At 35.8% G+C, this 72089-nt stretch overlaps 1 protein-coding gene and 3 pseudogenes across 1 annotated transcript; 2 read left to right on the top strand and 2 right to left on the bottom strand.

Moving 5' to 3' along the window:
* Positions 1 to 33725: 33725 nt before the first annotated feature.
* LOC120188231 lies at positions 33726 to 36058 on the top strand (annotated as a pseudogene).
* Positions 36059 to 36353: 295 nt separating this feature from the next.
* On the top strand, positions 36354 to 39372 carry LOC120188259 (annotated as a pseudogene).
* A 1724-nt stretch (positions 39373 to 41096) lies between these two features.
* LOC120188230 lies at positions 41097 to 47743 on the bottom strand (annotated as a pseudogene).
* Positions 47744 to 49672: 1929 nt separating this feature from the next.
* On the bottom strand, positions 49673 to 51743 carry LOC120188156 (L-type lectin-domain containing receptor kinase IV.1-like). The gene has a single exon (XM_039191669.1). The coding sequence runs from the start codon at positions 51689 to 51691 to the stop codon at positions 49673 to 49675; it is 2019 nt and encodes a 672-aa protein (XP_039047600.1). The 5' UTR covers positions 51692 to 51743.
* Positions 51744 to 72089: the final 20346 nt, after the last annotated feature.

The raw sequence follows: 72089 nt of genomic DNA, 5'->3' as shown, positions 1-72089 counted from the left end.
GATGAGCAGCTCCACTTCGGGAGCCATCACCTCGCCCAGAGCTATCACCTCACCCCAGAGCCATCATCTGATCGACCCGACTATACACCTCCACAACGACAGCCATCTCCTATTCTGTCACATCATCGAGCCTCTTCTCCACCATCACCGCAAGATAGGCGACCGGCAAAGATGCCACACTGATTGGTGGCAAGCTAGTAAGCATTTTTTTGATGGAACGGTGATGAGCAGCTCCACTTCGGGAGCATCACCTCGCCCAGAGCTATCACCTCACCCAGAGCCATCATCTGATCGACCCGACTATACACCTCCACAACGACAGCCTCTCCTATTCTGTCACATCATCGAGCCTCTTCTCCACCATCACCGCAAGATAGGCGACGGCAAAGATGCCACGATGTTTATCTCCCTGTTCTCCACCTCCACCTCAACGGGATGAGTTAGGGGAGTTACGTGATGAGGTCAATGCCTTGCGTGAGGAGGTCGGTACTTTACGCAAAGACGATGGTGCATGGCGTGTTGAGGTGTATACATTACGCGGTGAGGTAGCCGCTCTACGTGAGATGATAGCACGTTGTAGAATGAGGTTCATACTTACGCAACGAGGTAAGTTTAAGATTTTCATACTCGTAATTCATTCGGTTGCTGCCAATACTGCTAAACTGTTTTGTTAGTATTTGTTTTTGGTTTGTTTTTGTCTTTGGTTGAAGTAATGCAATCCATTCAGTTTCAATTTGCAGAAGAAGAATAGTTACTTTCACAACATGAAAATGACTATCGCAACACGGAAATGGCTATCGCAATGCGAAATGAAAATCGCAACGACAAAATCGCAATGCGAAATGAAAATCGCAACGACAAATCGCAATGCGAAATGAAAGTCGCAATGCGATTTGGTGTTTCGCGTTGCGATTTTGTCGTTGCGATTTTCATTTCGCATTGCGATTTTGTCATTGCGATTTGCATTTCACATTGCGATAGCCATTTCCGCATTGCGATTGTCATTTTCGCGTTGCGATTTTAAGTTTCGTGTTGCGAAAGCAAACTATTCTTCTTCTGGAATGTTTATATATGTTGTCCTTTTAAATGTTTATATAAGTGCTTACTTCTGGAATATTATCTGAGCATTTTGTGAACTATGATAGAATAATGACTTGGGTGAATACAATGCTAGTTTGAAACATATTTGTCTTTATTTAATATCATGTCTGTTTATTTATGATTATGTATTAATTTTTTTTAGGGCCCGATAGGTGGATGTTTTACGTCGGTTTCCTTGCACGACAGAGTTCACGCATCAGACGGCGTGGACGCTACTACGTTCACCCCAATGGTGCGAAGACTCCGCAAGAAGAAGCCTGACTCCTCCTGTCATCCCTCAAGAGTCCCTCCAATCGTTCAAGAGGCCCTATCCTCCCTCAAGAGTCCCCCCCACCGTTCAAGAGGCCACTGTCATCGTTGAAGAGGTCCCTCCCACCATTCCAGAGCCCGATTTACATGGGGTAATATATCGAAGTATTGAGAAACCCCCACCGGTTCCGGACATGATGGATGAGAGTTGGCTCTCGTATGAGTTTACGGCTAGTACCCTTCCGGTATCTGAAGTGGAGAGGAGACAACTACGGAAACAATTGTGGATAATACCCTTTGGGCTAAGACCGCAGTTGATTTTATCTACATGAGCGGAGCCAATGGTGTTATACTGACATAAGCAACTCAACGATGAAATGTTTTTGTTGCTTGATCGGTCTTGGTGGGTGTGCTATTAGGGTTGAAGACAGTGGCTATTTCGATGGGGAGGTAAGTCTTATATTTGACTTATATATGATTTTGATTAATTTTTTAAAAATTAATGTAATTCACTATATATGTCTTTTTTGTAAAACAGCATATCGATGCGTGGGTGTCACGTCTTCTAATAATAAGGAAGCTTAGGAAAAATAAAAAAAAATTCGCGATATACAATAATGCCGGCGGCTTTTTCACGCAGTTCACTTGAAGATCAACGAGATGAATCATTTTCGTTGGGCAACGGACAAGCTAAACTTTATCCTGCATGGTGGGAGGTGATAAGGTTAATTATTTTTTAAATTTTTTAAAGGTGTTCATAAATAAGTGCGTAAATAATGAATTATACTTATGATTACAGGGTTTATCCCTGTTTTGGAACGTCGTCATTGGCTTCTCCAATTTCAGCTCCCATCCCTGAAGATAATAGTATATGACAGCATGATAAATTACATATCACTGTTGATTTGAGAGATATATCAAGGGATGGAGCTCTCATTTGGCTAAATTCTTGGATGGATTAATTATTGGACTCATTCTGGACACAAGAATCCAAAGAAGTTCAATGTCACAGTTGTCAGAGACGAGACCGTGCCACAATAATCGCCGGGAGGCAGAGGGGATTGTGGTCCTCTCGTATGCATGTGCTTGGCGCGTTTGACGAATGGGAAGCACAGAGTTTCTACTCCCACCGATAGAGATAGAGCTGCAGTAGGCTTGTGGTTTCGGCATTATATGGCTAGAGCGATATATTCAAGACGCTGCCTACCTGCATCCGCGTTATGAAAGTATCCATTGTTAATTGGTAAGTCAAATGCAAGTTTTGTTAACATATATACTCCTTTTGGTTTGAAAAGTTTGGTAAGTACCTATAATTCAATAATTGTGTTTAGGTTTTTAGATGTGTAGGAAGTCTTGTTTGAGCAATGTTTGGTTTTTGCAGGTTATCCTTAAGGAGCTGCGTGAAATGGATGTACGGGTGCAAAAGTTAATTCATTGATTCAATAATTGATGAGGAAATAAGAATTATTATTATTTTTGATTGTTTAATGATTTGTAAAAAATGATTTGTAAATGTTGATTGTTTAATTGGTGTGTACATAATCTATTTGTGCTTGTTTAATTGATTGAATATAATAGTTGATTTGTTGTTTTCAATCTGCATTATGTTGAAGGCAAAACAGACTATCGCAACACGAAACTGACTATCGCAACGAGAAAATCGCAATGCGAAATGAAAATCGCAATGCGAAATGAAAATCGCAACGAGAAATGAAAATCGCAACGAGAAAATCGCAATGCGATTTTCATTTCGCATTGCGATTTTCTAGTTGCGATAGCCATTTTCGCGTTGCGATTTTTCATTTCGAATTGCGATAGCCATTTTCGTTTTGTGATTTCCCCGTTGCGATAGTCAAATGAATGTCTAATAAGTGATAACAAATGAACAGATCATAGCAATGTTCAAACTCAAGTTACTAATACATGCCTAACTGAAATGTTAAAGTGCACACGTAAATCACATAATACAACGTTTGCATTTAAAAATCACCTAAGTTAACAGTCCCAAAGGTGAAGCCGGTTGTGATTGGATTTTGAAGATGATTGCGATTTTCAGAATCTCGTTGCGAAGTCAGAATCTCGTTGCGATTTTGTTATCTCGTTGCGATAGTCAGTATCGCATTGTGATTTTCCAAATTCGCATTGCGATTTACTTATTCGCATTGCGAATTAGGAAAATCGCAACGCGAAACTTACTTTCGCAATGAGATAATACAGAATCGCAATGCGATTTTCAAAGTTCGCAATAGGTTTTAGTTTCGCAACACAAATTTTTTTGTGTATATATCTACGCAGAAGCAATAACTCATACCTAAATCCCTAAATCGCAACTCATTCCATCTCCATCTATCACTCTCCGGCGACATCCGTTCCTATATCCATCCTTCCTCATCCGGTAACAGTCTAGTTTCGCAGCTCGTTTGTTTAGTAAATTAATTTACAACCATGAATCATCTAATGTTGATCATGTTTGGATAGATTTGTGTTTTGGAGGGTCATGGGAGAAGTTCATGGTGTTTTACATATATGCCTTTACCCATGAATCTTCAACTAAAACTGTCATTAAAAAGTTAACTTATGAAACTCTAATGTTACGTGTTCAAAGAAATTGAATTTAGAGCCCCTAAGTGGATTTAGGCTATCTTATCAGAGGAATGGTAAAGTTTATTTGTTAACCGACAATGAAGATATTGAACGATTCATTGCTTACATTAGTGTTTCAAGTGATGATGTTACATTGTATGTTGTTGAACCTAGAAGTAGTATTGTTGGGTCAGTAGCGGGTAGTAATCAACTAAGTTTTCTCAAAACCCACAACCTTTCTCTAATCCAAATCCCAATCAACTTTCAGCACCAAATTTCGGTTTTCGTATTGACCAATTAGACGATGATGAGCCAACAGAAAAAATTGTGAGTACTAGTCAGTATTCGAAATTGATCTTGGTCAATACCTGGACTTTGATATTGGTCAATACTCGGATTTTGATGATGTTTCAGAAGAAGAACAAACCCTGCGTATATTTTGATTGGTCAATACCTGAATTTTGATGAAAAAACCGTTGCCGAGGAAGATGTTGTTGATGATAATGAGGAGGAAGTGGAGGCTGTGAATGAACTGTTGAACATCCATTCTGTAATTCATATAATCCTGAAGAAGAAAAGAAGAAGAAAAAGTCCCCGAAGAAAAGAAAATGCCACGGGAGTAATGGAATATGCCAGAATTACTTCAGATACCGGAAGAAGAGTTGGTAAAGAAAGTAGTTGATTGTTACACAAAAGTTATTCGTATCAAGAAAGATGATTGTTTTGATACAAGGAAGACTGAAGATAGCTTGTATACGAAATGTGTGGAAGATGGCTATCAACTAAAAGTTAACAAATCAAGCAAGATCGTTTCGAAACAAGGTGTATGATTGACAAAAACTGTACGTGGCGTATGATTACAAAGAGGATAAAAGATTGCGAAATGTTTCAAGTTAGGACTTTTATTGATAAACATACATGTTCAAGAACCCAAGTTTTTCCTCACCATAGACAGGCAAACAAAAGGTGTTGGGTGGTTTTCTGGCTGAGTTAAGTTTTTGAATGGCAGGTATATCGGGGACATGAAATTAAACTGACATGAATGCTCGGTTCAAGATTAGTATATCATATTCTCAAGCTTGGAGAGCCAAATGTTATGCCTTGGAATTGTTGAGGGGGTCGCCAGAAGCATCGTTTGCCCAACTGCCGGCTTATTGTCACAATTTAAAGCTGAAAAATCCTGGGTCGGTAACTCATATCAAAACAGATAGAGATGGACGCTTTGAGTTGCTTTTTATCGCCATTGGTGCTGCGGTTAGTAAATCAATATAATTCTATTGACTCATTTATGTTAGTTACATGCATTTCACATTTAAATGATTATATTTCTTGTGTATATTATTTTGTAGATTCGTTCGTTTATTACTTGCATGCACCCAATTATTATAGTTGACGGAGCACATTTGAAAAATCGATACCTTGGAGTAACTTATTAGCAGTAGCCATGGATGCTAACAATGGATATGCCAATAGCTTACGGGGTTGGCAAATCTGAAACCTCTGATTCATGGATATGGTTTATGGGGTATCTTAGGGATTGCATAGGTCCTATTAGCAATCTGACAATCATATCCGATAGGGCAAACTCAATTGACAACGCTGTTAGAAGGTGTTTTCCAGATGCTTTTCATGGACTTTGTGGTGTTCATTTGTATAGAAATCTAAAATCAAGGTCTGCTGGTATAAAAAAGCACAAATGGACATACTGGAAGGCTGTAAAAGCTTATCGGGAAGTGGATTTCAATAAGCATATAAACTGTTTAAGACGTGTTTTGCCTCAGTGTGCTCAAACATTAGAAGACAAGAGTACATCAACTTGGAGCAAGATATGGTTTCATGACGTCTAATAGTGTAGAATCAATCAACGCTCTAAGTCGTCATTCCCGAAAATTACCCATTACTATGTTAATGGAGTTTTTTCGAGCCTCTATTCAACAGTGGTACTACAAGAAAGAAACCATGCAGGTATATTTCTTGAATTTGTAACTTATCATATATTTACTAATTATTATTTATTTAAATTTACAAGAACATTGGAACATCGTGTTACACCATGGACTGAAAAAAAGATAACGAAACGTGTTGTGAAGTCAACGTCATGGAGAGTTGAACCATGTTCAAACACTTTGTTTGAAGTACTAGATAATAACTTAAATGGGCTTGTCGATCTAAATGCAAGGACGTGTAGTTGTATGAAATGGCAAACATCTGGCTATCCGTGTGGCCATGTTATAAAAGTTTGCTCTTCATCTAAAACCAAGATGATTCAAGCACATACGCTATGGATTGCTACATACAGAAGTATATCGACAGACTTATGCTGAGATTGTCTACCCTATTCCACATCCTTCTAAGTGGGACATACCATGACTTACAAACAGTTTTGACACCAGCCATGGACAGAAGGCTACATGGCGACCAAAAAGTCACGATCGTATCCGTCTAAGGGTGAAGAGAAGAAGAGATCGACATGTAGTCGGTGCAAGGAAAGTGGTCATACAAGGTTGACATATGGATCCAGTGCCATCACAATCATCTTTTCCTCTACCAAATATGGATCATCATCAAAATCCAAAGCTCATATGGTGTCAAGAAAAGGCAATCAAATCGCAATCATCTTTAAAATCCCAATCACAACTGGCTTCACCTTTGAGACTGTTAACTTAGGTGATTTTTAAATGCAAACGTTGTATTATGTAGATTTTATGTGTGAACTTTTAACATTTTCAGTTAGGCATGTATTAGTAACTTGAGTTGAAAATGCTATGATATGTTCAGTTGTTATCACTTAATAGGCAATCATCTTAATGTCTATCGCAATGCGAAATTACTATCGCATGCGAATGAAATCGCAACGAGAGAATCGCAATGCAAAATGAAATCGCAACGAGGGAATCGCAATGCGAAATGAAAATCGCAACGCGAATTTAATTTCTCGTTGCGATTTTCATTTCGCGTTGCGATTCTCTCATTGCGATTTTCATTTCGCATTGCGATAGTACAGTTTGCCTTCACATAATGCAGATTGAAATCAACAAAATCAACCATTACATTTCAATCAATTAAACAAGCACAAATAAGAATTATGTTAACATCAATTAAACAAATCAACTTTTACAATCACCTTTTACAAATCAATTAAACAATCAAAAAATTAGCAATAATTCTTAGAGAAATAACACTTCTACTATTGAATCAACTTTTGCAGCTATACATCATTTCACGCAGCTCACTTCTGAGATTAACCTGCATAAACCAAACATTTGCTCAAACAACACTTTCTACACATCTAAAACCTACAATAGCAAATTATTGAATTCTAGGAACTTAACCAAACATTTCAAACCACAAGCCTAAAACATACCAATTGTTTATGGACATTTTAATAACGCGGATGCAGGTAGCAGCGTCTCGTATATATCGATCTAGCCATATAATGTCGAAACCACAAGCTACTGCAGCTCTATCTATATCGGTGGGAGGTAGATACTTTATACTTTCTGTGATCAAACGGTCCAACGCCAAGCATACGAGAGGACCACAATCCCCTCTGGTCCTTTCGTTTGTTGTGGTGCGGTCGTCTCTGCTAACTGTAATATTGAGCTTCTTTGGCTTCTTGTTTCCAGAACGAGTCCAATAATTTATCGCATCCAAGAATTTAGCCAAATAAGAGCTCCATCCCTTAATAATATCTCTTAAATCAGCCAATGATATGTAATTTATCATGCGTCATATACTATTGCCTTAAGGATGAGATCTGAAGCTCGACAAGAAGCCAATGGTTACGTTCCAAAATAGGGATAAACACCTGCAATCATAAGTAATAATTCATCATTTGCGCATTTATGAATACCTTTAAACTCAATCTAAAATAAACACTAACCTTATCGACCTCCACCATGCAGGATAAAGTTTAGCTTGTCATTGCCAACGCAAATGATCATCTCGTTGATTCTTCAACGTGAACGGCGTTAAAAGACGTCGGCATAATTGTATCGTATATTTCTTTTATTTTCCTTAAGTTTCCTAATTATTAAGACGTGACCCACGCATCAATATGCTGTTTTACAAAAAAAGACATATATTAGTAACTTACATAATTTAAAAAAAATAATCAAATTAAAATATAAGAAAAATATAAGACTTACCCTCCATAGAAATAGCCATTGTCTTCGACCCTAATAATACGCGCCCACCAAGACCGATCAAGCAACAATAGATATCATCGTTGAGCTTGCATATGTCAGTGAAACACCCCTGGCTTCGCTCATGTGGATAAAAATCAACTGCGGTCTTAGCCCAAAGGGTGTTATCCAGAATTATGTCCGGTAGTTGTTTCCTCTCCACTTCAGATACCAGTATGGTACTGGCCGGTAACTCATACGAGAGCCAACTTGAATCCATCATGTCCGGCACGTCAGAGGGTTTCTCAAGAATCCTACATATGATGCCATGTGAATCGGGCTCTTGAATGGTGGAAGGGACCTCTTCAACGATGACAGTGGCCTCTTGAACGGTGGGAGGGGACTCTCGAGGAATGATAGGGGCCTCTTCAACGATAGGAGTGGACTCTTGAGGGATGACAGGCGAGTCGGGCTTCTTCTTTCAGTGTCTTTGCACTATTGGGGTATACGGAGACTTAATAGCACGTACACGCCGTCTGATGCGTGAACTCTGTCGTGCAAGAAAAACCCGACGTAAAGCATCCACCTTATCGGTCCGCTAAATAATTAAATACAAATATTAGTAAATAAACAGACATAACATTTAAACAGTGAAAACAAAGACAAATATATTTCAAACTTTCAACCAAAAGACAAAACAAAGACAAATACTAACTTCACAGTGTTAAAGAATACACAGTTTAGCAGAATTGGCAGTAACCGAATAAATTTACTTCAACCAAAAGACAAAACAAAAAGACAAATACTAACTTCACAGTGTTAATAAACAGTTTAGCAGTATTGGCAGCAACCGAATAAATTTACTAAGCAATCTAAGTGAAATGGTTAATTTAAGTGAAATTACGAGTAAATTTATCATCAAGTTAAATATGGAAAATCTTAAACTTACCTCGTTGTGTAGAGTATGAACCTCATTCTGTAACGATACTACCATCTCACGTAGAGTGGTAACCTCACCACGTAAAGTAGACACCTCCACACGCCATGCACCATCGTTATCGCGTAGAGTACCGATCTCCTCACGCAAGGCATTGACCTCATCACATAACTCCCTTGACTCATCCCGTGGAGGTGGAGAACAGGGAGATAGAGTCGTGGCATCTTTGTCGGTCGCCTATCATGAGGTGATGGTGGAGAAGAGGCTCGATGATGTGACGGATAGGTGATGGATCTCGTTGTAGAGGTGTATAGTCGGGTCGATCAGGTGATGGCTTTGGGTGAGGTGATGGCTCTCGAAGTGGAGGCTGCTCATCATTCGTGCCATCAAGAAAACGCTGACTAGCTTGCCACCAATTAGTGGCAAGCTCAGCCTTCGTGGGTGTCAGTCTCATTAATGGAATGTTGGCCTCCTAAAAATATAAAAACTCAAACAAAGTTAAACGTCTACTATTAATAACTTGTTTATATATGATAGTATTTGTGTTAACTTACATTATTTATTGTCACATATGGTATTAAGTCTTCCCAATCCAACAGACGTTTCCTCTTCCAGGAAATAGCCCTGGGAATATCATTTGAAGTTTTTATTGCATATGTCTTCATGGCGGGAAAGGCCTCGAATATCCAAATCTACAAACAATATAATAACAAACATTAGTAATTTTTAAATAATTAATTATAATTTTGAAAACATTATATAGAAATTCTTACCTTAAAGGCCCAAACAAAGCCTGACAAAGTGTATTTCGACCCATCGCCCCGCAAACTTTTGCGGTCATCAAAGGCAGACGACAACTTAGTCCGGTAGCTTTCCATATATACGAACCCCACGAAAATAGATTCCATGCATTTAGGTCCTCTACCAATAATATTAGCTCCTGAGGAATAGGTTGTCTGCCTCTCTGCCTAAAAAGCCGGCATACAAAAGTAGTAGAAGGCATACTCGGACAACATCGACGTCATTCATCCGAGTAAAATCATCTTTCTTATTAAACAATTTCTTCATATCGTCGACGTGTAAGTTCGGCTTCTCTATTGACTCATCAGGAAAAACCCTGGATAACCATGATGGGTGGGTGATATGACGAGTGTACCGGCCTACATCATCGTGTCCGAACGTAGACCAGTGATTAAGCAGAACTCCTTCCGCCAAAACATATACGCCGGTGGAAAATGAAACCATCTCTTCCTCACCACGTTGTATACTGTCGGGTAGATCGCTAGTCATGGTCTGAAGCCACAAATGGGTCAAATTAGCATCTCCACCAGATGTTGTACTCTCAGCCATGGCCCGAAGCAGGTTTCCTCAACAATTTTCTTTGTGCAGGTGAAAGCTTCGAAGCAATTGTAGTGGCTAGGCTAACTTTATTCCTTAATGTCAATGAAGCCGAAAAAAATTTCTACAAAATAATAAACATACCAAGTTAGATATACCAAAAACTACACTGTCAAGATATACCAAAAACAAAAACATAAATAGTAGTTTATTCTTGAAACTAAAATTTGCAATATTGTTTTGTCTTTTGGTTGAAATGAAAATTGCAACGAGATAATGAGAATCGCAACGCGGAAATGACTATCGCAACGAGAGAATCGCAACGCGAAATGACTATCGCAACGAGAGAATCGCAACGCGAAATGAAAATCGCAATGCGATTTTGGTTTCGCGTTGCGATTTTATTTCGCGTTGCGATTCTCTCGTTGCGATAGTTATTTCCGCGTTGCGATTTTCATTCTCGAAACTATTCTTCTTCTACATTACTTCAACCAAAAGATAAAACAAAGACAAATACTAACTTCACAGGCTAAACAGTTTAGCAGTATTGGCAGCAATCGAATGAATTAATAAGAAATCTAAGTGAAATGGTTAATCTATTATTGAAATTACCAGTAAACTTATCATCAATCTCAATATGAAAAACCTAAAATAATGCAAAATTTTCAAAATAAAAATAAAACAAAACTAACCCTCGGAGGTTGATTTTCCCATTTCTGAATGATTGTGAGGGATTTTTGACTGGAATGGGTTGTGAGGGATTTCGCCGCGATGGGGACGGAAATCTTCAGAGATGGGGACGGATTTCGCCGTAGAGAGTGAGAGATGGAGATGGGACTGAGTGTTGTGATTTTAGGTTTGAGGTTATGAGTTACGATTACTGTGGACGGTTCAGTTTCCGATTTATTAAGAAAAAATTCGTGTTTGGAATTTGGAAAAAAAATACGCGTTAATACGAATGGCGCTATGTAAATCGCATTGCGATAGTAAGATTCGCATTGCGATTTATTGCGAATTAGGAAAATCGCAATGCGAATTAGGAAAATTGCATTGCGATAGTCAGTATCGCATTGCGATTTTCCAAATTCGCATTGCGATTTTCCAAATTCGCATTGCGATTTACTTATTCGCATTGCGAATTGGGAAAATCGTAACGCGAAATTGGAAAATCGCATTGCGATAGTCATAATTGCGTTGCGAATCTGGAAACTAATTTGCGATAATGGAGATCGCGTTGCGAATTAGCGATCGCATTGCGATTTTGTTGGTCATTTTGGCAAATCCGGAAAAAGTTAGTTAAAATCGTATATTATATGGGATTTTTGGTCACTGAGGTTATTTTCTCTTATAAATATATACATATTTTCTAAATATTATATTAAACATAGAACATGATATTTATTCTAATAATATAAAATATAAATAAAATGTTTCTATCATGCTATAATATATATACAAAGTAATATAATAATAATACAAAAAAATACATATATAAAACATAAAACATACTTTAATGGTAAAAATAAATAATATACACTTCGATTCATTCACTATATGGTGACAAAAATAAATATAAAGTAACTTTGATATCCTAAACATTAATAAAGTAAATATTCTAGCATTAAACAAGAGAATAACAAATAGAAGCACTAGAATCATGATAAAACCATAAACATAGGACTAAAATAGAAAAACATCAACATCAGTGGCCAATCTCGAGCAAAAAATAATAATACAGCAGAGGCCTAAATTAAAATAATACAAAACCAAACATCTAATTCGTAAATCTTAGAAAATAAAAGGAAATGGTGACTAAATTGCAAAAAATGCTAAAACTAGGAGGACCTGAGACACGATTAACCCTAAAACTAATAACTAAACATGAAACACACTAAAAAGGGGGACTTAAAGCTTGATTTACCCAAAAACCTTAAGATATCAACTCCTTCCCCCTCTCCAGAATCATTTTTTCACGCAGTTTCTAATCCCAACTCTTTCTCCCTTTTCTTCCTCCCTCAACTCATGTCAGCGTTCACCAAGGAAACCAAAAAGAGCCACCACACACGGTGGCGCTACTACCCAAACTACACTAACCCGGCTCTAATCGCTTCCCCTACGACTCTATTCGACAAGGAACACAAAAAATCCAGGTAAACTTACTCTTTAACTTATTTTCTTTCCCTAAAAAATTTATCTAAACTTTGTTTTAGTTTTTATTATCCTTTTTAAAACCAAATAACAATGAAAAGGAGAAGAAAAATACCTTAAAAAGGCTTCTTGTATTTCTGTTGAGAAAGAACGAGAGGAAGAGATCCTCTCTCGGTTACATGGTTTTGGTTCTTATAACCAATTTTACATAGGTTTAAAAAAAATAAAAATAATCCTAGCTCCACTGTGGTGTTACTGTTGTTGATGATGGTGTGTTTTTAATGCTCCGGATATTCCGGGGTTTTGTTGAGCGAGCTTAGACCGGCGGTGACGGCTTAATCATGATATCTCTATGGTTAGGATTAGGGTTAAGGTTCTGTCAGGTTTGAATTTTTGAGGTTTGGGGTTATAAGGGTTATGAAAAATGGTGGCTACAGCTGCCCCTCTTTGCTCATTGTTGTGAAACGGGGATGAAGTAAAGATATGAAAGTACCATTTTTCATATTGGTCTCATCTTGTCACATTGCAACCTCTTCACTGCCAATGTTAATTCTTCTCTTCCCACGATAGTTGCACCAATAGTGATGTCGATCCAACTCCTTATGCGATGGATTTAGATGGTAATGTTTGATCCACCTCATTCTGTAATGAACGAAATATTGGTGCTGTTCCAACTCCATATGCGATGAAAACAAGTTAAGGTTAAACAAGTTCTTCTCCTTATGAACTTCTTCTCACTTATCGCATGAGTTCTTCTTACAAACTCTCCATTGAAAATGTTAATCCCTCAAGCGAGGTATTGCTGATTCGAAGTGTTGTGAATCGAGCAATAGGTCGAACAAGCTCCTCTCATTATAAACTTCTTCGCTGGGGATGTCAATCCACTTCCTTATATGATGAAATCACCAAGGTTTAACAAGTTCTTCTCATTATGAACTTCTTCTCCCTCATCAGATGAGTTCTTCTCATTATGAACTCTCCACTGGCAATGTTGATCCCTCGAGTGAGGTGTTTCTGATTCAACTCCATATGCGATGAATTGAGCTAAGGTTGAACAAGTTCTTCTCATTATGAACTTCTTCTTCTTTTGTCGGATGAGTTCTTCTCATTATGAACTCTTCTGGAAATGTCGATTCACCTCCTTCTGGGGTGAATTTGAAAGGAACATGCTCTTCTCATTACGAAACTTCTCCTTTAAGACGAGTTCTTCTCATTATGAACTCTTCTGGAAATGTTGGTTCACCTCGTTCTGCGGTGGATTTGAAAGGAACATACTCTTCTCATTACGAACCTTCTCCTTTAAGACGAGTTCTTCTCATTATGAACTCTTCTGGAAATATTGGTTCACCTCCTTCTGCGGTGGATTTGAAAGGAACAGGCTCTTCTCATTACGAACCTTCTCCTTTAAGACGAGTTCTTCTCATTATGAACTCTTCTGGAAATGTTGGTTTACCTCATTCTGCGGTGGATTTGAAAGGAACAGGCTCTTCTCATTACGAACCTTCTCCTTTAGGACGAGTTCTTCTCATTATGAACTCTTCTGGAAATGTTGGGTCACCTCCTTCTGTGGTGGATTTGAAAGGAACAAGTTCTTCTCATTATGAACCTTCTCCTTTAGGACGAGTTCTTCTCATTATGAACTCTTCTGGAAATGTTGGGTCACCTCCTTCTGTGGTGGATTTGAAAGGAACAGGCTCTTCTCATTACAAACCTTCACCTTTAGGACGAGTTCTTCTCATTATGAACTGTTCTGGAAATATTGGGTCACCTCCTTCTGTGGTGGATTTGATTGTTGTTGAATATCCCTGCATTTCTGTCAAAGCATTTCAATGAACATGAATGGGTGAGTATGCTCCTATTTATAGATGCCTACTGATGTATGCATGATGTCGTTTTAATATGGTGAGCTCTGTTGTCATGCAAATCTTCAATTCAAATGCATCATTTGATTTTCATTTTTATTTCACTTGGGCTACTTTATATAAGTTCTCATTTCTCTCGTTCCCATATAAATCCTTTTCTGCTTCCATTTGAACTGCTCATCTCTGTCAGGTAGATAATTTCTTGACAAAATCCAGTCGTAGCACATACCAAAATATCATTGTTTTCAATGTACTCTTCGAGATTTCAATTCACATGCATTTCTTTGGCCATGTTTTACCCTACACTCTCCGACTATATACACGAGTATTAGGGTCCTGACTTACTTTAGACTCTCTGTACTGGAAATATTAGTTCAAAGTAATACCAAGAAATCTTTTATTTTCTTTTTAATGTTATGTCAATCTACTTACAAGATGTTTATGTGTATGTACAGAATGAATAGAATTGGGCTTGAAATAACAAACTTCGAATTTACTGACAAGAAATTGATTTTACAAAGTGATGGCAATCATATAAATAGTGGAAATTTAGAACTACAAGTCAGATGTCCCTATAAGTCACTAGCACGAGTATTCTTGAACCAATCCACTTGATATAACTCAGAGCATTGAATTGAGCTTCTGTCTGGAGGACTTCAAGGGTTGCCAGAATGTCTGTAGACGTGAAGCTTCTCTCAAAATATCATACTGTCGAGAGGGTTTATCTGCCTGATGCCTAATCTCAAAATGCCTTTGAGCCGCCTTTTTCAGGTTTTCAACTCAAAGCCTTCCTTTAGTTTCAAGATGTCCTTTGTGGATTTTCATCTCGAACCCTCCTTTTTCTTTTTTCTTTTCATTTTTTCATTTTTTCATTTTTTTTATTTTTTTTATTTTTTTCTTTTTCTTTTTTCATTTTTTTTATTTTTTCTTTTTCACTTTTTCATTTTTTCATTCATTCTTTTTTTTCAAGCATAGTACTTCTTGACAGAATCTGAGTTTACCGGATTTCTCAGTTTTTCTCCATCAATCTCTGCCAAAATCAACGCTCCCTCAGAAAAGGCCTTATTGACAACATATGGACCTTCCCAATTAGGTATCCATTTCCCTCGGAAATCTTTATGAATTGGCATGATCTTTTTTAGCACCAGATCACCCTCTCGAAATTCTCTTGGATGAATCTTCTTATCATGAGCTCTCATCATCCGTTTCTGATACATATGACCGTGGCAAATAGCTTTTAATCTCTTTTCTTCAATGAGATTCAACTGGTCAAACCGAGCCTGAACTCATTCAGCTTCATCCAACTTCACCTCTTTCAAAATTCGAAGTGATGGGATTTCCACTTCCACTGGCAAGACTGCCTCCATCCCATAGACTAAAGAGAAAGGTGTTGTCCCTATCGAAGTTCGCACTGTAGTTCGATATGCATACAAAGCAAAGGGTAATTTGTCATGCCAATCTCTATAAGTATCAGTGGTCTTTGTAATGATCCTCTTAATATTTTTATTTGCTGCTTCCAATGCTCCATTCACCTTTGGACGGTAAGTCACTGAATTAGAATGTTTTATCTTGAACTGAGCACAAAGTTCTACCATCATTGTGTTATTCAGATTGGTGGCGTTATCTGTGATGATTCTTTCTGGCAGCCCATACCGACAAATTATCTCTTTCTTTATGAATTTGCAAACTGTAGATCTCGTGATATTGGCATATGAGGCGGCCTCAACCCACTTAGTGAAGTAATCAATTGCCACAAGTATGAAGCGATGTCCATTCGAAGCCTTTGGTGTAATTGCCCCAATGACATCCATACCCCCACATAGAAAACGGCCATGGTGCAGTCATCACGTGAAAAGGTGACGGAGGTGTATGGATCTTATCTCCATAGATTTGACATTTGTGACATCTTCTTGCGTAATCAACACAGTCTGAATGCATAGTGGCCCAATAGTATCCGTATCTCATGATCTTCTTGGTCATAGAAAGCCCATTTGCATGTGTTTCACATATCCCTTCATGCACCTCTTCAAGTATACTTCTTGCTTCTCGGGCATCCACTCATCTCATCAAAACTTGATCACTACTCTTTCTGTACAAAACTTACCCATCCAAGATATATCCAGTAGCCATTCTCCTTATTGTCTTTTTATCAATGTCAGACGCCTGTTGTGGGTAAGTTTGATGCTTGATGTATTGCAAGATGTCATAATACCATGGACGACTATCTACCTCTTCTTCTAGGCTATAACAGTGTGCCGGGGTTTTATATATTTGCATTTTAATTGGTGTCATGGCAACTTTTCTATTTGCTTGAAACATTGCAGCCAGTGTGGCCAAAGCATCTGCCATTTGATTATCTTCTCTAGGGAGATAATTGAAAGTGACATCTTCAAATTCTTTTACCAATTCAAGGATCAATCTTTTGTATTCCACTAACTTCGGATCTCTTGTCTCCCATTCTCCACGCAATTGGTACACCACCAGTGAGGAATCTCCATATACTTTGAGCTCTTTAATTTTTCTTTCCATGGCCGCTCTTAACCCCATGGCACAAGCCTCATATTCCGACATATTATTGGTGCAAAAGAACTCCAATCTGCTTGTAAAAGGATAGTATACATCTTCCGGGGAAATTAGTACAGCTCCAATTCCTCGTCCTAAAGCATTGGATGCCCCATCAAAATATAACCTCCAAGACTTATCATTTGAAACTGTTTCATCCTCGGTTGTGACGCACATCAGATCTTCGTCAGGAAAATTAAAGTTTAAGGACTCATAATCATCTGAGGCACGACTTGCAAGAAAATCTGCTATGACACTCCCTTTGACCACTTTTTTATTTACATACACAATGTCAAATTCTGATAACAACATCTGCCACCTAGCCAATCTACCAGTTAGAGCCGGTGATTCCATCAAATATTTCAATGGGTCAAGTTTGGATATCAACCAGGTAGTATGGTACAACATGTATTGCCTAAGCCTTCTGGTAGCCCATACCAAAGCACAACATAACTTTTGAATTGGCGGATATCGGATCTCACAATCTGTGAACTTTTTGCTTAAATAATAGATGGCTCTCTCTTTCCTTCCAGATTCATCGTGCTGCCCTAACACACACCCCATCGAATTCTCAAAGACCGTTAGGTAAAGGATTAATGGTTTACCAGGGACTGGTGATACCAGAATTGGAGCATTGGACAAATATTTCTTGATTATCTCTAAAGTATTTTGGCACTCGTCATTCCAAACTTTGGGGTTGTTCTTTCGAAGCAACTTGAAAACTGGGTCGCATTTCTCAGTTAATTGCGAAATGAATCGAGATATATAATTTAACCTTCCCAGAAAACCTCGAACTTCTTTTTGTGTACGAGGTGGCGGAAGATCTTGAATGGCCTTTACTTTGTCATGATCGATCTCAATTCCTCTTTGACTAACCACGAAGCCTAAGAGTTTCCCTGACATTACCCCGAAGGTACATTTAGTTGGATTGAGTTTCAATTGATATTTTCTCAATCTTTGGAAAAGTTTCTTCAAGTTTTGAATGTGTTCTTCTTCAGTCTTGGATTTTGCAATCATGTCATCTACGTACACTTCAATCTCTTTGTACATCATATCGTGGAAAAGAGTCACCATAACTCTTTGGTAAGTTGCCCCAGTATTTTTCAAACCAAATGGCATTACTTTATAGCAAAATGTGCCCCACATAGTCACAAATGTGGTTTTTTCCATGTCTTCAGTGTTCATTTTGATTTGGTTATAGCCAGAGAAGCCATCTATAGAAGAAAACCACGAATGCCCAGCAGTGTTATCCACTAGAGTATCTATATGAGGCAACGGAAAATTATCTTTTGGGCTTGCTCTGTTGAGATCTCTATAATCCACACACATACGAACTTTTCCATTTTTCTTTGGCACGAGGACTATGTTAGCGACCCATTCCGGATATTTTGCTTCCTGAAGAAACCCTGTATCAATCTGTTTCATCACTTCCTCTTTAATTTTTAACAGTATTTCTGGCCTCATTCTTCTTTAGCTTTTGCTGAACTGGCTTACACTCAGGCTTTATTGGAAGCTTGTGCACCACTATGTTTGTACTCAACCCTAGCATATCTTGGTAAGACCACGCAAAGATGTCTTTGAATTCTCGGAGCATATCTATTAGGTCTCGTCTTATTTCAACTGAAAGTGCACTACCGATTTTTACTTCTCTCTTTTCATCATCAGTTCCCAAGTTTATAATCTCAGTCTCCTCCTGGTGAGGTAAGATCTGTTTGTCCTCATTTTCCACCAGTCTTACTAGTTCGTTAGGAACATCACATTCTACCTCATCCTGACACTCATTGATTTCTTCCAGACATATGGGTCGCTCAAAGTTTATCTCAGGATTAAATTTAAAAACATTCATGCTATTGATATTGTGACACCTGCAAAGGAAAAAAATTGAATCGAATATATATTTGGGAGGAGAGACAAAATTTATGAAATGAATGTAAAGAATGAAGAACAAAGAATGAAGAATGAAAATGTAAATAATGATGGCCATTTGAGAAACAAAAATATGTCTTTCATTGAAAGCAAGTAGAGTTAACATAGCTGCCCTTACAAAAAGATTCCTTAATACTCGCGGGCACAAGTATAAGGATTAGTTCTGGGTATTACTCTGAATTAATCTTAACAACTACAGGGAGATCCTCTGCAGTCCAATTTTTCAGCATTTCTCCTGGGAAGCAAGGACGAATTCTAGCCAAATATTTTCTCGCTTTATCGTCCCCAGTTATCATGTTGATGACCAAACCCTCCATGGCTTCGTCAAACAAGTCTTTGTCTTTCATCTACTTTCCTTCATCAGTTGCTCTGGCTAACTGTTGCTCCATATCGTTCACCCCTCCAAACTTGAATGAGCTCTTTAAGGGAGGGAAAAACATACGATCCCACGGAATGTCCTCTCTTTTCAGTCTAGCTCTTCTTACTTCACATCTCATCTTTAATTCTTTCTTTCTTTGCTGAGAATCAGGCTCAAACCCAAGCCCAAAGCAGTCGCTCTTCATCATAACAAATTTGGGATGTAAAGTCCTCTGCAAGCATCTACCGAGACCCTTTCCAATTTTAGCTCCTTTTCCTAGAGTCTCTCGCACAGTCATCTTAGTGCACTCAAATAAATGCGGGTGAGGAATCTTGTTTCCTTCAGCAATGAAAGTAGCGTTGACAAATTATAAGGCTCTGAAGGAACACTCTAGGGCATTCTCATTGGTCTCAATGTAAGGGGTGTCAGCCGTCACGGAAGCAATGATCTCTTCCTCTGCCCCAATACTGATTAACTGGCCATCTGTCAAAAATTTCAATTTCTGATGCAATGACGAAGGGACTGCCCCTGCAGAATGAATCCATGGTCTCCCAAGCAAGCAGTTATATGATGGGTTGATATCCATTACCACAAAATCAATATTGTAAACAGTTGGTCCAATCAATAATGGTACCTCCATCTTTCCAAGGACATCTCGCTGGGTTCCATCAAAGGCTCTAACAACATTTTGGTAGGCCCTCATATGTGAGTTATCCACTGGTAATCTTCGTAATGTGGCCATAGGCATAACATTGAGTGCTGACCCATTGTCAATCAAAACACCTGGTAAGACATAACCATGGCAGTGAGTTGTGATATTGAGGGCTTTTACCGATCCCATTCCACCATCAGGAATTTCATCATCAGTGAATGTTATGTAATTGTCTGCAGCTATATGCCCCACAATTCGATCCAACTTGTTCACTGTTATATCCTCAGGCACAAATGTTTGATTGAGCACTCTAAGTAGAGCATTCCGATGTATTTCTGAATTCATTAACAGATCCAGAATTAAAATTCGTGCTTGTTGCTTATGTAGCTGCTCTACTACACTATACTCACTATATTTTAAGAATTTCAAGAATTTTTGTGCTTGTGCTTCAGTTACCGACTCATTGATTAGTGGTAGGGGCTCATTATTAAATATCCTTTGCAGTACCACTGCAGCTTTTCCTTTCAATTTCCCCTTGTCTGCTTCTTTTGATGTTTCAGGAGAGTAACACCTTCCACTTTTTGTAAAGTGCCCTACTTCACTCACTATTTCATTCTTCAAGCTGCTTCCTGGTGTTTTATCATTTTCTTCAGCTACTTTTGTTTCCTCTAGCGAACCAGATCCCCTTATCATTGAAACATTGGCAGTGTAGTTCCAAGGTACCTTGTGGGTATCTTTAAACAGAAATGGTGAAGGGGCAGTGATAACAACTTTTGGCTTCACTGACGTGGAATTCATCGCAGATGGTCTCACAGTGATGACCACATGCTTATTTGTTTTATGCATTGGCTTGGAATTTTCAGTTGTGCAGACATCTTCTCCTCTTTTTTCCTCATCTTTCTCAAAGAATTCTATTTCCTTGTTGTCCATCAACTTTTGTAGTAACCCCCTAAATTCAGGGAAAAGTTGAATTTTGTGTCCTTCTTCTTGGTGATATTCACAATAATTTTCACATTCATTGGGCTTTGGTTTAGGATCTTGTTGAACCATGTCGACATGATAAAGTTGTTGGAACACCCAAATGAAGGGAGATTTGATTTCATCAACATCTGTCTTAATTTTTTTCTTATTCTCCTCATGGACTGCGTTCACACCTTTACCTCCATGATTCGGTAGTGGGTGTGTCTATACATCAGGTGAATCAAATTGCAATCCCCCAGTATTAATCAGATTTTGCACAACTTTTTTGAAGGCCAAACAGTTCTCAATAGAGTGACCAGTAATTCCATCGTGGTAATCACAATGTGCATTTACGTCATACCAATGAGGGTACGGTGGTTGCAGAGGAGTCAAACGATAAGGGTGCACCACATCCGCCTTTAATAACGAGGCGTATATCTCAGAGTAGGGTACTGGTAGTGGTGTGAAGGACATTCTCTCATTCTCCTTGCGAGGTCCCTTGGAATCATTTCTGGCGGTGCTCGTGTCATTCCTTTCATCTCTTGGTTGGGTTATTGTGACACTTTTTGAAGTATTCTTGTTGTATACATTTGCATTATTAACTTCGTTTTCTTTTTTCCAGTATACTGGTTTTTTTGAACTGGACCCATCAACTGCCTCGATCTTGCCACTCTTTATAGCGTTCTCGATGAGCTCCCCTGAGATAACTAGATCAGCAAAGTTTTTGGTGGCATTTCCAAGTAAATGCCCTAAGTACGGAGCCTTCAAGGTGTTGACAAAAATTATAGTAGCTTCTTTTTCAAGTAAAGGGGGTTGGACCTGTGCGGCTACGTCACGCCCACCTCTGGGCATATTGTCGGAAAGTCTCATTATTTCTCTTTTCCATATTCTAAAGAGTCCACCGATCAGGAACCATATCTGTGACATGGCGATACTGTTCTAGGAATGCCTTTGCCAAGTCTCTCCATGATTTAATGTGAGCCCTAGTTAATTGGTTGTACCATTTGGCGGCAGATCCTTTCAGACTGTATTGAAAACAGTGAATCAATAGCTTTTCGTCTTACACATGGCCGGCCATCCTTCGGCAAAACACGGTGATATGAGATGAAGGGCATGTGGTACCATCATATTTTTCAAATTCGGGAACCTTAAACTTTATAGGGATGATCAAGCCTGGGACCAAACTCAGCTCTCTAGCGTCAAACCCATAGAATGATTCAACCACTTCTACCGATTTTACCATTTCTTCCAAATTCTTCAACTGTTGAGTTATTTCTTCATTGGCTTTCTCCTTTTCGGCTAACTCATTTAGATCTGGGATTAGGTGCTCAGTACTAAATTCTCCTAGCCTTAATCCTAGAACAGACTGATAGCTATTTGGGAATGTGGATCCCATTTGTTGTTGTTGATTCTCATTACTGACATATGCATAAGATCGAGCTTCTTGAGGTATCGAAGAACGAGCAGAGATGTGTATAGGTGTGAAACCAAGAGGAGGACCAGATTCTGTTGTGATCCCTGGAGGGGGTATGGAATCTTGGTTAGAGGAGGCGGGATTTCCAGCATGACTCTTTTCAGCATGTTTCTTGAATAGGTCCTCTAATTTCTGCAGCATATTCAGTTGTGAACTGGAAATATTGGCCTCAATCTTTTCAAATTTACTTCTCATTTCTGCCTGCATATCTTTCTGCTCTTTCTCAATATGTTCCAATTTGTCGTCCATCTTCTTACTCACGTTCCTGGTATAGTAAGGATGTTGCGTTTCTTTGTTGCTAATAGGGGCCAGGGTAACTGCGATTGGAAACCTTATCGTATTATTTTGGTGCTTTTAATTAATGAATGCATGTCTTAATGCGAAATATTTAAAATTCATACATAAATAAATACAAATGAAGAATGAATGTATGCAAGATGTATTGATCCAAAAAAGTTAATTGTCATAGAACAACTTCCATTATAACAAAAAGTTTTCATTACATAATAGTTCACTTCTACAGATACGGCTTAGTTCAACATCCATTGCAACAAAAAGTTTCATTACATAATAGTTCACAGATACGGCCTAGCTCTTCTATTAAGCTCAGCAATTTCACTAATCATCCACAACATCTTCTTCCCACACTTAGAAACCGGATTGATGTGGTGCTCGATGACCTTTGCTTCGACAGCTAGTTCTCCAATGTATCTGGCAACTTCACTCATTTGTATTATGGCCTCGGCTACCATGTTGCTTCTGGCTGCATTTTGTTCTTCATAGAAATCATTTGATTTTTGCCACTGTTCAGTAGTTCCTTGAAGATTTCGCTCTAGCTCATTAATTCGTACATGACAACTCAGCAGTGCACTTTCCAGATGTTGAATTCGCTTTCGCAGCAAGGCATTCTCTTCAAGACTTTCCTGAAGATCACTCGATCCCCGGAGAACATTTTCTTGGAACAAGGATTCTTCGAGTTGTAGGATGTAATCACTGAATTCTGTGTTTTTAGCCCGACACTGAGCCAGATCCTCTTCAAGCCTTGTATGTCTTTTCTGCATCCTTCGATTGAGACTTCGTACTTTTGTATTTTTATCTCCACATCTTTTTATCCAGCTGTTGGTTGTCTCTTGCCTTGCTTCAAGCGTAGTATTGAAGTGTTGCTTTTCCAATTCCCATCTCTTCCTTTCAGTATCAAATTCTTCGATTCTTTGTCCTCTATCATCAAGTTCGACAAGCATGTTATTCATTTCGGCTTCAAATCCTCTGAACATGATGGTCTTCTCAGCCTCGAACCCCTCAAGAATGCTATTCTTTTCGTCTTCCAGTTCTTTGACACGATCTTTCTCCCTTTTTAATTCTTTCATAGCTTCGCGATTCTTAGCTTTATATTTTATGATCCGCTCCCTCTTATCAAGCTCAAGCTCTTCTACTTTTTGCTTCCCTTTCTCTAAGCTCTTGAGTAGACGATCGATTCTTGCCTTCATATTTTTGACTCGATGTTTCTCTTCGTTTAACTCTTTGGTTAATTGTGCTGACGTTCTGCTTGACCCAACTGTGGAACTAGATTTTTACAGCTTGTAGTAATCCTTCTTCAGATCTTTTAAATCCGATTCTATTTTTTTTCTTTTCTCACTTTTAGCATTGCAAATTGTGAAGCATGAAAGTCAGCATCGATACTCAACATGTATTTGTCTTGTCGCATCTGTTCCAGTTCTTTTGACCAACCTTCTTTCTCGGCCTCGAACTCCGTTCTCAAGATCTCTACCTTTGATGGGACTATCTGAATTCTTTCTTCCATAGAGATATCCTCATTTTGGTCAGGTAGAGGAATATTTTCATTCTTTCTAGCATACCTCCACTCCTCATAATCTGGCGTCAACATCACTTTGGCTGCCTCAACTCTAGTACGGAAAGTCTTTTTCCATGCTCTAACTACCTCAAGGATGTTTTTCTTATAATTGTTTCCGTGAAACACGAATTCAGATGAGTGCAATCCAGCAGTGACTGGGACAAATTGACGGCCATCATATTGCCTCAAAACCAAAAGGGGTGCGTACCCAATTCCTCCCCACAAACCAAGCAGTATCACCCAATTGTAGTCACCACATTTATAGAGGAGCTCACTTTGTATTTGCCAAGGGGCGCGCCAAACAATGTCCTTGTCTCGCATATTTCTAAAGGCATCTATCCACATGTCTTTAGTGACTCCTTTTGGCCAATCTTGCTCGAGGAATTCTCTCAAAGGCGAGTAGCTGGTACTAAAACGATGATATGAAATCTTTTCAATTTTCCAAAATTGACTACGTATCCAAACATATAGTAGTTGTGCGCACCCTGAAAATCGACCACCTCCAAGCCTTCGACAAGCATTTAAGGATCGGAAGGTCTCTGCTAAAATCACAGGAGCAAAGGTTGATCTTTTTTGGTAATTGTTCAAATAAATCCATAACTGCAGCCTCAATATATCCCAAGGCCATCGGGAAGATGACTAAGCCATAAATACCCAGTGCAAAAAGATCAAATCGAATTTTCTCATCAGGATGACTTTGAATAATTTCTTTAATAGCAGTACAAGAAATACCTTCGCTTTTGCCTTTTTGTTTGGTACGAGCAACTACCCATTTCTCACGCACTCCCGTAATTTTTGCTAATTTGATTCTGAAGGGTTGAGTTTTGATAGACTTGTAATAAATCCGATTCTCTTGAGCCTCTTCTATGTGCAACAAAGCAATATATTCTTCGATGGTAGGAACCATATCTTCTTGATTGAAAGTGAAGCAGTTGTAACCTGGATTCCAAAATTGAATCAAGGCTCAGAGCAGCTCATCCTCTATGTCAACATACAACAGATAGGAAATGTCCCCATAACACTGGTAAAACTACAGTTTCTTACTTGATTCCCATTTTTCCCAAATGTCTCGTAAGTCTTGGACGTCATTTCTTTTAAGAGAAATAGGAGCATAACCCAATAATTCTGACACATGATTGGCTTGCAAACTGTCCCTTCTTGTCTTTGTAGTGCTTCAGACCATTGTCGTACCTCGGAGTTTTGAACAATTTGACTCGAATACTTTTCGTCCATTACTGAAAGCTTTCCAATTTGATGATTAAATAAAGATCAACACCCTCAATCTTGAATGATGCAATGCAAATATAAAAAATGAAAGGAAACAAGAAAATGAAACAAGTTAGTACATGTAATGAGTTAATAAAATTTTGGAAAAAAAACCTACCCATCATGATAGCTACCCAAACATACTTTTTAATAAATAACAATCCTACCCAATCATGCTTTCTAACCCATATACTTAAAATAATAAGATAAACCTTAAACCGCATAATTTTCTAATTCACATGCATTTATAAAAATAAATTTAAAAAAGGTTAGAGTTCATTTCTCCTTTGTGTACACTTATTTGGGTACCTATGGACAAAGTTTCGGCTTGGTCTTAAATCGGGTGGGTTTCTATGGTTTATTATATGCATAGTTTCGGTTCTAAGAGTAAAGGTACTTGAATTGTCCTTATTGGTGCCCCCTTGGGCGAGCCAGACCCTCAATCTTAACCCATTATAGGCTTAAGCGGATCGAGTTCAATTCAAGGGGGCACATTTCCCTATGCCTGACACGGAGAATAAATTCTCACGAAGACATAGGATATATGTACCCCGGAAGCTAATTGCTAGGTCTGACACGGAGAATAAATTCTCACGAAGACGTCGCTTTCACTCCCACTTAAAAGGAAGAGCTCGTGTATATAGCTTATGTTATGCAATGCAAGTGTTGTGTGTGAGGAGAAATTATCAAACCTTTGACAAACAACGACACAAAAATGAACAAAAGCGAATATGAGACTTTAACATCTGAAAATTAATCAAATACACTCATTAGTATACAAAGATATTAAATAACAATTGAAAAGAATCAAAGGAATCGTAAATTAAATATAACCGAATTATCAATTTCTAACTATAGACACCATATATAATTGATTTAAGGCTTGAGCCTCTAATGTCCCCAGCGGAGTCGCCAAGCTGTCGTAACCGATTTCCGGCGATACGACGAGTCTCGACTCATTACGTGAAAACCCGATTTTGTAAAAGAAATGTTTCGGAGTCACCATCGACCTTTTGGGTTAGGTAGGCCGAATACCCAAAAATCTTCTTTTAAAAGAGTTTTTTAAGAAAAACATCATTTTAAAAGATGTATCGATCCATGTATAAACAGAAATTCATTTTTAGTAATAAAAAAGAGTTCGGGGGTCGATTACGTGTGGAGAAGGATTAGCACCCCCACAACGCCCAAAATTGGTACCCATCGATTATATATTGTCTCTAAATAGTAGAAATCTAAGAATTCGATATATATTTAGATCACGATTCCATTATTCCTAATTCAACCATACAAATATTATAGAACAAAAATTCTAAGGAAAAATATAAAATATTCTCTTATTTCCAATTGAAGAGAAAATACACCCTAAAATACTTTAGGACGAATATTTCTCTTCCCAACTGAAATAAAAAGAATAATAATTTTTCCTAAGGATTCCATATAAAAAAATTATTCTACCAAAGAAAGAAATTAAATTTATTAATCCGAATATTATTAGAAAAGATAAGGGATATTCAATAATTTAAAAAAACACCGAGACTTAATCTCTAATAAAATTAGCAAATTGTCTCGATAAGTTTAAAATAATGAATATTTCCTTTTCCCTTCAAAATTAATTAATTTTAAATGCAATCAATTTTTTAGGTTTTTCTAGTGGGATATTATTTATTTTAAAATATCGAAAAGACATCTAGTTGTTTTAAGACTGTCCCTTCTTAATATTTTAAAATACATAAATACTACCCTTAATCCAATTATATAATCGGTTAAGTTATGCTAATGAGGCTTTTAAACAAAATAAAATATGATACATTGAAGCACTTAGAGAAAAAATATAAACACATGGATTAAAAGAATCATTTTAAATTTATTTTTAACTTATATTGCTTTATAAATATATACATATTTTCTAAATATTATATTAAACATAGAACATGATATTTATTCTAAAATATAATAAAAATATAAAATAAAATGTTTCTATCATTCTATAATATTATATACAAAGTAATATATAATAATAATACAAAAAAATACATATATAAAACATAAAACATACTTTAATGGTAAAAATAAATAATATACACTTGGATTCTTTCACTATATGGTGACAAAAATAAATATAAAGTAACTTTGATATCCTAAACATTAATAAAGTAAATATTCTAGCATTAAACAAGAGAATAACAAATAGAAGCACTAGAATCATGATAAAACCATAAACATAGGACTAAAATAGAAAAACATCAACATCAGTGGCCAATCTCGAGAAGATGACTAAATTAAAATAATACAAAACCAAACATCTAATTCGTAAATCTTAGAAAATAAAAGGAAATGGTGACTAAATTGCAAAAAATGCTAAAACTAGGAGGACCTGAGACACGATTAACCCTAAAACTAATAACTAAACATGAAACACACTAAAAAGGGGGACTTAAAGCGTGATTTACCCAAAAACCTTAAGATATCAACTCCTTCCCCCTCTCCAGAATATTTTTTCACGCAGTTTCTAATCCCAACTCTTTCTCCCTTTTCTTCCTCCCTCAACTCACGGCAGCGTTCACCAAGGAAACCAAAAAGAGCCACCACACACGGTGGCGCTACTACCCAAACTACACTAACCCGGCTCTAATCGCTTCTCCCACGACTCTATTCGACAAGGAACACAAAAAATCCAGGTAAACTTACTCTTTAACTTATTTTCTTTCCCTAAAAAATTTATCTAAACTTTGTTTTAGTTTTTATTATCCTTTTTAAAACCAAATAACAACGAAAAGGAGAAGAAAAATACCTTAAAAAGGCTTCTTGTATTTCTGTTGAGAAAGAACGAGAGGAAGAGATCCCCTCTCGGTTACATGGTTTTGGTTTTTATAACCAATTTTACATAGGTTTAAAAAAAATAAAAATAATCCTAGCTCCACTGTGGTGTTACTGTTGTTGATGATGGTGTGCTTTTAATGCTCCGGATATTCCGGGGTTTTGTTGAGCGAGCTTGGACCAGCGGTGACGGCTGAATCATGATATTTCTATGGTTAGGATTAGGGTTAAGGTTCTGTCGGGTTTGAATTTTTGAGATTTGAGGTTATGAGATTTAAGGGTTATGAAAAATGGTGGCTACACTAATATAAAGGGTGTGCACAAATTTCAGCAACAAAAAAATTGTGCAGAAAAATCAAAATCAAATAAAAAAGGGTGTGCAGAATTTTTATTTTTGATATAATATATTAACTATTGGTATTTTTTAAAATAAAATGGGTATGCAGATGTTATCTTGTGGGCCACATAGGTCCGCCCTGCATCAGCACTGGAGTATCTGCATCATGATTGCGAAACCCCGGTCGTGCATTGCGATATCAAGCCGAGTAACGTTCTCCTGGACGAAGAAATGTCGGCTCATCTCACCAATTTCGGACTCGCAAGAATCCTACTTAAAAATTCACCCAATGCTCATTTTAGTAGTTCACTTGGACTAAAAGGTTCAATTGGCTACATGGCTCCAGGTAATGTTTGTATTGATTTTATCTACTGTTTTTAAGTCTTCCGAAAGCTGATCATATCGAGCAATGCAGAATACAGCACCGGTGCAGGCGTGTCGACACGAGGCGATGTCTACAGTTTCGGCATAGTGATCCTTGAAATGTTTACGAGGAAAAGACCTGTGGACAATATGTTCAGTGGAGAAATGGATTTGCAGTAATGGGTTTCAACGCATCTTCCTGATAATTTCCAGGATGTTGTGGAAGATGAACTTAAGCAGAAAGAATGGCAGCCGGCATACGATGACGGAATCGGCAGGATGTTAGAAATCGGATTCATGTGTGCAAGTAAATTACCTGAAGAAAGACCAACCATGACGGAAGTCTCTGTAATGATAAAAATTGTCAAGGCAAGCTTATCAAAGTGATAGTAATGTATTCTAACTTTACGAGAGGAGTAAATTAGATTATAAAAATCATTTTTATAATAAATTTCTATAAAATTTGATCTGAATTAATCAATTAATAAATCATATATTAATGATTAATTAAAATACGAGGTTGATGCTTCATTTCATGAATAAAATTTATATTATGAAAATTATTCCCCTAATGATGGATTTGAAAAGTATTTGTAAAAGGTTACAATGTCAAGTGACTTTTAGGATATATGTATTGATTAGAAAAAAAATAATATAATATGTTTAAATTAATTTTTATTTTTGTTCTAATTCTAAAATAATGTATTTAAATGATTAATCGAGATGTTAATAAATCAATTTTAAAAAAAATTTAAATGATTTTTAATTATTTTTATAGTGTATCTAAATTCACTTATGACGTTAATTTATATTTCTTTTAAATAAATTTAAATTTTATATAATCTATTTCATTTATTTTAGTATATTTATTAAAAATAATTATTTTGATCTCTATTTCTTGAAGTAATTTGGTCTTTAATGTTTTATTTTAGAATAAAAAGACTCTTAATATTTGATCAAATAGTCACTGTGACATTTATTCTTTATTTTGAAACATTTTGACTTTTAATATTTCATTTTAAGATAAAAATGAACATTTTTACTCTAAAATAAAACGTTGGGGTTAAAATGCTCTAAAAATAGAGGTAAAAAATAATTATTTAATCAAACATTAGAATTATTTTTATATATTGTGTCATTTTCTTGAACAATTCTTACTTAAGAAATTAGGGAAACAAATTTTGTTCATAACGAATATTGAACCTATGACCTAGAGAGGAAATATCAATTAAAAACCTTTAATCATTTATTCTAGAAATTATCGATATATTATACCCTTCATTTTAAAGATAGTAAGGATTGGCAAATGATTCATGTATCAATTTAAAATATCCGATCTAGAAAATGTTAAAAAATATTAATTGATCTATAATTTATTTTTTATGTGTATTCGTATAATTTATTTTTAAACGGATTTGAAAACGCTTGTACAAATTTATAATGTCAAAAAATGTGATGTATTGAATATTTCAATATGTTGGATGGTTTTTCGACGATATCAGTTTTAAAATAATATTTTATTATCTAAATTTTTGAACAAACACTTTAAATTTTTAAAATTTAAGAAAATCTTCAAAACTTAAAAAATATAGATTTTTAATTCATTTTCATTAATTTTATGTGAATTTCATGTAAAATTAATTCTAGAAAAAGAAATATGAGTGAAAACATTTTGATATCAATCTTATAGCAAATATCAGTGATTGGTTGTTGCTTGTCGATGATGGTAAAAAACACATTATAAAAAAATGAATTGTTAAAAATTTAGTGACAAAATCAATACACCATAAAGTTTAATACCTAAAACGACATCGCATCAATAGTTACACAAAACCATATCTTTTGTCCATGTCATTACACCGTTTGAATTTTAACGGTCCAATAACATAAATAGAGTTAAAATAAAAATTCAATGCTATAATTTAAAAAAATAAAAGTTTAATGACATAAACAATACATCATTTAAAATTCAATGTTATTTGATAATTTACTCTAAATTTTATTATGTGACTAATCTTTTCCATTTAATTTACTCTCTTTATAACCTTAGAATTTATCCATTAAGCGATCTCAGTGATAAAAAAAATATTATTCTCACTAAACGTTCTGAATTTGAATAGTATTTGTCGGATGTGTGTTATCAATTAATTAAAATTATCCTAAACAAATATTATATTGTAATTGTTACAAATTATTTATAAAAAAGCTTAAAATATTATTTAAGAAAAATCTGACAAATCAATACTTTAAATTTTTTAATAGAATACTTAATTTTAAAAAAAAAACATATATTATCAAATCTAATTGCTGGACTCATACACAAATCATACGGTTTGCATTATCTGAATAACTCAGAAATCTTTTAGAGAATCAAATCAACCAAAAATGATTAAAATTATATGAACTTAATCGTACAATCAACGATAGATTCAGAAATTTATTTTAAATTAAGAATATATATATTATTAACATAATTTTTAAAAATAAAATAGATACAATTAAAATTTTAAAATAAAATAAATTATTAATATAAAAAAATTAAATTTTAAGCGAACACGTGCCTACCTAAATAAAGACTACATCCGCACCCGCCTCTAATTTAATGAGGGCGGGGCCATTCCGATTCCAGAAATTTCATCTTCCTCCGCAAAGAAATCAAGCATATTAAATGAGTGGAAGCCTTATTAGACAACACAAAATAGAATTGTTTAGAACAGTATAGACACACTAGATATTCTGGGAAGCCTCTGGAACTGCAATTTCACAATGATTAGGGTCAAATTCAGTCACCACTCCGTCTACTATTTATAAATTATAGATTTAGTCTCTATATTTTGATTCAATAAACCTTTTTTTATAAAAATCTAAGATGGTTATAGGGTTGTATATGTTTATAATTTTTTAATCACTGATAAAATACGTACATCTTATAGATATAATTGTTCGAACTCGAGATCTCAAGGGTGAACAACACTCCTTTAAGCCACTGCTACTTAATAAGTTCTAATCCAATAAGTTTTAATCTTTATATCTTTTAGAGTTAATTGCATCATATGTTTCCCAAATTATAACTCTTATCTTAAATTAGTCTTTAAACTTCTAAATATTTTAATTTCATCCCTAAACTATTACTATCATTTTAATTAGTCCTTAAACTTTTTAATATTTTAGTTTCATACTCAAACTATGACCTTCATTCTAAATTGGTCCCCAAACTTTTAAATCTTCCAATTTCATCCACAAATTCATACGAATATGTAATTAGTTTTAGCCATAGTTTATCCTAATTTTTTTTTCAAATACAATAAAATAGCTTGACCTAACTATTTTATCAACATGGAACATGATTATTTTATACATATAATTTGGGTTGAAATTGAAATGTTGAAAAAGTTTGGGGGACCAATTTAGAATGAAGGTCATAGTTTGGGTATGAAATTAAAATGTTAAAAAGTTTAAGGATAAATTTAAAATGATAGTCATAGTTTAGGGATGGAATTGAAATATTTATAAATTTAGGGATTAATTTAAAAAGTGGATTTAATTTGAGGATGAATGATGCAATTAAATCTAGTTTTACAATAAAAGGTTAAAAATGTAGAGTTAATAAAAATAATTATTTGAATTAAGATCAAATTTTAAAAATAAAAAATAAAAAATGATTAGAATACATTAATTAAATCTTCAAACTAGATAATAGGAACCAAATAATTTGCAGTGCATGCCCAGAAGATTGTGACCGCTTATTGTTGTTTCTTTTTCTACATTGAAGAGGCCATTCCTTTGCCCATCTTTGCATTTACATTATGTGTTAACTGCCAAAATCCAATCGTCTATCAATATAAAATTAGTTCAACATTAATTGATTAATAATTTGCTTCAAAAAGGACTCAATTTAAAATTAAAATTAAATCAATATAATTTATTCAGACTAATAATTAAATTTTAAATCCAAAATAATCTGAAAATAAAGGAACCATGTTGATAAATACATAAAAACTTAAACCCCAACCTCATAGGTAAAGATATACAAGGTAGGATGACTCTTTATAAATTTTAAATTATTGTATATTTTATTGATATTTTTTTTTATTTTTAGAATATTAAAAATTATTTTCCTTTTAAAAGTTTACTTTTAGAATAAAGGATTGTTGTTATCTTGGATTCAAGCACTTCATATGTCAAGGGGTATAAGTATTTATTATCAAATGATTGAGTTATTGAATAAATGCTACTGTGTATTCACCTTAAAATTTCGTAAAAAAATATTCTTTTGGTATCAAATTGGGTAAATTACACATTTAGTATCTTAACTATCACCCAATTATCTTTTGTTTCAAACTTATACATAATTTTACTCTTTAGTTTCATTTTGGGCACTCACCATTAAAAACTTAACGGTGATGTTGATGTGTCACCATAAGATAATGCTACATCATCTTTGATTTTTTTTAAATTGCCACATCAACAATTCTTTTATTTTTCAATGACAGGTGACCAAAATATAACGTTAGTATAATTCTGGAAAAAAATTAATTAGATGACTGAAACAGAATAAAAATGATTGGTGGAGTACTAAACGAATAGTTTATCCTATCAAATTCTGCATTCTTGATAAGAAAATACTGTTCCGAGAAGCCTCCATTTTGTTTGTAGATACTAGATAGCGTTAAAAAGCCCCACCATATTTCCAAAACCAGCGCCCACCTCACACAAATGCCACGCAATAAAACGTCCAAATCGTAAACGTGTAACCACAAGCCAATCCACTGGTTTTCCCCACTTCACTCCAACATCTCCTCCCTATAAAGCACCCCCCATCGCACCAAACTTCATCTTCAACACACAAAACGCCAACAACCGTTTCCACTTTGTTCACTTCCATTTCGTCTTGTTGTAGCTTAAAACTTTTCCCCATTCTGATCTCAGCCATCGATATATGGCTACTGTTGTCCCAGCCGTTGGAGCTGTTAACAGAGTGCCGGTACACTTCTATGCTTCTGTCTTAGTCATTACCGTAGCATCTCTCGACTTTGCAGTCCTTCAACTGTCTCTTTTGCATTGTTTTAATCGTCTTACTTTAATTAAAGGAAGACCAAAACATGGAAGAACAATATGTTTCTTACTTTGGTTTATAGAAAGTTAAGAAGAATATGGATTCAGTTGTTTTATTACAGACTTGTGGTGTTGTGGTAAAAAAGAGAGTCTCTTTGTTGCAGGTGAAGTTGCATGGCTCGACATTCTTGGGGAACAGTGTGAAGAGGGCTACCTCAAAGATCAATAACCAGAAGTACTTTTTTCCCAAGATTTTCAAGACTGTTGCTGAATACGATGAGTCGAAGCAAACGTCGAAAGACAAGTGGGCGGGGCTTGCCTATGATGAATCTGATGACCAACAGGATATTGTCCGAGGAAAGGGAAAGGTGGACACTCTCTTCCAGGCTCCCATGGGAACTGGAACTCACCATGCGATCATGACTTCCTATGACTACATCAGTCAAGGTCTCCGCACGTAAGTTGCTGCTAAGGACTTTCATGATAAAAGTTTATGAGAAATTTGTGAATTCATTGGATTTTGACGAGGAACATTAATTAATTGTTTTGTAGGTTCAACTATGACAATACCATTGATGGGTTCTATATTGCTCCTGCATTCATGGACAAGGTTGTTGTTCACATCACCAAAAACTTCTTGAAACTCCCAAATATTAAGGTTTGTTCGTAGAATATTTTGAGAGTTGTTTAATCAGTTGAGTATATAATCGTGTTGATGGTCAAGCAAGTTGGATAATTTGTTAATGACTGTGACAGGTTCCTCTTATCTTGGGTATTTGGGGAGGTAAAGGGCAAGGGAAATCATTCCAATGTGAGCTTGTCTTTGCCAAGATAGGAATCAAGTAAGTTCGTATCTTTATTTATTGACAGAACCTTAAAATTTTCATTTGGATTCCTAGTCTTTAAATCTTTTGATAATGAATGTTCAGTCCAATCATGATGAGTGCCGGTGAATTGGAGAGTGGGAATGCTGGGGAGCCTGCGAAATTGATTAGGCAGAGGTACCGTGAGGCAGCTGATATCATCAGGAAGGGAAAGATGTGCTGCCTCTTTATCAACGATCTCGATGCAGGTGCCGGAAGGATGGGTGGAACCACCCAATATACTGTCAACAATCAAATGGTTAATGCTACCCTTATGAACATTGCTGATAATCCTACAAATGTTCAGCTCCCTGGTATGTACAACACGGAAGAGAACCCTCGTGTACCTATCATAGTTACCGGTAATGACTTCTCCACATTGTATGCTCCTCTTATCCGTGATGGTCGTATGGAGAAATTCTACTGGGCGCCAACTCGGGAAGATCGAATCGGTGTGTCCTCTGGTATTTCAGAACTGACAATGTTCCTAGGGAAGACATCATCAAGCTTGTTGACACTTTCCTGGACAGTCCATTGGTAAATTAGCCATCCTTGCCTTAGTAACATTATATCGATTCCATAAACGTAGCAAATCGGTGAATACTAATATCTTTACGTTTGTTGCAGATTTCTTTGGTGCCCTCAGGGCAAGAGTATACGATGATGAAGTGAGGAAATGGATTTCGGATATTGGGATACAAAACATAGGCAAAAGGCTTGTGAATTCAAGGGAGAAACCTCCGACTTTCGAGCAGCCGAAAATGACTCTCGAGAAGCTACTCGAGTACGGAAACATGCTGGTCCAAGAACAGGGAATGTGAAGCGAGTGCAGTTGTCTGATAAGTACTTGAAAGAGGCAGCCCTGGGAGATGCTAATGATGATGCCATCAAGAATGGAAGTTTCTATGGTTAGCCCCTGATCCTAGAGGCCTTGGTGGTGGCTTTGGATCTGGATTTAGGATTATAATCAAGGATATAATAAGCATACAATTAAGCTTTTTCATAATTGTTTGGATGCAGGCAAAGCAGCACAGCAGATTAATTTTCCTGTCCCTGAAGGCTGCACCGATCCATCGGCAGCAAACTTCGATCCAACGGCCCGTAGCGATGATGGGAGCTGTGTTACAATTAAAACTGTTGACATAGTAGTATTTTTGTAATTGTACTTTAGCATGTATTCATCTTTGCTTCGTCTATACAACTTAGTTAACATGGGCTACTTGTATGGAAACTGGCTTTCCCTGCATCTATTTTCCCAATTACAAGTGGCCGCACCCTGAGAAATAAAGTAATTGAATACCATAAAATAATTCAGTCAAACCTTCAGGAAGCCATAATTCATAAGCATGTCTGTACCTGGTCCTTATAATAGACTTGAGGCTGCTTCAAATGGGGCGATCATAATGTTTTATACATGCACTGATTTGAACAAAAAGTTGATGACCCGGTGCTTTTAATGGCCAACAAGCAACACTGATTTACATCACCAGAATTTATAGAAAATACATATTTTAAACGAGAAGCACATGCTGAAATGCTGTAAGAAAAAGGGTCCAGAAAACCATTGTCCAAAGATTTCCCTTGGTGCTCCAACTGTTGCAGTATCTATTTAAGCGAACCTTGGGCGACTTTGCTTTCTGTTTCCCCTGTCGCCATTGGTTATCACTTATCAGATGATGGAATCATCATAGGGTCCGGCTCAGATGAAGCTAATTGGCTAAATTATCACTATCAGCAAATGCTTTTTTTAATTCATTTTTGATTAGGTTAATAGCCATAGAATATTAGTATGCTTGGAGTGCAAGTTGATGATGGGGTGATTAAACTAATGAGAGTAATATGTTTTTAAAAACCATTTGTTTTGTTCCCGAGTCAAGGCATCTTGAGTCACCCTTTCTTCACACCTTTTGCTTCCAGAAAGTCAAAAAAATTGGGTTTGAAGTTTCAAAATCGAAAAATTTCAAGTCCCCATCTTTAACCATGTTTCAAAGCGTAGGTAAAAGCAGGTTAAATATTTCCACAGTGGCTCACATTGAAGAGGTCCCCTTTTAAACTACCCTAACATAATTAATAGTATCCTTGGATTTAAAATTTGGAGGCATATTGTGGGCGCACCACATGGGGCATGAGAGAATAATGTTTTGAGAAGCAGATTAATTGGTCGTGAGGTTCCATTAATTAAATAACTAAAACTTATGTTGAAACAACAGTTAAAGTGACAATCAAAATTGGCTCAAGTGATGGAGCAAGCTAAGCTAATTTCCTCTTTCTCTTCCTCGCCGTCGATGTATTATGTAGCCAAATTGATGCCAATGTTTCTGGCTTTCTTCTGCTTGTAGACCAATCACTGGCCATGACATCTCTCTTTCATAGTTTCTTCAAGGCTTAACTTCCATTCTTTGCCCTTAACATGGCTTATTTCCTCTCTCTATTCTTTCTCTTCACAACCCACCGAGATCTTCTTCCCAGGATTTAAAGACTTAAATCCCAACAACTTAACACTAACTGGAGTTGCAGAAATTGATAAACATGGCATTCTTCGATTAACAAACACCAGTCGTTTACAGGGTCATGCTTTTTCCACCTCTTCTCTCAGATTCAAGAACTCGCCTAAAGGCCAAGCCTTTTCCTTTTCTATTCTTTTGTTATCGTTCAGTGCCCGAGTATTTAAAGCTAGGTGGGCACTGCCTGGCTTTCACAATCGCCAGTTCTAATGATCTCGAAGCACTCCCGAGTCAGTATCTCGGAATCCTTAACGCAACTGATAATGGGAACTTCACCAACCATCTGGTCGCGGTTGAGTTCGACACGGTTCTGGATTTTGAGTTCCAGGACATCAATGACAACCATATCGGCATCGACCTCAACAGCTTGGTCTCGAATGCATCGGCTCCCGCCGCTTACTTCACCGATGGTTCCTCTAAGCAGAATCTTACTCTCAAAAGTGGTAAGCCAGTCCAAGCTTGGATCGATTATGATTCAGTCGAAAACGTCATCAATGTAACCGTGGCACCGAATTCAACAAGACCCAGATCGCCGATCTTGCCTTTCATGTAGATCTTTCACCTTTTCTTGAGGAGTTTATGTATGTTGGTTTCTCAGCTTCAACCGGAGTACTCGCTAGCTCCTATTATATTTTGGGTTGGAGCTTTAGAATCAATGGAGAACCTCAGGCTCTTCATCTATCTTCTCTGCCTTCACTACCCGGGCCACCAAAACAGCATACAGCTTTAACTGTAGCTGTCTCTGTTTCATCTGCCATTCTTCTCATTATTGCCGCTTCCGTTATCATCTATATCATCTTCAAAAATAAAAAACGCTGATGTGATTGAAGATTGGACCACAAATATACCCTTATGAACAACTCACGAAAGCAACCAATGGTTTCAGTGACAAAAACGTACTCGGTCAATGCGGTTTTCGTAAAGACTACAAAGGAACTTTTCTACATTCGAAGACCGAGCGAGTTTCTCATGAATCGAAGCAGGGTTTGCGTGAATTCATATCAGAAATCGCTAGTATCGGAAGGCTTCGCCATAGGAACTTGGTTCAGTTACTTGGATGGTTCAGGAGAAGAGGTGATCTTCTTTTAGTGAATGATTTCATGTCCAATGGCAGCTTAGATCGATTCTGTTCGATGAGCCTAAAACAGTCCTGAATTGGGAGCAGAGATTCATGATCATAAAAGGTGTTGCTTTGGGTCTTCTTTATTTACATGAAGGCTATGAGCAAATTGTGATTCATAGAGATGTTAAGGCAAGTAATGTGTTATTAGATGATGAATTAACGGAAGATTAGGAGATTTTGGCCTTACAAGATTGTATGAACACGGTTAATATCCGGGGACAACTCGGGTTGTTGGCACATTGGGATATCTAGCACCAGAGCTACCTAAAACCGGAAAGGCCACAACAAGCTCTGACGTCTATGCTTTCAGCATGTTGTTGCTCGAAGTTGCCTGCAGGCGTAGGCCGGTTGAGCCCAAGGCATTGCCTGAGGAATTAGTGTTGGTTGATTGGGTATGGGAGAAGTTCATACAAGGGAGACTCCTTGATGTGGCAGACTCTAGGCTGAATGGCAAACATGATGAAGCTGAAATGTTGCTGGTACTTAAATTAGGCCTAATTTGTTCAAATGATATGCCTGTGGCACGGCCTACAATGAGGCATGCAGTGAGGTAATTGAAGATGCAGAATTACCAGACATTTTGCGGCCACCGACGGTGTTTGATGGCAGCAAAGGTTTTGGAGACAGATACGATTCTTTTGTGAATTCGTTTGCGTCATCATCATTTGATAAAATGAGTTCGAATCATTCATGGAAATGATAATGGTGCTACTAGTTTTGCCTCACTATCGACCTCTCCACTTTCCCTTCTTAGGGACACCAGATAGTGTTTGAAACAATGATTTTTCTCTCCAAGGGATGAGCTTGAATCATATGCAAAACTATGGGAACATTTAACCATAGGGAAAAAGACACTGATGCTTCACATGTTTGAAGCAAAAACTTCCTTTATCGGACAATGTTTGGGAAAATGTGATGTTTTTTTCTTCTTGCTAGCTTCCTCTGTATTTTGTGATGAAACATGTAATATTCTCGTATATTTTACAGAATTATTGTCCTTAATTAGAAATTAGTTGAATATTCAAAACAAACTCAAGGGACCACTCGTTTCTTCCATCTTTTTTCCTCCCTAAAATGGACCATTCAGTGGAATTTTCTGACTTTCCAGTGCCCCATAACCCGTCAATGACAATGGATAAAAAATTAGGCTCTTAATTAGTTTGAATTTATGATTTCGGTCGCGTCTTGTTTATCGTTGTTTCGGATATAATTGATGATATTACATCGCTGTAAACATCGTGATTGTAAATTTTAATAACATATGCTATTATGGACAGAACATTATGAATATCGCTTTTTGGACGATGTCATACCACTACATAACGATTGTTTGTTGTTGTTGTTACAGACCGTTATTTAAATAATTGTTTTCTAATAACAAATGTTAAAATAAATAAATTTAAGAGTAACTCCATAATAACAAGTATTGAAAAAATTGGTCCCTAATAACAATTATTAAAAGTAAAATTTAAGAGTATGCTTATAATAAAAAATATTAAAAATTTGGACCTCTAATAAAAGTACTGAAAAATTGGACTCGTAATAACAAATAATATTAGAAAAGTAATTAATTTTAACATACACCCCTAATAAGAAGTATTGATAAAATTGAACTCTTAATAACAAATGTTATAAAAAATATTGACAAAAAAATTGGACACTTATACAAAGCTTATAATAAAAAATATTAAAAATTTGGACCTCTAATAAAAGTACTGAAAAATTGGACTCGTATAACAAAAATTATTAGAAAAGTAATTAAATTTTAACACACCCCTAATAAGAAGTATTGATAAAATTGAACTTAATAACAAATGTTATAAAAAATATGACAAAAAAATTGGACACTTATACAAATATTAAAAAAATAAATTATAAGAATAATCCCCTAATAATAAATATTAGAAAAAATTAACCCATAATATAAATATTGAAAAAAATTAAACCTTAATAATAAGTATTAAAATAATTGGGCCCTATAATGATATAAAATTATTTTTATAAGTGTAATGCATTAAAAATTAAACCTTGACAATGGTGACTGTTGGTTTAAATCCTACGTGAGAGGTAACTACTAAAGTCAAGCATGCATAAGTTTTCAGAGTAGGTTCCTATTTAGGGATGACCGTAGAGTTTATATTAACAGATGAATTTATAAATTTTAAAGGGATAAAAATATTTAATTATATAAAAATTTAAAATTTTAAATGATCACCCCATTAATCTTACTCGAGATCTCATAAAATAGGATGGTCTGTGAGACTCGAACCCTAATACTTGCTAGAGGCGCATTACACATTGACAAAGTGCCAAGTTTCATAACATGCATTCATACACTCAGATTGTTACTGAAGTTCAAATTCTAAACCACTGTTTACCTGTAATTTAATTTGCTATATGAGTCTACTACTAACTATCAAACTATAGCATAGAAAATTGTCGAACTGTGAAGAAAATATGCATTAAACTGTTTAATTCTCATATATCAACAGTTAGATATCTGATCAATTGAATGGTTTAGAAGATGGAAAGCAAACAAACTTTTTAGTGAAAACTGGTGCTGAATGATGATATACGAGTGTATGTTATTAGTAGTGTATATCGGTTGAATGATATAAAAAAAAAAAATTTGACCTGAGTTTAGAATCACTTCCTTCCCTTAGATTCCTTACATGGTGTAAGAAAACTTTATTTGAGTTTTTAGTTAGAGAATTTAAAACATATTACTGATTTGATATTTGCAAACATCCTTCATGCTGTTTGTTGAGTTTACAATCATCGACCCCCTGAAAGTAGAGACGCTGCAACAGAAGACGAATGGGATGATCCCTTGTAGAAGGAAGATGTATACGACATGGCAAAGCCATCGAAGCCTTCACGAGGGGCAAATGTTAACCCACCTGAAGAGAGACCAAGTGATGATATTTCCGGAGAAGGCATATCTCCTTCTAAAAACTGAACCACTTGGCGCATGCTTGGCCTTGCTTCAGGCTCCAAGTGGGAGCATATCAACCCAAGTTTTAACACCAACTCAACTTCCTCTGCTACATAATCTGAACCCAAATTTGGATCCTTTGCCTCCAGAACATCACCTTTGCACCAACAAGAATACACCCAGTCAACCAATATGACATCAGTTGGAGATTGTGATATTGGTCTTTTTCCACTGGCAACTTCTAGCAGAAATGCCCCAAGAGCAAACACATCGGTGCGCGGTGTGGCTCGACCGGTTCGAGTAAGTCTGGAGCCAGATAACCAAAAGTGCCCACAACATGAGTTGTTGTGGTTCGCTCCATGATATAATCTAGCAAGTCCGAAATCCCCCAATCGTCCATTGAATTCACTATCAAGCAAAACGTTGCTGGCCTTAACATCCCTGTGGATCACAACCTGCTCCCATTCTTCATGTAAATAAAGCAATCCTGATGCTACACTGTTGACGAAAACGGGTAAAGAAAACGAAAGAACACGAGAATTTTACGAGGTTCGGCAATGTGCTTACGTCCTCGGTGCCTATGCGGCGCTAGAAGTTTTATTCAATGATATTTTAGGTCTAGGTTACATCTCTATTATAATAGAAAACCCTGGTACATAATTACAAAATCAACCCTGTACCGTACGCGGGGGCTCCTCTCCAGATGCACCAACTCTCTGATCTTGTGGAACCTTACATCAATATGTTTAGTTCTAGCACGATACACCTGATTCTTAGCCAAGTGAATAGCACTTTGATTATCACAAAGCAAACTGAACTCCACCTTGTTGAACACCCAACTCCTTCACTAAACCAGTAAGCCATAAAGCTTTTTTGCAGCTTCAGCCGCTGCCATGTATCAGCTTCAGTTGTAGATAGTGCCACGACAGATTGAACAGTAGACTTCCAGCAAATAGGCCCTCCACCAAGAGTAAACACATACCCTGTCGTAGATCTTCTATTATCCAAGTCACCTGCATAATCTGAATCCACATATCCTACAACCAAAGGTTATCCCGCTGACTCCAAAACAATTCCAGTCCACAGTACCCTTTAAGTACCGAAAGATCCACTGACTGCTTCCCAATGTTGCTTACCAGGTTTAGACATGTACTTACAAACTGACTAACAGCATGAGCTAAATCAGGACGAGTACATACCATCGCATACATCAAGCAGCCAACAGCATTAGAATACGGAACCTTTGCCATATTTTCAGCTTCCTTATCTGTCTTAGGGCACTGTTCTGATGAGAGCTTAAAGTGATTCGCCAATGGAGTGCTAACTGGTTTCGCGCTGCTCATCGCAAACCTTTCTAGCATTTTCTCAACATAACCCCGTGAGATAGCCGCAGTTTCCTTGAGTCTCTGTCCCTGCAAATTTCCATTCCAAGAATTTTCTTTGCAGCACCTAAATCTTTCATATCAAATTCCTGACTCAAAAGTTTTCAAACGATAACATCATCCATGTTCTTCGCAGCAATCAACATATCATCAACATACAGTAATAGAAAAATAAAAGAACCATCATCAAGGCTCTTAACATAGACACAACAATCATACTCACATCGGTTAGCCAATCTTGATCATATAGGAGTCAAACCGTTTTATACCACTGTCTCGGAGACTGTTTTAACCCGTACAAAGATTTCTTCAATCTGCAACTAAATGTTCGTTTCCAGGTTGAGTGAAACCTTCAGGTTGCCGCATGTAGATCTGCTCCTCTAAATCACCATGCAAAAAGCAGTTTTAACATCCATCTGCTCTAAATGCAAATCCCAATAGCCACCAATGCAAGTACTGCTCGGATTGAAGTGTGCCTGACCACAGGAGAAAAGATTTCATCATAATCAACTCCTTTCTGCTGTGAAAAACCCTTCGCTACCAAACGAGCCTTGAACTTCTCCCCCTCTTTTTCTGTTACTGCTGGTTTCTTCTTATACACCCATTTGCAACCAATCGGCTTCTTACCCTCAGGAAGGGGAACTAACTCCCATGTGCGATTGTGATTCAAAGACTCCATCTCCTCAACCATGGCTGCCATCCACTTGTCGTTTTCCTGACTAGTAACGGCATCATGAAAAGTAAATGGATCATCACTGCTAACAGTAAGTGCAAAAGATACCAAGTCTTCAAAACCCAATCTGTTCGGAGGCTTTATATTCGTCCGTCTCACCCTGTCTCTGGCGAGACTATAATCCTGCAAATCATCCGTAGTGGAACCACCAGAAGTCGGTTGAGAAGTTTCTGGTTTCTCAACTGGAAACTGCTCGAAATCTACCACTGTCGTGTCTTGCTTCTGCTGCAACATAGACTGTTCATCAAAAACGACATCTCTACTAATCACAACTTTCTTCGCAACTGGATCCCAGAACTTGAATCCTTTGACACCTTTCTTGTAACCCAGAAAAATGCACTCCTTCGATTTTGCATCAAGTTTGGATCTCTCATCAGCAGGTACATGCACATAAGCAGGACAACCAAAAATCCGTAAGTTATCAAAACTAACATCATGACCAGTCCATACCTCTTCTGCAACTTTCCCAGCCAGCGATGCCCTTGGCGATCTGTTGATAAGGTAACACGCCATGTTAACAGCCTCAGCCCAGAAGTGTTTGGGAAGCCCCGCATTCAACCGCAAACATCTGGCTCTTTCATTCAACGACCTGTTCATTCGTTCCGCAACACCATTCTGTTGTGGTGTCTTGCGCACTGTAAATGCCTCTGAATCCCATGCTCCTTACAGAATTGTAGGAACTGGAATCTGTGTACTCCGTACCATGTCAGACCGCAAACACTTGATTTTTCGTCCTGTTTGGTTTTCTACCTCAGCTTTCCACAGCTTGAACTTCTCAAAAACTTCAGATTTCTGTTTCAAAAAATACACCCAAACTTTCCGTGAAAAATCATCAATAAAAGTAACATAGTACCTAGATCCACCCAAAGACGATGTCGTGGAAGGCCCCCATACATCAGAATGCACATAATCAAGAATCCCTTGAGTTGTGTGCTTCGCAGTCTTGAAACGGACTTTAGTTGTTTACCAAGAACACAATACTTGCAAAAATCGAGCTTACAGCTTTTGACACCATGCAACAAGTTTCTCTTGTGTAATTCTGCCATACCACGTTCACTAAGATGAGCAAGGCGCATATGCCACAATTTGTCGTATCATCACAGGACTCAACAGAGTGAACTCCACCTGCAACGGTACTCCCTAACAATCTGTAGATATTCCCTGCAGTCATCTTGCCTTTCATCACAGTCAATGCTCCTTAACAATCCGAATGGTTTCCCTATCCTCGTCAGCCTTAGGATAAAACCATTCTTGTGCAAAGTGCCCAAGGAAATCAAATTCTTCTTCAAGTCTGGGATATGTCGAACACCACTCAACGTCCGAACGGAGCCATCGTGCATCTTAATTCTGACATCACCAATACCAACAATATTGCAACATCGATCATCACCCAAATAAACCGAACCAGAATTAACCGGCCTGTATGTCGAAAACCATTCCTATTTGGCGTGATGTGATAAGAACATCCAGAATCAAGAATCCAAGCATCTGTCAATTGTGTCGTGAAATAGAAAGCATATCACCCTCACTGCAATCAGAAGTATCATCCTCGACCACGTTCACAGACTTGGATGAGCCATCACGCTTCTCATCGGTCTGTTTTTTCAACTTCGGACAGTCTCGCTTCATGTCCCGCCTCCTTGCACTTGTAACAGTGAATCGTCTTCTTATCCCTGGATTTGGATCTGGAATTCCGCTTCCGGACCCTGCCTTCTCTGGCCGTCCACGATCTCGATTACCCTTGACATATAAGCTATCGGCTTGAGAGCTTTCCCCTGCATTCTGCTTCCGCTGGTTGTGAGCCAACAAGGCTGCAGTAATCTCCTCAACGTTGATAGTCTCTTCCCATATGTAAGAGTAGTCACCATGTGTTCGTAAGAGGAAGGTAACGAACACAACAGAATCATCGCTCTGTCTTCATCCTCAATTTTCACATCAAGCCGAGCCAGATCAGAAACGATTTGATTGAAGACATTCACGTGTTGCGCCAAATCGTGATCGTCCTGCATCTTCAGCCCATACAGCCGCTGCTTCAGATACAGTTTGTCGTTAATGATTTGGACATAAACTGACTTTCCAACTTCCTCCAAATTTCGTCTGGAGACGATAGATGCATGACGTGATACATGACCTCGTCCGCCAAGCATAATCGTATGGTTCCTGCCGCTCGCTGCTGCAATTCTTCCCAATCTTCCTCATCCATCGACGCCGGCTTTATAGGTCGCAAAGCCTTCAAGATCCCTTGCTGCGCCAATAGATCCTTCACCCTCGTTTGCCATAATCCGAAGTTACCCTGACCATCGAATTTCGTGACTTCGAATTTTGCTCCTGACATCTGATACCAATTGTTGACGAAAACGGGTAAAAAAAACGAAAGAACACGAGAATTTTACGAGGTTCGGCAATGTGCTTACGTCCTCGGTGCCTATGCGGCGCTAGAAGTTTTTATTCAATGATATTTTAGGTCTAGGTTACATCTCTATTTATAATAGAAAACCCTGGTACATAATTACAAAATCAACCCTGTACCGTACCGCGGGGGCTGCGCCCCCACACCCCCAACCCACATAATTCGTAACCCCACAACGAGACCTTTTATGAGCCATACATAACATACACCTTTGATGACTCTGAATCTCTGTACCCAATTAAGGGTGACCTTTGGCTGGTCGTACAAGTACTTATCAAGACTTCCATTAGGCATGTAGTCGTAGACCAAGAGTAGCTCACCTTTACGCCGGCAATACCCCAAGAGTTGAACTAAATTCCGGTGACGGAGCGAGCCGAGACTCACGATTTCTGTTATGAATTCCTTCATCCCTTGTCTCGATTCGTGCGAGACTCTTTTCACTGCAACTTCAAGTTTACTGGTTGGAAGAACTCCTCTATAGACTCTTCCAAATCCTCCCTCACCCAATAGCTCCGTGTCTTTGAATCCGTTTGTTGCAACATATAGATCTTTGAACTTGAATCTATGAGGCCCATACTCAAGCTCCCAGTCTTCAACAACTTCAGCAAACTTCATCTTCCTCCTTAAGAAACAAACGACACCTGAAACTGCTGCCAAAATCACACTCACTAAAATCAAAGGCAACCCAATGTCAAAAGTCTTGATCTTTTCTTTGGTCCAAACCGAGGAAGTTTCGGAAGTTGAGACAGAGTAAGCTCTTGTGCCTCACCATTCAACTTGAAGCTCCAACCCAAAACATAATGAAGTGTGAAAACAGAGCCAGATGAGGATGGAAAACCAACATACATCTCATCGTTAATGATTGAAGAAAGATCAAGATGCGTAGATAAAAGTGGAGTCTTGGGTTTAGAAACCTTAAATGGAGCTAAAGTGACATCCATTTGCTTCTCCGGTCCATGATATTCGACCCAAACTTGTATCCTTTGCCCACTGATCATACTCACGTTTCTAAGCTGACGGCTCCCATCTTCGTAATATCCAGCTGGAATCGATGCATAGACATTAAACCGTTAATATCATCCCAACATGATTGTCATTGATGTCACCAAACTCTCTACTTTGTATGGTATCGAGTTCTACGGCAAAAACGTGGTTTCTTCTATTGCCATTGTTGGACTCATTGAAGAGTCCAAGATACTGGCTTGGAAGAGCTCCGGGAAGGCCCATGGTTGGTGAAATCACGAAAGCGATTCCGTGACCGCTGAGAGAAAGATATTGAGAAGTAATAGCGAAGACAAAGGTGGTGGAGAAGGAAGAAACGGAACCATTGGTTGAGTTTTTAAAGTTTACAGGGTGAGGGTAGAAGGCATGGCCTGTTTGTTGGCTGGTTTCATTAGTGAGTTTTAGGAGTCCATTGGAGGTGAACCTGCGATGCCATCAAGGCTTAGATTAGATGATCGGAATCCATTGTAAATGAAACCAACATCATCACTGGCTGCTAAGCTTATCATAGGAATTAGCAGGATTGCTAAACTGAAAGTGAAACAAATTGTCATAATCTGAAAGCGAGCAGATTATGGCAAATCAGTCGCAAATTCTGATTGAAACTGAAAATATGTGCATTTGCAAAGCAAGCTTGATCTTTAGGTTACCTGTAAACTACCGTTTGTGGCACGTTAAAGCTCAGGTATATGCTAGACCACAGTATTCAACGCCAGTTTCCCCACGCAATTGAGAGTCAGTGACATCAACGCCACCAAGGAAGTTTCCAACGGAAGGACTTTGGTCAATATCCCTGTAAGAAATTAATGTTCCAGGTCTCTGTCTGCTGAAAGTTCTGAACCTCAATTGTTCCAGCTCTTTCTCTGTAAATACAATGTATAGAAGAAAATCGTGGTATTTTGTTTAGCTTTATCTATTGATCGTTACAACACTTGATGTTTTTCTCTTCCAATCGACACTGATTTGATTAGAAAAGGAGTTTTCAACTTTTTCTTTCCCATCTGGTTCACTTATTTATAGCGGTGAACTACATTTTTGGTCACTCATCCTTTTTCACATTTCTTTTTTGCTCTTTTGATTACTCGGAAATGAAGTCTTTAACATCGTTTAAATTTTTTTGGTTAACCTAGAACTTTCCTCTAAAGCTCACATTTTTAAATTCTCTTTGATCCATTTGTATCATAGTATTTTCTTTTAAATTTGAACGAGGAGAGGTCAAAAAAAGTTAGAACTTTGATTTAAATTTTATTATTTTCAAATAAAACTGAATTGTGAAGAAGAAATAGGGAAGAAATGAGATTTTTTAATACCAATTATATCGCAAACAACGGTCGACAATTACCAAACGATGATTGAGAAGGACTGCTACTTGAGAAAGATAAAAAAGGTCCAAATATCAGATTAAGTTCATAAATAAAATTCTTAAAACTCGACATTTTGGTACTACTATTATACAACTAACAATTGGGTGACTAAAAATGTCTTGAAAATTGAGTAAAAAAATTAAAATTAAACGATAAGATATGATAAAAATGGAGTGATTGAATGAATATTTTAAACTATTTTTGGGTGGAGTTTTAGTATGAGAAAGAAGCTTTTCATTCAATTAAAACAAGTCTCGGTAAACAGAAGAGTCAAAGGATTCAATCAACAAATATGAAGTGGCACTACAAGGAAAGCTTCTCCAACTCTCCCGTTAGAAAATTATATTAAGGTTAGAAACTTTGGTAAAGGGTTTGAAATTTCGGAAATTAATATTATTATCTTTTTATAATATATTACTCCCTTCGTTCCATTAAATGTCTCTCTTTTGGTTTTTAAAATTATCTCGTTCAAAATGTTATATTAGAAAAAGTTAACAAACAACAATAATTATATTTTCTTTTTTACCCTTGTATGTCCCACTCTTTTACACCTATTAAAATAAGTCTATCAATAATTTTTTAGGGATAATTTTATCATTCTCCTTTGTCAAATATATCTCTTAAAACTATGTGTATAGTTAATATATGACACAAATTATAGGACGGAGCGAATATATATATATATATATTTAATTTATACTTGAATTTATAAAATACGAAAATTGGGTATTTATTAGAATTTTGGATACCCATAAACCATAATTTATATGGTTGAGAAAATTCAAACAATATGTTTAAAGATTCATATATGTGATTTGGCCTTGTTAAGGTGCTCTCATTCTTACTTAAAGTCTCAGCTTTCAATCATTCCATTAGCATTTTCTTTTGTCATTAACAGCAATATACTACTAACTATGATACTTGGTTGAGTAGTTTAGGCGTGCATAAACTCCAATTTATTTTCCCCTAATAGGGGGTGACAATTTATTAGATTAAATCAATTAAAAATAAAAAAATATGTTTTAATTAGATAGTGACATATGTCATCACCTAATTAGAGATTAAATTTATTTAATTAAATTAAAATTAAAACTAAATTAATAGAATGTGTGAATATTGAGGACTGAATGTAGAATTATAACAATTTTTTTAACATTCACATCACCTATCAAATGTTAATGGCTGGGGACTTAATTAACAACACTTAAATAATTAGTGGTTAGATTGGGGGTCAAAATGAAATCTTCCCATAGTTAGGTGGTAATGGGTGTAATTTATCCTAAGCTTTTTTTTTTTGAAGAACAAAGACAGAAAAAAAAAGCAGAAAAGGTTACTCTACTTTTGAATAAAACAGAGCCTAAGCTTTATTAAAAACTTGAGAAAAGGTTACAATCATCGACTTCCTGAAAATTGAGACGCCGCAGCAGATGAATGGGAGAATCTCTTGTCAGTGGAAGATGTATACGACATGCCAAAATCATGGAAGCCTTCACGATGGGTAAATGTTAGGCCACTAGAACACAGACCAAGTGATGATATTTCCGGGAAAGGAATATCCCCTTCCAAAATCTGAACAACATGGCGCATGCTCGGCCTTGCTTCAGGCTCCGAGTGGGAGCAGATCAACCCGAGTTTTAAAACCAACTCAACTTCCTCAGTCACATAATCTGAACCCAAATTTGGATCCTTGGCCTCCACAATATCACCTTTGCACCAGTAAGAAAAGACCCAGTCAACCAAAATGAAATCTTCTGTTGGAGATTGAGATATTGGCCTTCTTCCACAGGCAACTTCAAGCAGAAATGCCCCAAAAGCAAACACATCGGTGCAGGGTGTGGCTTTCCCGGTTCGAGTATGCTCTGGAGCCATATAGCCAAGACTGCCCACAACATGAGTTGTTTGTGGTTCAGTTCCATGATCATATAATCTAGCAAGCCCGAAATCTCCCAATCTTCCATTTAACTCATCATCAAGCAAAACATTGCTGGCCTTGACATCTCTGTGAATCACAACTTGCTCCCATTCTTCATGTAAATAAAACAATCCTGATGCTACACCTTTGATGATTCTGAATCTTTGTACCCAATTAAGGGTGACCTTTGGTTGGTCATACAAGTAGTTGTCAAGGCTTCCATTAGGCATGTAGTCATAGACCAAGAGTAGCTCGCCTTTACGCCGGCAATATCCTAGGACTTGTACTAAATTCCGGTGATGGAGACCGCCCATACTAACGATTTCCGCTACGAATTCCTTCATCCCTTGTCTCGATTCATGTGAGACTCTTTTCACTGCAACCTCTAGTTTGCTGGTTGGAAGAACACCTCTATAGACTCTTCCAAATCCACCAGCACCCAATAGCTCCTTGTCCTGGAATCCTTTTGTAGCAATATATAGATCTTTAAACTTGAACCTACGAGGCCCATACTCAAGCTCCCAATCTTCAACAACTTCAGCAAACTTCATCTTCCTCCTCAAAAAACAAACTACACCTGAAACTGCTACCAAAATCATACTCACTAAAATCAAAGGCAACCCAACTGTCAAAAGCCTTGATCTTTTCTTCGGTCCAAGCCGAGGAAGCTTTGGAAGTTGAGACAGGGTAAGCTCTTGCGCCTCACCATTCATCTTAAAGCTCCAACCCAAAACATAATGAGATGAGAATATAGAGCCAGTTGAGGATGAAAAACCAACATACATCTCATCGTTAACGATTGAAGAAATATCAAGATGCGTAGATAAAAGTGGACTCTTGGGTTTGGAAACCTTAAATGGAGCTAAAGTAACATCCATTCGCTTCTCCAGACCATGATATTCGACCCAAACTTGTATCCTTTTCCCACTGATCATACTCAGGTTTCTAAGCTGACGGCTGCCATCCTCGTAATATCCAGCTGGAGTAGATGCAATAGACCTTAAACCATTAATATCGATCCCAACGTGATTGTTATTGATGTCACCAAATTCTCTACTTTGTATGGTATCGAGTTCTACAGCAACAACGTGGTTTCTTCTATTGCCATTGTCGGTGTCATTGAAGAGCCCTAGATACTGGCTTGGAAGAGCTCCAGGAAGGCCCATGGTTGGTGAAATCACGAAAGCGATTCCGTGGCCGCTGATAGTCGGGTATTCGGAAGTAATTGCGAAGACAAAGTTGGTAGAGAAGGAAGAAACAGAACCCTTGGTTGAGTTCATGAAGTTTACAAGGTGAGGGTAGAAGGCATGGCCTTGTTGTTGGTGGGTTGCATTGGTGAGCTTAAGGAGTCCATTGGAAGTGAACTGTGCGATGCCATCAAGGCTTAGATTAGCTGACCGGAATCCATTGTAGATGAAACCAACATCATCGCTGCTGGTTGCTAAGCTTATCATAGGAGTTAGCAGAATTGCTAATCTAAAAGCTAAACACATGTCCATAATCTACTTGTTTTGTTTCTTGGTCATGTAATGGTGCTTGAGATCAGTATGAAAGTTCATGGAATCTCTAAAATGAAGTAGTTTTGAATTAAGCTACCTGTTTATGACACATTAAAATCAGAGATATGATAGACCAAATTATTCAACGCCAGTTTTGCCACACAAATCACAGACATTGAGAGCCACTAACATCAACGCCATCAAGGAAATTTCCAAGTGAAGGGCTTCGGTCAATCCATGTAAGAAATTTGTGTGGCCTTTGTTACTTGAGCTCCATTTTCCTTAGTAAATATAATGAATGGTAGAAAATTTGGGTTTGATTGTGACAACACTTGCATGTTATTTCGTTCCCAAATATTTTTTCATTTTGTGATATATTAAATGCACTAAACTATTTATTTTTTATCGAGTTGTCCCCTAAAGTATTTTTCGAAACGTTTTGTTTTTTTGTTTAAATCATTATCTTATTTGTCTCCAACGTTAACTCCATTACAAAAAATCAATGACCAATAAAAACTTACTACTCTATTGATCTTACCTCTTGTACCATTTGTGTTTTACTTTCTGATTTTTCTCAGGTGGTAACCTTTTGGGAAGGGGAGATTGTTGCTACAAAGAATTATACTTTCTTGCAGTCTAAGAGGATGGTGACTGATGCAAGATGATAAGATAACATAATTATAGGCAAAAACGAGTGTTAAAGCCCTGAACAAGAAAGTATAATTCAGTAAGTTTTGGAATCAATTATTTTTAAATTTCAATGTTATATTTCACTAACATTCAGTACATTTATATAGGCAAAAACAAGTAATTAAAGCCTAAAGATAAAGAATTCAAACTAAACTAAATTAAATAATTTAAATTAAGAAAAATTATAACAAACATTGACATTTAAAAATAATTGATTCCTGTAACTGATATAAAACTATGCATTAAAAAAATTTTGAGCACTGGACAAGTGTCCTTGCTGCCGTCCAGATACGGTCCTGCTTACTGTATTGCAATCGATCTTCAAAATCTTCTTGTTCAAAATTCTTACATTGGTCAATGATTGGTGATAGTTTTGGAATTCCCATTACCCACGCTGATTTAACTTCTCTCCCTATTATTTCCAATAATTTTAATCTTTCTTATATTTAATTTAATGTCCATTTCTCAATTCTACAAATTTAACAATGCATCTGCTAAATCCTCACCATCTTCCTTTGCTGACAAGGATCTTTAGACGGGAGTCATCCTTTTTCAAGGTCAACCTAATAATAGAATCTGTAAGTGGCATAACCCTTCCGCACCTGCCACGTCCCTTACATGGCATCACGGACTTGTCACCCATCTCTATCGACGTTCACACAAATAATTTCTTCCTTTCATTTGGATGTTAATAATTCTTCTCTTGATTATCATTGTAATGCTTGTCACTCTAATAAAAGTCACAAATTATCTTTTTCCTTGTTAACATTGTCCTCTTCTTCCCCTCTCGAAATTATTTTCATAAACATTTGAACCTCACCAGTTTAATATCTCGACAACTTTAAATACTATATAATCTTTATTAATCACTTTATAAAATATATTTGGTGGTAACCTTTAAAACACAGTGTAACATCCCAAAAACAGAACTAGTGATTAAAATGTAAATTTTGTGATCAAATTCAAAACAAGTTAAAAGTTCAAGAATTTAATTGAAAATTATGTGAGTATGATTGATTAGTAAAGATGGAAAGATAGAAGGGTATAATGGTCATTTGGCAAGAAAATAATTAAAAATTGATTGTGGTGCTATATATTTACACGTGTAGATGAGAAGAAAAAATATCGAGAGAACTCTTCTTCTTCTTCTTCCTTCAGTCGTAAAAGCTATTTGGAAAAGATACCGATCAAAAGTGAGTATCTGATAAGTGAACGAGATAAGATCGAGCAAGAAGAGATAAGTGCATGACTTGGACTAGTGAGGCTAAGGTGAGTGCATCTTATTTTGATTTAGGATCATATGGAATTGGACTTGCGATAAGTCTATTTTCCATGATTATAGTGCATGGAGTCATTAATACAAGCTTATGATTGACATGATTGTTATGTATGCATGAGTATATGTGTTGATATGTTCTTGTATGTGCTATATGATTTATGTAAATACATGATTATGTGATAATATGAGAATATAATATAAGTTATGTGATTATGTGATTATATGATCATAAGATATAAGTCATGTGACAAGATATATGTGATACATGAAAACGTGATATAAGCTACGTATATGTGATGAGCCATGTGAATATATGTCTATGAGAAGACATAAGAACAAGATATAAGTCATGTGATATGTGATAGGTGAATTATATGGAAATGTTCTACGTAAGTGAACTACGTGCCTATGTAAATACGTGAAAGGACACAATAAGTAATGCCCATGTTATGTGTTATGAGAGCTAGGGGTATAGTTGGCATGCCACGAGTCGAGGGTTCTACATGGTCCTTCAGGATATATATGTAATCCTTTGGGACATATATGCGGTTCTTCGGGACACATATTTAGTCCTTTGGAATTTATATGTGATCCTTAAGGAGTCGTCATTCGGGATATCTATGTGGTCCTTCGGGACATAAATGTGGTCCTTCGGGACATTTTTACACGGTCTTTCGGGAAAAATTCTATGTGCCCCTAGAGGGAATTTATACGAGCCGTGGTGACAGCATATGTGCACAACCTCAATGTACTCACATATCTTTAGCTCTCAGAAGTATACATGGGCTACTAAAAAGATATATCATAAATAAATTCTATGTGAATGTTATATGTTTTGATGTATGAAAGGTATGATACAAGGTGTATAAGTGTTAAGTACAAGATTAAATGAAAAGAAAGATTAATGATAATAATATATGATAATGTTAATAGTGTAGACTATAATATGGGTGCATGTATGTAATTGTTATATGAAAGGATCTATGAATTTTTATATGATGTTGTGTGATATCATTGTATAAAGTGTTCATGCATTAATAGATAATTAAGTTTTCATTATATGTTGTTATGCCTCACTAAGTCATCGACTTAGAGTGTGAATTTTTCACACTTAGGTTCCAAGAAGATTAAGGAGCAACGAGGGTTATAACAGGTCAGGTTCTCCTTTTCGAAGATCAGATCAGAAAAGTCATAAATTGTATGTATTTGATTTTAATGAGGATAGTTGGCATGTAATAAGAGATTTAGTTGAACATACTCTGATCGATTTTTGTAAAACTATTTGATTGTATTTAATATCAGTTATTCAGTTTTCAATATAAATTTAAATGTTCAACTATTTTGTAAAAGTAAGAGTTTTGTTAAATCAATGTGACATCTCGGACTCGTATCAGGGTAGGATACGGGTTGGGGGTATTACATTTAATGGTATTCGAGCTATGGTTTAGCCGATTCTAGGATTAAACCAAAGTCAAACGAGTTTTAAAATCTGTACATTCCAACAAAAAGAAAATTTTTGATCTGATAGTGTAAGGAGTGTGATGTCTTGTTAATAGAGTTAGATTGTTTTGTTATATTAGAGGCATGATAATAAGAGTTTCAAAGTGAAGTGAAAAGTGATAGACATGATAGTGGTAGCAATTCACCTGCCCTGGCCAGACAGGATGAAGAGCGGACACCTCAGGAAGTGCCTTGTAAGATCAAATGTTGTTTTTGAAAAGTTGAAAACATGTTAGAATAATGTTAGAGGGTCTCCACTGTTGTGAATCGGAAATTTATATGGAGTAGTTTTGTTATTGTGTGAATAAGATAGAAAATGGTGGAAAAATTTCACCATGGGAACGTTATTAAATCAAATGATGGGGTTAGAATTTTGTAGAAGAGTTCAAGAATAAGTACATTGGTGACAAGTTTATAAGACAAATGAAGCCAGATTTTATGAGTTTGAAACAAAGGAATAATACCGTGTATGAGTAAGAATGCGGGTTTGATAAGTTAAGTAAATTATTGATGAGTTAATTCCGACTGGAAAGAATGTATATGAATGGTTTGATGAGGGTTTGCGCTTTAGATTAAAAGAACTGGTGTTGACTAACAAAATTATATGATAGTAAGTATGTCAGAGTTAAAGGATTAGAAGATGATGCCAGGGTAAGCTAAACATGTATGATGTGGATTTGGATATGGTTGTGTATTTTGATCATGTAAATGTGATATAGTGAAGGAGAGGAGGATTTGTATGTTTGAGCGAAGCTAAGGATTGATAGAAAAGTCTAAGATGATAAAAAGGGATATGTGTATTGTAATTCGAATAAGGATTTTACAAGAATAATTTTTTTTGCAAGTAGTGTTGACTATTAAAGTTATGAAAATGCGATAAAGATTGGTAATCGGTGATAAGTATAAGTGATATGAAAGGAGTATGAGATCATGAAGGAAAAGATGTGACCTATGTTATAAGGAGATCTTGATTTATGGAAAAATAATGGGATAAGGAAATGAAGATGATGGTTTAGGGTTTAGGGTCAAAAGTTATATTGAGGTATATATTATAAGTTTGATTAGAAGTAAGAAAGGTACGTCAGGTGATGTGAAAGATTGTTTGATTTTGCAAAGTGTATGTCTTGATCATCTATGATGAAGATTTAAGGTTATGTTTCTTGGTCAAGTAGACGTAGTCAGAGAGATAAAGAATGATTTATAGGTATTAAGGAAGTTTAAGATGCAGTTGAATGATGATGAAATAAAAGTTTGGTTATTATTTCAAGGTAATTAGATATTGATGAGGAAACTGATTGATTTATGATTTTGAGTGATAAGAATTGATGTTATTGTCTATATGATAAGCGACATGATAAGGATGTACAAAGAAAAAAGGGTAGTTGAAGAATTGAAGAAATGAAAGCCAAGGTTATTAGTGAAAACACGAAAAATTAAATTGAGGAGGCAACATGAGAATATAAATAGGATATGTGTAGACAATATCTTCATCTATTGGTGCAGTGAAAATTTGATAACAAATTTTCATAAAGGATGGGAGATTTGTAACATCCCAAAAACAGGGCTAGTGACTAAAATGTAAATTTTGAAAAATTTGTGCTCAAATTTAAACAAGTTAAAAGTTCAGAGATTTAATTAGAAATTATTTGAGTAGGATTGATTAGTAAAGATGGAAAGATATAAGGGAAAATGGTGATTTGATAAAAAAGTAATTAAAAATTGATTGTGGTGTTATATATTTACACATATAGATGGGAAGAAGAAATATCGAGAGAACTCTTCTTCCTCTTCTTCCTTCAGACGTAAAAGCTATTTGGAAAAGATATCGATCGGAAGCGAGTATCTGATAACTCAACGAGTGAGTGCATGACTTGGACTAGTGAGGCTAAGGTGAGTGCATTTTATTTTGATATAGGATCATATGGAATTGGACTTGCGATAAGTCTATTTTCCATTATTATAGTGCATGAAGTAATGAATACAAGCTTATGATTGACATGATTGTTATGTATGCATGAGTATATGTATTGATATGTTCTTGTATGTTCTATATGATTTATGTAAATACATGATTATGTGATAATATGAGAATATAATATAAGTTATGTGATTATATGATCATAAGATATAAGTCATATGACAAGATATATGTGATACATGAAAACGTGATATAAGCTACGTATATGTGATGAGCCATATGAATATATGTCTATGAGAAGACATAAGAACAAGATATAAGTCATGTGATATGTGATAGGTGAATTATATGGAAATGTTCTACGTGTAAGTGAACTACGTGCCTATGTAAATATGTGAAAGGACACAATAAGTAATGCCCATGTTATGTGTTATGAGAGCTAGGGGTATAGTTGGCATGCCACGAGTCGAGGGTTCTACATGGTCCTTCGGGATATATATGTAATCCTTTGGGAAATATATGCGGTTTTTTGGGACACATATTTAGTCCTTTGGAATTTATATGTGATCTTTAAGGAGTGGTCCTTCGGGACATATATGTGGTCCTTCAGAACATTTCTACGCGGTCTTTCAGGACAAATTCTATGTGCCCCTAGAGGGAATTTATACGAGCTGTGGTGACAACATATGTGCACAACCTCAATGTACTCACATGTCTTTAGTTCTCAGAAGTATACATGGGCTACTAAAAGGATATATCATAAATAAATTCTATGTGAATGTTATGTGTTTTGTTGTATGAAAAGTATGATATAAGGTGTTGTTGAGTTAATCGATCGATGGAATTGGCCAAGAGGGGGGTGAATTGGCAATTAAAATTTTGGTGGAAGCTTTTGCAGAAAATTAAAAAGATTTGCACAACGATTTAGAGTGGTTCGACTTTCTAAACCAAAGTCTACGTCCACTACCTTAGCTATCCACATTAAGGATTTTCCAACAAATTCACTAATTTGTTCTTTCTTTTGAGGCCAAAGAGATAACCTTACAACTCCCTCAAGAATATACCCCAATTCTTGAGAACACTCTTTCTCAAAGATAAGATTACAAATTTGCAAACTTACAAGGAAAACCTCACAAGGCAATATGTTTGCAAAATTTTAGAACAAGATAAGAACACTCAAAGATGATTACAAATGAGCATAAATAGTGTTCTTGAAAGCAAAATGAATATTGAAAGGAAAAATTGGCTTTAATTTCACAAACTTGATGTTTGATGCTTTCTCTCTTGTTTCTCTATTGATTCTTCTTTCTTTTTGTTTCTTGTTATTGATCAATGGCTTCAGAACTTGTTTAAATACTCCTTCAATTGATTCTGAACGTTGGGGATGCTTAGTGGAGTCAATAGAGCCGTTTAAGTGTGAAAACAATTAATTAAAGTAGTTGGGAGCGTCAGTGCATCGATGCATACCCATGGTGCATCAGTGTAAAATTCAAATATTTTGACCGTTGGACCCTTAGTGCATCGGTGCATAAAATGCATTCAATGTTTCAAAATAGCCAGAGTGCATCAATGCATGGTTTGTGCATCGATGCATCAAATGCACTGAGTGCATTGATGCATGGTATGTTCATCGATGCATAAAATGCATTCGATGTTCAATTTAATCCATGGTGCATCGATGCATGGATTGGTGCATCGGTGCATCACATATTTTAGGCTTGATTTTGGTTCAAAATACTTTGTGAAATTTGTTTCAAAAATAGTTATAAAACACAATTTTACACATTTAGTAGGGTTTGAAATTGATCTTGAAAGACTTGGAGTAATAATTTGATATTCGATTAATTAAATCAAATATTCTTAGAAAATCATTTGTAAAATCTTAAAATTCATTTAAACTTAATTTGTCATATCGAAACATCAAAATGTTTTCAACAATCTCCCCCTTTTTAATATAACAAAACATTTTTGTTACTTTAAGATCTTCTAAAATTTTGAAATCAATTTTGAAAAATTACTCCCCCTTACTATAACACTTCTCCCCTTTAACACTTTTACACTTCTCCCTCTTTTTGTTAAATCAAAAATACTTTAAAAATGTTTTAAACAAGGTTTTGAAAAGCATAGCCAATTGATTTTAAATATATATAGCTTAAACTGCTAAGATCACAATCAAAAGAGAGATTAGCCATTATTTCCATAATCAATATTCATAATCAAATGTGAAATGGCATAATTGGTCATATATGTCTAATGATGCAAAAATAAGAAAATTCAACCAAACCAAATATATATATATTAAATTCAAAATCCAATCATCCAAACCATAACAAATTCAAACATTTAATAATCCAAAACAAACAATCCAGAAACATCAAAACAATCCAAGTTTGAAATATTAAGAAAGCATGGAGAAAAGGTCTAATCCATCGGAGGGTCGGGAGGGGGAGGATAATGAGCTCGTACTTCAAGAGTGAGCGCGTCCATACGTTCACGCATCTCCCGTTGAAACTCAATAATCTGAGACTCTATGGAGGCAAACCTCAGATCAAACGACTCTAAGAAAGATCGAAAATATGGTGGCGTTTGATCTTCTTGCCGTGCTGGTTCCGGTGCAGGCTCATCGTCTGGTACGTGATCGTCGATATCTTGCATAAGTTGTTGAAACTCAGGATCATCGTCAGCAGTCGGTGCCAGAGGAGGAGGAGGAGCATGAGAAGAGTTAGGAGTAGTTTGTGAAGAACTCATTCTCGGAGTTTGCTTACCGGGTCGAAAGACCCAAAGACCGGTATCCTCGTCTTGTTTCCAATCCGCTTTCTTCAAGGAGGTAATATTGATTTGATTTTGGAGTGGGATAGGATTGTCAAGAGAGACGTTTAGACCGAGTTTGATAAACATGTTACTAAGAAGACATCCATAAATCAATGTTTCAACATGTTTTGAAGGAACAATGTTTATGATATCCACTAGTTGACTGAATATAATGTGGGGGGCAGATTTATTTTGATTTTATTTTTAATACAGTGCATCCACCATAAATCCCTAGCACGAAGAGTGGAGTTCCTACCTCCGGATGGTCTAAACCACCAAGAGATCATCAAATGAAGAAAACGATCATGATGAGATCGTAGAGTACTAACACTAGAGTTTGTAACATAGGGATATTTCACATTTTCATTCTCATTATATATCCCATCATCATCTAACCCAAAACGGAAAGCTATAGTATCAGGGTTAATATTAATATATTGGCCTAAAAGATAGGATCTAATGGCTATAGTCCCATATTGAGTTTCGTTTTGAATACACACTGCATTGGAGTAGAAAATGCAGACTAATTGTTGATAGACGATAGGTTTGAGGTAAAACAATTTATCAAACTTCCAATTTTTAAGAATCGGAAGGTATTCAATGTCCATATCTATCATGGCTTGAAGAGAAGGAATACGCTCTTCACGGATTCTATAAGATTGGAAAGAATTTATGTACCTAGAGAACAATTCGTCTCTACGACGTTTAGGCATGTTAAAACAAGATCCTAATAGGCTATTTGGTGGAGGAGGAACGGGATTTGGAGGTCGGGATGAATGACTCGACGAAGTCCTAGGGCATTTGGGATTGGACATGGTTAACGAATCAGAATTAGGAATGAAACCTTGAAAATTTTGGATTTGAGAGGAATGTGATGTTGTTTTGCACGATTTGATGATAAAGGCAGAATTAGGAGTTGAATTATGAAAGATTTTCGATCAAAACCGAATGATTTGGAGAAAATTTGAGAGTATGAGAGGGAGAGGAGGCGTACGGCTGAAGAGTGTAGTTTTTAGGGTTTAAAATAAATGAGAAAATAAGCCTTATAAACCCTAAACCCCAACTAATGCATAGATGCATGGCCTTGTGCATCGATGCACATTCAAGGCATGCATCGATGCACCTTCATGGTGTATCGATGCACATTCAAGGATGCATCGATGCACTGTTAGGTGTATCAATGCATTAAGCACAAAAATGTCAAAAACTCCGTTTTAAACACTCAAAATGCTAAAATAATTGGCTCTAGTGGTATTGGCAACTCATATATTGAAAATTAATCATGTTCAATCAATCAAATTAATCCTTAAACTATATTTGAACATAAAATTAATTTTCACCAAAGAACATAAACTCCTCCTAACTAATAGCAAAGAATGCAATAAAAAATTATTATTATAAGCATTTTTCATTTATTCTTAAAAGTGCTAAAATTATTTTAAACACTAAGTGAAGATAGGTCAGTTAAACCTAATTCTCTCCTAAGTGTCCAAAATCTTTCCTTGTCTAAAGGTTTTGTAAAGATATCCACTAATTGGTGCAAAGTGTCAACAAATTCTAGAACTACATATTCTTTAGCGACATGGTCTCTAATAAAGTGATGTCTAATTTCAATATGCTTAGTTCTAGAGTGTTGGATGAGATTTTTAGTGAGACAATTAGCACTAGTATTGTCACACTTGATAGGAATGGTACCTACTTCAATTCCATAGTCAAAAAGTTGTTGTTTCATCCATAAAACTTGTGCACAATAACTACCAGCTAAAATGTATTCCGCTTCAGTGGTAGATAATGCTACACAATTTTGTTTCTTTGAAAACCAAGAAATTAACATATTTCCAAGGAATTGGAAAGTACCGGAGGTGTTGTTCCTATCTAATTTGCATCCTCCATAATCCGCATCAGAGAAGGCATGGAAGCTAAAGGTAGAGTCTCTAGGATACCAAAGTCCTAAACTAGGAGTGTCCTTAAGGAATCTAAAGATTCTCTTAATAGCTAGTAAATATGATTCCTTAGGGTATGATTGAAATCTAGCACATAAGCAAACACTAAACATAATGTCCGGTCTACTTGCATTTAGGTAAAGCAAAGAACCAATCATTGACCTATATAATTTAACATCCACACATTTACCTCCTTCATCTATGTCAAGCTTTGTTGATGAGCTCATTGGAGTGTCATGACGTTTCCCATTTTCCATTCCAAACTTCTTGAGCATATCTTTGACGTACTTAGCTTGATTGATGAAGATGCCATCTTTTCTTTGCTTGATTTGGAATCCCAAGAAAAATGAGAGCTCCCCCATCATGCTCATCTCAAATTCACTTTGCATTAGCTTAGAAAATTCTTAGCAAAGAACATCATTAGTAGAACCAAATATTATATCATCAACATAAATTTGAACTACTAATAAATCTTTACCTTTATGCTTTAAAAACAATGTAGTGTCAACCTTCCCTATGGAAAAACCTTTTTCGATTAAAAAGTTTGACAATATTTCATACCAAGCTCTAAAGAGCTTGTTTTAAACCATAAAGCGCTTTTGTCAATTTAAGAACATGTTTTGGGAATTTTAAATCTTCAAAACCAGGAGGTTGTTCCACATACACTTCTTCCTTTATAAAACCATTTAAAATGCACTTTTAACATCTATTTGATATAATTTAAATTCATGAAAACATGTAAATGCTAATAACATTCTAATTACTTCCATCCTAGCTACGGGAGCATATGTTTCATCATAGTCTATGCCTTCTTCTTGAGTATAGCCTTGAGCAACAAGTCTAGCTTTTTTCTCACTATATTGTCACTTTCATCAAGCTTATTCGTAAATACTCATCTAGCACCTACAGTAGATTTATTACTAGGCCTTTCAACTAATGTCCAAACTTTACTTCTCTCAAATTGATTTAACTCTTCTTGAATAGCCATAATCCATTGTTCATCATTTATTGCTTCTTTAATATTCTTAGGCTCTATGCATGAGATAAATGCAACATAATTACAAATATTTCTAAGAGAAGATCGAGTTGTTACCCTTTGGATAGATCACATATAATCTTACCATCCTTGACATAGTTGTACTCTATTGGATAAGATACTTCTCTTTCTTCAATGGTTAGATTCTTGAGAGGATCATGAGTTTCCTCATCTTTCGTTTCTTCCTTTGATGATGGTTCTCCAACGTCATGTCTAACGTCATTTGTATTTATAATGCCTAGATCATCATTCACACAAGAATCCTTCCTTGGAAGGAGATTATCATCGAAAACAACATGTATAGACTTTCCTACAAATAAAGTTCTTTTATTAAATACTCGATAAGCTTTAGAATTTAAGGAATAACCCATAAAAAATTCCGTCATCACTTTTAGCATCAAATTTGCCAAGATTATATTTACCGTTGTTTAGAACAAAACATTTACATCCAAAATGATGAAAATAACTAATGTTAGGCTTTTTATTTTTTAAAATTTCATATGGAGTTTTCTTCAAAATAGGCCTAATCATTACTCGATTAATAACATAACAAGCGGTATTTGTGGCTTCCTCCCAAAAATATTTTGGCAAATTATTTTCACAAAGCATGGTTCTAGCCATTTTTTCTAAAGTTCGATTTTTCCTCTCAACAACTCCATTTTGTTGAGGGGTTCTAGGTGCTGAAAAATTATGGCTAATACCATTAGAATTACAAAATTCAGTAAATCCAAGATTTTCAAATTCAGTTCCATGATCACTCCTAACACTAGTTATAGAGTAATCTTTTTCATTTTGGATTACTTTTGAAAATGTGATGAATTTTTCTAATGCTTCATCTTCAGTGCTTAAGAATAGAACCTAAGTATATCTATAATAGTCATCTACCAAGACAAATGCATATTGTTTTCCACCCAAGCTAGTAGCCCTAGTTGGCCCAAAAAGATCTAAATGGATCAATTGTAATACTCTACTAGTTGATACATCATTAATGGATTTAAAAGAAATTCGCTTTTGTTTTCCTTTAGCTCAAACATAAAAAATTTTATCATTATCAAATTTAAGCTTAGGCAACCCTCAAACTAAATTTCCTTGAATTAGCCGTTGCAAAACACTCATACTAGCATGTCCTAGTCTCCTATGCCATAACCAACTATCATGTTCATCCGTAGAAACTAGGCATAAATTAGTCATATCAATAGAGTCTAAATGCACCGTGTATATTTTCCTATTCTATGACCAACAAGCATAATCCGATTAGATGCAATGTCAATAACTTTACAACCATTAGTTTCAAACAAGACATTGAATCCTTTATCACATAATTGACTAATACTTAAGAGATTATGCTTTAATCCATTCACATATAAAGCATTTTTAATTTGTATGGAAGAGGTATTACCTATGGTACCTATACCTTCGATGTGACCTTTCGAATTATCATCAAAAGTCAATTCTTCTCCATTTTTGGTGTTAAGCTCTATGAACCGGCTTTTGTCCCCGGTCATGTGTCTTGAGCATCCACTATCAAGGTACCATGAGTTTGAATTTGTTTCCCGTACCTTGTAGCAATGCTTTTTTTCCTACAAACATAGATTAATTTCTAATTTTTGGTACCCAAATTCTTTTGGGTCCATATTCATTAGTTTCCAAAATCCTAGTCCCCTTAGGTATCCATTTGAGTAGGATATATTTATCTTTAGTAGCAATGAGTCCTTTAGGAACCCATATACTTCTAACGATTTTTCTATTAGAGGTTCTTCGGGGACCTCTATGATTGTAGTTTTTAAAACTTTTTCTAACAAATTTGGATTTTGAATTTTCTCCATTTTCAAAACGTTTTGTTCTAACTTTATCAAAAGAAGCTTTAAGATCATCAATTTTCTTTTGATGATCATCATTGACCTTTGAAAGTAAATTTTGCAAATCCGAATTTTTCTTTTCAAACTCTTCTAGTTTGATTTGCAATTCATAGATTTAACTTTCAAAATCATTGTTGGTATTGTATATGAGCTTATTTTCATTTTTCAATTTTGAGACATCATTTTTATATTTTAAGAACAATTTCTCATAATCTGAAGCCAACCCATTATATTCCTCTAATAACTCATCATAAGATAAATCATCTAATTCAGATGAGCTAGAGGTTACCTTAGAATCTTCCCCGAATACCATCAAACACAAGTTTGCTACTTCTTGTTCCTCTTCATCGGAACCTTTTTCATCGCTCCATGTAGCCACATGAGCCTTGTGCTTATTCTTGATTGACTCTTTATCTTCAATTATGGGCAATCATATTTGACATGGCCCGACTTTTTGCATTCATAGCAAATGATAGGGTCCTTTTCTTTTGGTTCATTTTTTAGGCCTTCATTTCGTTTGAATTTTCTTTCTCGGTAAGGTCTCATCATTTTTCTGAACCGTTTGGCAAACAATGCTATTTTCTCATCATCGTCATCTTCATCTGAATCACTCTCATCTTTTATGGATTTGAGAGCAACTCCAATGTTTTTATTCTTCTCCTTCTCCTTTGGTGTCTCATCAATCTTATCGAGGTCCACCTCATCTTCAAGCATCATTTCATGAGTGAGGAGGGAACCAATTAGCTCTTCAAGAGTTAAGGACTTTAGGTTCTTAGCCTCGATGATTGCATTCTTCTTGGATTGCCACGATTTTGAAAAGTGAGTAAACTAACTTCCTCACAAGCTTTTCGTTTGGAATGATCTCTCCATATGATTTGAGACCATTGACAATCGTTGAGAATCTATCCGTCATTGTTTTGATATCTTCATTTGGTTTTATCCTGAAATTTTCATAGCTATGTGTTAGAAGACTAATTTTAGATTTTTTTACCTCGTCGGTGCCTTCATGAGTGACTTGTAGTTTATCCCATATTTCTTTGGTGGTTGTACAAGATGAAACTCTTCCATATTCATCTGGTCCAAGAGCACAAAATATGATATGGATGGCTTTGGAGTTGAGCTGGAACATTCGTGTCTCTCATTCACTCCACAATCTTGGATGAATGAGAGGCTTGATATATCCATCGTCTATAACATTTCATGATCCCATGTCACTTGCTTGAATGAAATACATCATCCTATTCTTCCAATAGGCATAGTTAGCTCCATTGAAGAAATGAGGCTTGTTGACGGGCATCGAATCGAGACTGGAGTCGACATTTGAAGTAGAGGTCATTGATGACTTGATAATCGATGTAACTCTTCCCAAATCGACTCAAGAGGCGATTAAACCTTCAAATGAGTGAGGCTCTGATACCAATTGTTGAGTTAATCGATCATGGAATTGGCCAAGAGGGAGGTGAATTGGCAATTAAAATTTTGGTGGGGAGCTTTTGCAGAAAATTGAAAAGATTTGCACAGCGATTTAGAGTGGTTTGACTTTCTCAACCAAAGTCTACGTCCACTACCTTAGCTATCCACACTAAGGATTTTCCAACAAATTCACTAATTTGTTCTTTTTTTTGAGGCCAAAGAGATAACTTTACAACTCCCTCAAGAATATACCCCAATTCTTGAGAACACTCTTTCTCAAAGAGAAGATTACAAATTTACAAACTTACAAGGAAAACCTCACAAGGCAATATGTTTGCACAATTCTAGAACAAGATAAGAACACTCAAAGATGATTACAAATGAGCACAAATAGTGTTCTTGAAAGCAAAATGAATATTGAAACGAAAAATTAGCTTGAATTGCACAAACTTGATGTTTGATGCTTTCTCTCTTGTTTCTCTATTGATTCTTCTTTCTTTTTGTTTCTTGTTATTGATCAATGGCTTCAGAACTTATTTAAATACTCCTTTAATTGATTCTGAATGTTGGGGTTGCTTAGTGGAGTCAATAGAGTCGTTTAAGTGTGAAAACAATTAATTAAAGCAGTTGGGAGCGTCAGTGCATCGATGCATACCCTTGGTGCATTGGTGCATCAGTGTAAAATTCAAATATTTTGACCGTTGGAACCTTAGTGCATCGGTGCACTAAGAGTGCAACGATGCATAAAATGTATTCGATATTTCAAAATAGTCAGAGTGCATCGATGCATCAAATGCACTGAGTACATCGATGCATGGTATGTGCATCGATGCATAAAATGCATTCAATGTTCAATTTAATCCATGGTGCATCGATGCATTGATTGGTGCATCGGTGCATCACTTTGAAAAATTGATTTTAGGCTTGATTTTGGTTCAAAATACTTTGTGAAAATTGTTTCAAAAATAGTTTAAGTATAGAACACAATTTTACACATTTAGTAAGGTTTGAAACTGATATTGAAAGACTTGGAGTAATAATTTGATATTCGATTAATTAAATCAAATATTCTTAGAAAATCATTTGTAAACTCTTAAAATTCATTTAAATTTAATTTGTTATATCGAAACATCAAAATGTTTTCAACAGGTGTATAAGTGTTAAGTACAAGATTAGATGATAAGAAAGATTAATGATAATAATATATGATAATGTTAATAGTGTAGACTATAATATGGGTGCATGTATATAATTGTTAAATGAAAGGATATATGAATTGTTATATGGTGTTGTGTGATATTATTGTATAAAGTGTTCATGCATCAATAGATAATTAAGTTTCCATTATATGTTGTTATGCCTCACTAAGTCATCGACTTAGCGAGAAATGTTTCACACGTAGGTTCCGAGAAGATTAAGGAGCAACGAGAGTTATAACATGTCAACTTCTCCTTTCCGAAGATCAGATCAGAAAAGTCATAAATTGTATGTATTTGATTTTAATGAGAATAGTTGGCATGTAATAAGAGATTTAGTTGAACATGCTCTGATCGATTTTTGTAAAACTATTTAATTGTATTTAATATCAGTTATTCAGTTTTTAATATAAATTTAAATGTTCAATTATTTTGTAAAGGTAAACGGTTTGAAAAGTTAATGTGACTTCTCAGACTTGTATCCAGGTCAGATACGGGCTGAGGTGTTACACACAGGTCCGATAGTCACGATATTCTTATTTGTTTTAAAGTTTTAGAGGAAAAAAACCACCAATGAAATCAAAACAATTTATTTGGATAAAGGATGAGAATATCAAACATTATCCTCCCACTTGAAAATCAATAGCATAACTTACATCTTCCCCTCACACCCCTAAACATAATGACTATTCTGAACGTCAACATCGTTATATTGTGGAAAAGAGTCTTTCACTTCTCTCTTGTGCTTCCATGCCTCTTTTTATTGGCAAATTGTCTTTTCCACAGCTATATACCTAATAAGTCGTCTTCCTAAACCTACCCTCAACAACGTATCTTCATTCCTTAAAAATTTTAGTACAATTCTTAGTTACAACAAACTCAAAAGCTTTGGATGATTCTGTTATCATTGATTTCGTCCTTATACCTCTTACAAACTCAAACCTAAATCAACTCCTTGTCTATTTGTTAGATATTCTCCTACTCAAAGTGTTTAACTTTGTCTAGAAATATCTTCTGAACGTTTATACATTTCTCGTTATGTTCACTTCATTGAATTTATCTTTTCTTTTGTCAAATCCAACTCTACTCTCCCACATGTTACTTCTACATTCACTTTAGAATGATGTTCTCTCATTTTGTCAATCATTATTTCATCTGAACCCTCAACCAACCATGCATTAAATCTCAACCCTACCTTGCCACCTACACTTGTACCTGACCAAAACCCCTATTACCAACTATACATGAATCTGACCAAAACAAACTCCCTTTATCACTCATCTCCAAATCCTCTACTTAAGTTGAAACTTCATCTGCAATTGCATGTCTAAGATCTTCATAACTGTCAATAGGTTGCCAGTTTGTACAGATACGACTGTTAATTATCAGTTTTGATTGCTAAAGTGATATCAGAGGCTGATGAAGGGGAACTCCGAATAACCATCTGTCTAGGATAATTCCTAGGCGAACTTGACATTTCCGGAGGGTTTTCAAATGTTCTGTTTGGTTGATGTTTTGGGTGACTACGTCAGTGGAATGTTGGTATTCTCATACGGATTTATTCAGAAAGTATAACAAGTGTATTTAAAATATATTGATCAAATTATAAATATATGTGTTTATTGTATAGACACTTTTAATTTGATATATTAAAAAATAAATCTCTTAAATATAAGATATTGTTTATTTATTTTAATACATCAATAGTATATTTTGTATATAAATAGAATTCTTTTGCCCTCATCTCTTACCCCTATATATGCCCCACCATTTATATTTTAACACGTGTAATGATATTAAACAGTAAACTAACAGAAGTTTATCTTTAACTTTATTTTCTTTACTTTTTATTTAATTTTTTTTTATTTTGCGAGGGAAATGAGGAGGCCCGTCGAGTAGGAGAGGTTTTCGAGGTACTGGAAGTTTTTGCTAGCATTGAGAACCTAAAGGTTTATTAAGTTCTCCAAGTCCCCGAAGATACCTCGGAGACAATTAAGGTGTTCATCGAAGAGTAGGTAAGCGATGTGGGTGATGGACTAAGGGAGAAAAATCAACTTGTTTGAGTTCACGCAGAATTTATTTATGTTTATTATCAAATATGATTGATTATGACACCTTTGTGAACATGTTGAAGTTTACGTTCAATTCTTCCTAGAATATCTGAGCGTGTTTTTTAACCTAAGTAAACAGGAATTGACAAAATATTTAATTACATGCAAATTGATTCTTGTTTGACATGATATTATTAATTAGGGACTATTGATGATATGGTGAAAATAGTTCACTTAATAATTTCTCTAATTTGACATAATTAAAAATGTCTTAATCCATGAGTATAAATTATTTAATTATTTAAATATATGTTAAAGACCGATGGAGAGTATTAATCAATATTAATTTTTGTACAATTATTTGTATAATACTAAAAAAATTAAATGGTTATATTCATATTAGGTCATTAACTAATTTCAATATAATCAATAGTATAATAAAGCAATTAAAATTACTTTTTTACTTTGAAGAATGCTTTACAATGTATTAGGCTTTTGAATGGTTGAATGGAGGTACTTTTGGCAAATGATAAAAAATTCCTTATATAACCTTTTACCTCTTTAATAAACGATGATGATTAATTTGATCATGTGATCTATATTTTACAATTAGGTGGCGTTTGGTTCGCTAGAATGTTTATGAGAGAATTGGAATCTATGAAGGGATTGGAATCTGTCAGGAATTGTAATCCAATTCAATATTTTGTTTGGTTGGCAGGAAATAGAATTGGAATCCAATTCCATATTATGTTTGGTTGGCAGGAAATAGAATTGAAATCTAATTCCATATTATGTTTGGTTCGCAGACATGTCAGATGAATTTGATTTCAGTAATGTAAAATGACATAATTGCCTTTGTTGTTTTTTTTGCTTTATTTTAATTTGTTTTACAACTTACATGTAGTAATATATTATAAAAAATTAAAAAATATTAAATTTTCATTTTATTGATTGATTATTCATTTCAATAAATTATAAAAATCATGCTAATAAACATCATAAGTTAAAATCATCGCAATCAAAATATGTTAATAAGTTACTAAAAGATAGAACAATATTTCGATACATTCCAATCGGGACGGGTATTATTGTAATTATTCCTAAATATATAAGGTAAAATTATATTTTTTTTTCGGGTCGGGTCCGGTTTTTTTTCACCCTAAACCCGAACCCGACCCGAATATCACACTTAAAAAACCGACCCGACCCGAACAAAATAAAGTTTCACCCGACCCGACCCAAATATATGAATTAGAAATCCGACCCGAACTGACCCAACTCGAAATAATAAAAAAAATTATTTTTATTCAATAAAAACGGTGACTTAATTGAAAAACAATTATATATAGAGATGTATTATTGTAATTATTCCTAAATATATAAGGTAAAATTATATATATATATTCGGGTCGGGTATTTTTCACCCTAAACTCGAAACTCGACCCGACCCGAATATCACACTTAAAAAAACCAACCCGACTCGACCAAAATAAAGTTTCACCCGACCCGACCCGAATATATGAATTAGAAACCCGACCCGAAATAATAAAAAAATATTTTTATTCAATATATGAAAAAGTTACCAAAAGATTGATGAGGGTAGTATGATCAAATTTCAATTCCCTCCAACAAGGGAATTGAATTCTATCTATTTTTGGATGGAATTCACTTTCCCTCGTTTGATAGAAAGTTGAAGCCATGAGGGATTCTAACTCCCTTGGAAAACTTGAACCAAACATGGGAAAGTGGTGGAATTGGATTCCAATTCCCCCCAATTCCAAGGGATTCATGCCAACCAAACGCCACATGAGGGAATTGGAATCTGTGAAAGAATTGGAATATGTCAGGAATTAGAATCTAATTCCATATTCTGTTTGGTTGGCAAGAAATGGAATTGGAATCCAATTCCATATTATGTTTGGTTCGCAGACATGTCAGATGAATTTGATTTCAGTAATGTAAAATGATAGAATTGCCCTTCTTGTTTTTTTGCTTTATTTTAGTTTGTTTTACAACTTACATGTAGTAATATATTATAAAAAATTAAAAAATATTAAATTTTCATTTTATTGATTGATTATTCATTTCAATAAATTATAAAAATCATGCTAATAAACATCATAAGTTAAAATCATCGCAATCAAAATATGTTAATAAGTTACCAAAAGATAGAGTAATATTTCGATACATTCCAATCGGAGTATGTTAATTAGTTACCAAAACATATACCAATAACTATTTTTATTCAATATATGAATTAGAAACCCGGCCCGCCCCGACACGAAATAATAAAAAAATTATTTTTATTCAATAAAAACACTGACTTGATTGAAAAAAATTATATATAGACGGGTATTATTGTAATTATTCCTAAATATATAAGGTAAAATTATATATTTTTTCGGGTCGGGACCGTTTTTTTCACCCTAAACCCGAACCCGACCCGAATATCACACTTAAAAAAACCTGACCGTACTCGACCCTAATATCACACTTAAAAAACCCGACCCGACCCGAATAAAATAAAGTTTCACCCGACCTGACCCGAATATATGAATTAGAAACCCGACCCGACCCGAAATAATAAAAAATATTTTTATTCAATATATAAATAAGTTACCAAAAGATTGGTGAGAGTAGTATGGTCAAATTTCAATTCCTTTCAACAAGGGAATTGAATTTCATCCATTTTTTGATGGAAT

Source organism: Hibiscus syriacus, unplaced genomic scaffold (genome assembly GCF_006381635.1).
Source record: "Hibiscus syriacus cultivar Baekdansim isolate YM2019G1 unplaced genomic scaffold, ASM638163v2 tig00116939_pilon, whole genome shotgun sequence".
NCBI lineage: Eukaryota > Viridiplantae > Streptophyta > Magnoliopsida > Malvales > Malvaceae > Hibiscus > Hibiscus syriacus.
This window is presented reverse-complemented; position numbering and strand designations above follow the sequence as displayed.

Bases quoted from the DNA above. Each gene is read 5' to 3' on its own strand.
- LOC120188156 (XM_039191669.1), bottom strand. From the start codon at position 51,691: ATGGACATGTGTTTAGCTTTTAGATTAGCAATTCTGCTAACTCCTATG.